Source organism: Ruditapes philippinarum, unplaced genomic scaffold (genome assembly GCF_026571515.1).
Source record: "Ruditapes philippinarum isolate M1 unplaced genomic scaffold, ASM2657151v2 ctg628_1_1_1_1, whole genome shotgun sequence".
Classification (NCBI taxonomy): Eukaryota; Metazoa; Mollusca; class Bivalvia; order Venerida; family Veneridae; genus Ruditapes; species Ruditapes philippinarum.
Genome location: NW_026857484.1, coordinates 163 through 72251, shown reverse-complemented (window position 1 = coordinate 72251; position 72089 = coordinate 163). Strand labels below are relative to the sequence as shown.

Sequence of the window (72089 nt, the reverse complement as noted above, 5' to 3'; positions counted from 1 at the left end):
TCATTCACGTGTAATTACAACCTATCAGGATGGGGACATTATTTCTAGCTAATTGCTTTTCAAGTTTTCAGTTATCAGAAATTTAAACACATAATTAGTCTTACAAGTCTGTGTGATCTGTGGTTAATCTATTTATATATTTTCCAGAATATAATGGTGAAAATGAACTTTGCTAAGTTACAATGCAGACTTCAAGATGAAAGAGGAATGAAAATAATAAATGAAGGAGTCATACCAGAATTTGCACGTACAAACAGTGCTCGGCTTACCGCATTCCGGATAGATCCGATTGGAACATTTAAACATAATGCAGGTAGAGCAGACGTTGATCTCGGAGAGCTGCTTGTTCCATACTTAGACGAAGAGTATACTATAGATATAAAGGAATTCAAAACCATTATAAAGGTAACTACTGATTCAATGTCCATAATAACATTCCAGCAGACTTCTGGTTCAATATAGAGAATGTTTTTGTAGCAGGGAAACAGTCCAATTATTTGAAATACATTGCTCGAAGTCATGAACATTAGTTATAACAATATTCTTATTGACACACAGAGAGTCTATTATGAAATGTAAAGCTATGCTAAATGTGTGTCGCAACAAAACTCAATCAAATAAATACTCTTTTCAGGCTACATGACTTTTTTTTAGCTTTATTAACCTTTTCTGCGTATTCTAGTGCAACAAGATAACATTCTGTACTGGTAATTTCAAGTAAACAAGATATGTTTGTAAAACATGTATGCCCCCTATCAGCAGCCAATTAGTCATGTGATGAGGTTATTATGCATGACTTCTGACCCAGTGATCAAACAATTAATAAGGGTTATCAAGTATCTACTGGTCATGACCTTGACCCCTTGACCAAAAACTCAATAGGGGTCATCTGCTGGTCACGACCAATTATCATACAAAGTTTGAAGTTCCTAGGCCTAAGCGTTTTTAGTTAATTGATCAGAAACCGTTTTTTACCTACAAGGTCAATGTGACCTTGACCTTTGACCCCTTGACCCCAAAAACAATAGGGTCATCTGCTGGTCATGACCAATCACCATGCCAAGTTTGAAGTTCCTAGGCCAAAGGGTTCTTTTATTATTGATCCGAAACCGTTTAAACATACAAGGTCAATGTGACCTTGACCTTTGACCCCAAAATCAATAGGGGTCATCTGCTGATCATGACCAATCACCATGCCCAGTTTGAAGTTCCTAGGCCGAAGCGTTCTTTAGTTATTGATCAGAAACCATTTTTACTTACAAGGTCAATGTGACCTTGACCTTTGACCCCTGATCCCAAAATCAATAGGGGTAATCTGCTGGTCATGACAAATCACCATACCAAGTTTGAAGTTCCTAGGCCTAAGGGTTCTTAAGTTATTGATCAGAAACCGTTTTTACTTACAAGGTCAATGTGACCTTGACCTTTGACCCCTTGACCCAAAACTCAATAGGGGTCATCTGCTGGTCACGACCAATCATCATACAAAGTTTGAAGTTCCTAGGCCTAAGAGTTTTTAGTTAATTGATCGGAAACCGTTTTTACCTACAAGGTCACTGTGGCTTGACCTTTGACCCTTGACCCCAAAATCAATAGGTCATCTGCTGGTCTTGACCAATCACCATACCAAGTTTGAAGTTCCTAGGCCTAAGGGTTCTTAAGTTATTGATCGGAAAGCTTTTTTACCTACAAGGTCAATGTGACCTTGACCTTTGACCCCTTAACCCCAAAATCAATAGGGGTCATCTGCTGGTCATGACCAATCACCATACCAAGTTTGAAGTTCCTAGGCCTAAGGGTTCTTGAGTTATTGATCGGAAACCGTTTTTGCTTACAAGGTCAATGTGACCTTGACCTTTGACCCCTTGACCCCAAAATCAATAGGGGTCATCTACTGATCATGACCAATCACCATATCAAGTTTGAAGTCCCTAGGCCTAAGGGTTCTTTTGTTATTGATCGGAAACCGTTTTTACCCAAGAGGTCAATGTGACCTTGACCTTTGACCCCTTAACCCCAAAATCAATAGGGGTCATCTGCTGGTCATGACCAATCACCATACCAAGTTTGAAGTTCCAAGGCCTAAGGGTTCTTTTGTTATTGATCGGAAACCGTTTTCACCCAAGAGGTCAATGTGACCTTGACCTTTGACCCCTTAACCCCAAAATCAATAGGGGTCATCTGCTGGTCATGACCAATCACCATACAAAGTTTGAAGTTCCTAGGCCTTAAGGTTCTTTAGTTATTGATCGGAAACCATTTTTGCTTACAAGGTCAATGTGACCTTGACCTTTGACCCCTTGACCCCAAAATCAATAGGGGTCATCTACTGATCATGACCAAACACCATACCAAGTTTGAAGTTCCTAGACCTTAAGGTTCTTTAGTTATTGATCGGAAACCGTTTTTGCTTACAAGGTCAATGTGACCTTGACCTTTGACCCCTTGACCCCAAAATCAATAGGGGTCATCTACTGGTCATGACCAATCACCATACCAAGTTTGAAGTTCCTAGGCCTAAGGGTTCTTTAGTTATCACTCGGAAACCATTTGGTCTACGGACCGACGGACCGACGGACCGACAGACCGACGGACCGACAAGTGCAAAGCAATATACCCCCTTTTCTTCGAAATGGGGGCATAATTAAGTAATGTTACAATAATATTTCTTTTGTATAATTGCAGAACACCAAGATTGACTTATCATCGGAACAAATAAATATTATTGCCCTACGACTTGCCCTGGACGGCAGGGTGCAATGCAGGTGAGTCACTTTCTAAAACCAAGCTCAAATCTGAATCTCAAATGACAGGAGTAGCTCATGCCGATTTATAATATCAAGTAGAGTCTGTTAAGGGTAAAAATATGAATTAGTGTTTGTTAATCAAAATAACATAATATGCAAAGAGTATTTACAAATTACAGTATTATCTGTTGTAGTGATCATTACATGTAATAGTTTCTACAAAAAATATCCTGTAAGCGACTTAAAATCACATTAAAACGTAAAAAATGTATTTTTGCGACCTCACTATATCCACAATGACTTGTCCTTTTTATTTACTAAAATTACGTTTACCTTTTTCTCGTATGTGTCTTTTGTAAAATAACCTTTTATATAATACTAGAGAATACAAATTTTGAAAGCCTGTTCTAAATAACTTTCATAGTATAATTTGCTATATCAAATTGAATAAAGTATTCGATTAAACATTTCGGTCTTATCTTGATGTATCTAATTACTATTGATTGAAAATAGCTTTATAGAATGGCGTCTCAAATTTTCGTTTACAATAATCGATATTGATCAGCACTTGTTATTGATGGTTATCTTACGTAAGGAAAATAAGAAATAAATTACCTCTAGGATTTAGAGATATTAATTTTGACATGGCAAATACCTTTTTTCATAATAAGATATGTAAAAAAGGTTAACGCAATCTTGATTTTCTTTTTTAGGACATTATTTGACATTAAAGAAGGGGACAGTGAAAGCAGCAATGAGAACAGCCGGGTACAATCCCCCGTCAATACCGACAGGTCCGAATCAGAGGGGAGGGGATCAAGAACAAACAATAAAATGCTGGCGCCAAAATTTGTGAAAAATCACGTGGTGTCTACTTAAAGTTTACTATTCGCCTATTTCATCATTAGTTACGAAAGAAATGGTGACCTTGTACCGCAGAAAAAGTGGAACGTTTGCTCCAAATGAACAACTGCCGAGCTGAAGGTGTTCTCCATACAACTTTATCTTTTTCACGGAATATTTTGCAACCATTAAAGACATTTGGAGACAGTCTCATATTAAAAAGATTTATTATAAACCCATAATATGCAACCATTGAAGACATTTTGAGACAGCCTCATATTAAACTGTTTTATTATTAATGCATTTAAATGTAATGATGTTTTGAAGTATTTGGACGTAAAATGCAATGTACGTTACACAAGAAATCAGTCGACTGACGTCATTGTAGAATAGTAAATTGTTAGTTGTGCTACCTATGTAGTGAAAGGACAAACAGCTTACATAATTATCTAAGTGTGAAATCATGCCATTTACATAAAGAGTGCTTTCAACCATATTACTTTTTGTATCATTATGACAAATAAACATAAACATGTGTAAGGACTTAATCTTTACTTGATATCCCTAGAGGATTAGGAAAAAAACAACGAAAAGCTTCCGTTAAAGCTATAATAAATAAACTTTAAGGTAATACCACGTCATGACGTAAACAGAGACAAAGAATTTACTGAAATGCCCTTTATATAATCATAATGTACTGAATTACATTATAAAACATAAATATGAGACTATTTTAAGTCCTTTCATGATGTGAACTATAATCCAACCACATTTGCGGTTTATAAATCATTGAAAATAAATGTTTTGGTTCTGTTTTATAGAGGTGTATAGCTTATATAAAGTAAAACGACGCCAAAATAGCTTAACAGATGAAAAATATATTAAAAGATCTGTAGCGTGATATTAAACGGACATTGAGTTAAAGCGTTTTAAGCTATGTATTCTTTACTACTTCGGTTCCGTTGCGACTATCCTCACATCTTTAGTGTCTTTACTCATGATGAAAACATTATAATACTACTAGTTGCGACTTTACTCAAGTATGCACGGCAAGATATCCTACAAACCGAGCAGTGACGCACATAAAGAACTAAAAAATCTACCATATTGACAAGAATTGAGATGGTTTATTATTTGCTTATACGAGAAATATTCCAGATATTCCAGAACAACCAATATAGTTACACTACGATTCTTTTATCCCCATCTCGTGGCTACAAAATCTATTATCCACATTGTATATATTTCTGAAATGTGTTTAAAAACTGTTAAAACTGGGAAAATATATATCCTCATTAAATGTTTTGTTTAAGAATACAAGAGTTTCAAGAGTTTATTACAAAATACAATTAAGCATTTAACACAATCAAATAGTCAATGTCAATACGTTACACTGTATTTTTGGCAATCAGGAAACGTTAACTAAGAATATAATCTAATATTTTCACTCAACATGATAAAATGCCACATATTTTCACTCGCCGTCCCGGCTCGTGAAAATATGTGGCATTTTATCATGTTTCGTGAAAATATATTCCATATTTCACTCAAACGAAAAAATATCCTCTTATTATAACTTTGTGACACAAGAAATCAACATGTCTCGAATTATATTACTGGGAAATAAATACTTATGACAACCAATTGAAATATATATTATAAACAGTGTTACAGCGTTTGGAACAAACATTGATTAATTGTAAAGAGAAGTGTTTCGTACATCACATGCTTTAAAGATATACATTGATAAGTTTCTTATTTCTATGTCATTTCCTAAATGTATTAATGCAATACATTTATATATATTTGGTCTTTTCCAAAAGTATTTTTTATAAATTTTTTTTTCGTAATTCACCATATAGCAAACATTCTAAAATGAGGTAAAATTCATTTTATAAAATAAAACATTTTCTACATTTCCTATCATCAAAAGGTATAGCACTAGATTTATTCCACCTACAGTTTAAACCTCAAGTCTATGTGAAGAAACTCTAATCCGGGACAGTGCAATTCTAAATTATTCAATATCAATACATTTCAAGTTTTTTGAAATCTAAAATCTGCAAATAAAACATAAGAACGAGCTCTCTGTGAGTCATTTAATTCTGAAAACCAACTTTGATCAATCACATCATTTACTCTTTGTTTTACTAAACTAATAAATTCATATATCAAATTATTTCTGACATGGTTCAAATCTAGTGGAATGAGATAATTTCACATATAACCAACGTTGACAAGGCACGTTGTAAAGGTATCTGATAAGAGAAAACTTGCATAACTGTCTATAATTTTAAATAAAATTTGGGCATTAACTGGGATACTAAATCGCAGACATGGTGGACACAAGGCATGTTTTTCCTGTTGCCATTGCACTGATTTCTTTAATGTTTAATTGTAAGTACATGTATATTGCGTTGAATGGGGAGTAACTTAATATTGAAATAATGACAGAAATGAAGTTCCTCTCTCAATCTGTAATTTTTGTTTATTCAAAATTATATTATTGTATAACTTACAATAAGGTTATATATACTGTAAGATGCTATTTTCTTCTTCGGAAAGCTCCTGCTCAATTAAACCTTTGATTATTTGTACATTATTATGCAATGCTAATAAATACAATAGTGTTTAAATCGATATCATTTGTTCATGTATGACCAAGGAGAAATACTTGTACTTGTCTAAAGTTCAGTAGAACAAGCGAAAGGCAATGCGAATAATAACTTATAAGTGGTATTTCAAATCACTTTGACACTGCAAAAGTTTTATAGCGACTTTCCAGCTTTGCTTTTGAAAGAAGACTGCATATGCCCCTCAGAAGACCCAAAATAGATAGGCGATATAATGTGAACATTGAATTACTCATACCTGTATTTTTATCTTAAACCGTTTCATACATGAAAGTATTTCATCTATTGAGTTAACGACAGTTTACATGTAACCATAATATTTTTTCTCTTTAATCTTATTGTTATTCATTATAACAGACAGCGACATTAATGCATCAGAAACAGTGAATAGCCTACTAAGGAACAGGGAAAAGTTTTGAATAACAACATAGTAATTGCTATATGACAATCTTTATTTTCGAAGGCTGTGATGCTGGAAGGCTTCATGTGCAGGGAACGAATTTAGTAAAAGATGGACAACGTGTCTTTTTATCAGGAACTAACTTAGCCTGGGTCCATTATGGATATGATTTTGGTAACAACCAATATAGTGGGGTTAAAACGCAGTTCGAACAATACCTCAGTCAGATCCATGCTTCAGGTGGCAACTCCATTAGTGCGTATTATTCTTATTTCTTTCTATTTCAATGCATTTTTTTGACTATGGTTTAGTTTAGGGCCGGAGGAATACTTTTAAAAGAGTCGTTACATGAAGATAAGATAAAAAAATACTTTCAAATATATCTACATTAAATTCTTTTCTATCATTTATGATTCTGGTGTTATTGGTGCTTTAGTTTTAAATCTATGTTTGCGCAAAGGACGCATGGTCTAGTGCTTACACTAACCGACTACAATTTTAGAGCTTTAGGTGCTCGACCCTTGTTACACTAACTAAATCACTAACAGTCTTTCGGATGAGGCATGAAGCCTACTTCCTATAGCTATGTACTGATTCTTTACTTACATTTTTAAACGCTGAAGACATCAAGGTTATTAATTTCTATAATGAATAATCTCTAATCTTTTGCACTAATACATGATTAAATACGCGACTCATCGCGCACATAAAGTTTTCAGAAGGCGTCTATAATCGTAGTTGCGAATAAAAACTAAACAATTCTTAAACTATTGATTTTTTAAAGTCAACCATACTTTAATTTTGCTTCAAGGGGTATGGCTTCACATTGAAGGAGAATCTTCACCTCACTTTACCAGTCAAGGATATGTGGACAAGACAGACGCAGCCGGAAGTTTAATTAATGACATGAGGAGCTTTCTAACTTCTGCCAAACATTTCAATGTTTTTGTCTTCTTCGTCTTGTGGAATGGCGCAAAGAAACAAAATACACATTACAGGTTTACAAAAGGAGATCTAGTAATGAATATATGTAGCATAAACGTTTTCCCTCCGGAAGAGTAACCTAATTTTCTCGTTTTTTACGAATAGATAGAAATAACCCTAATATATTATTACAAGTAACATAAAAAAGGTTTTTAATCATAAGTACGTGTTTTATACTTGTCTGGTACATACATTATGTTTGCTTTGTTTAAGACTGGATGGCCTAATAAGAGATTCAAACAAACTACAAAGTTACATCGACCATTGTTTAAAGCCAATGGTGAATGCTCTAAAGAATGAACCAGCTCTCGGAGGATGGGAGATAATAAACGAACCAGAGGGAGAACTTACACCGGATCACCATAGCAACAACCCTTGTCAAGATACAACTCATCTTCACAATAGTGGCGCAGGATGGGAGGGCCACTTGTATTCTGCTGCTCAAATTCAGAAGTAAAATTTAGTTGCAAATTATGCGATATCATATATCTTTAAAACTGTACGTATGCCTCCCGATGAGTCAAAATATTTTAAGAAAATCAAAATTGAGAAAATTCAAATTCAAGTAATAATTAATATTCAATGTGCGATTAATGACTGATTTTTAAGAATTACAAATAGCATGTGTTTGTAATGCTCGCAAATATGTGTTGGTAATGATGGCAAATACGTTATGTTTACAAAGACTCATAATACTAGTATATATCTTGTTTGTAATGATTATAAATAGCCTGTATTTGTTAAGATTGCATAAATCATGTCTACAAGACATGTTAATGTTGTATTTATTATATGTTTGTAAAACATGACAGCTCAAATATCTTACGATTATAATATATGTATTGTTGTAAAAATTATATGACAACATACTACTGGTAAATATCATATGTTCATCTATATGGTGGAAAAAATAAAAATATATATTTGTTAGGTTTGTGAACTGGCAAGCAGATGCTATACGATCCACCGATCCGGGCGCCTTGGTAACCCTTGGTGTATGGAATCCCAAATCAAATACCGACAAATTTGGATTCAGAAACCTATATTCTGACCACTGTCTTACATCAGCAGGAGGGAAAGCGCATGTGCGTTCTCTTATATGATAATCAAACTTATACAAGGCGAACAAGAACTTCAGGAATAGAAACTATACCAAAATAATCTTTAGAATACTAAATAGTTTTGCTGAAAACATTCAGTTGACACTTCAATTAAATAAAGAATTACTGTAGGACATCAAACGATATATCAAATAAGGAAAAGCAAATCATTGGAATCAACAATTTAAGAAATAGACTAAATGTAAAACATTATTTTTTTCAGGGGACCCTTTCATTTTACCAGATGCATACATATACTTTCAGTGGTCACTTTGACGGATATTCTCCATTTCAGGTAAATTGATTTTGCAATGTTGAAACACCTGGGTTACTAGCTTTTTCATTTAATTCCTTTCAATTTAAAGAAAAAAGTTTTGTAAGGGTAGCCTTAACTCAGGTATTGCGAGTTAGAGCGCTACTTGGACCAGAACCATGCTTCCTAATAAATTGTATGGCAACAGCATTAACTAAATCCAGGGCGCGGACTCGAATCTGTTCTTTTAAGTTGCAAGAATTTGTTTCGCAATAAAGATTAACTAACTTCACAATAAAAGTTCCCAGATGAAGCAAAATTGATTTTTAGCAGTAATGAAATAAAATACATGTATTGCAACTTGTGGTCACTTACCATTGCAGCACCATGCTAGCGAGTTCGGACTGAATAAACCTCTTGTAATTGGTGAATTCCGCCAAGAAAGTGGCACTAATCCAATAACAGATATGTATAACTACGCCTACTACTACGGATACTCCGGTGCGTGGGGATGGGCTGCATCAGATAGTAACCAATGGAGTCTTATCAAAAAAGGAATGGCATGGCTAAGAGGGCGGAACGATCAACAGAAAGGGGGACTTATTAATGTTCACGTGTAACTATTCGACCAATAAATGTGCAAAAAATTGCAAAGTTATTTGTTCTTTTTGTAACAATAAATAAGCAACATGTCCAGTTCTGATATTTATAACAAGATATGTTTATAAAACATGTATGTCCCTACTGACAGCCAGTTAGTCATGTGGTCCGCAAAGGCTGTGTGCTGCAATTTTATGCCAAAGTTATAAAAAATCTTAGCAAATAATACATGCATACATTTTATGAATCATGTAGGCCTCCTTAATGACAGCCAATTTGTTATATTACTCTAGACCTTGAAATGTGTATACCAAAAGTATTTTTACATTTTTAGTTTAATAAAAATATCAAACAAGGCAGCTTGAGTTGTTGAGTTATTGGTCGGAAACCGTTTTTACGTACAATGTCAATGTGACTTTGACATTTGACCCTTAAATCGATAGGGGTGCAATATCTACTGGCCAAGACCAATGAACCTGTGAAGTTTGAAGGTAAAGGGTTCATGATGAGATATTGATCAGAAAGGGTTTTTACCTAAACAATGTCAATGTGATCTTGACCTCTGACCCCTTGATCCCAAAAGCAATGCATCTGTGAAGTTTGAAGGTCAATGATCCATTGGTTGTCCATTTATTGATAGGAAACCGTTTTGACATACAATATCAATGTTACTTTAACCTTTGACCCCCTGACCTCAAAATCAATAGGGGTCATCTACTGGCTAAGACAAATGCACCTATGCAGTTTGAGATCCAAGTGCCCATGGGTTGTCATGTTATTGATGGGAAACCCTTTTTACCGACAAGGTCAATAAGACCTTGATGTTTGACCTCTTGGCCCCAAAATGAAAAGGGTCATCTACTTGCCAAGACCAATCAACCTGCGAAACTTGAGAGCCAACAGCCCATGAATTGTCAAGTTATTGTTCAGAAACTGTTTTTACCTACAAGGTCAATATGACCTAGACATTGACCTCAAAATCAACAGGAATTATCGTCTGGGCAAGGCCAATGTACCTATGCAGTTTGAGGGACGAGGGTCTATGAGTTGTCTAGTTATAGATCGGAAACCGTTTTTATCTACAATGTCAAGATGACCTTGACCTTTGATCCCTTGACCCTAAAATCAATAGGGGTCATATATTGACCAAGACCAATGCACATATGCAGTTTGTGGGCCAAGGGCTCATAGGTTGTAAAGTTATTTTTTACCTACAAGGTAATGACTACTTGCCAAGACCAATGCACCTACGAAGTTTGAAGGCCCACAGCAAATCGGTTGTCAAGTTATTGATCGTAAACTGTTTTTACGTACAAAGTCAATGTTACCTTGAACTTTGACCTCAAAATCAATAGGGATCATCTTCTTGCCAAGATCAATGCACCTACGAAGTTTATGGGCCAAAGGCCCATGGCTTGTCAAGTTATTGATCGGAAACCATTTTATCTACAAGGTCATTATGACCTTGATCTTTAACCTCAAAATAAAAAGGGATCATCCTAATTCTTGTCAATACCAATCCACATACGAAGTTTGAGGGCCAAGAGCAAATGGGTTGTCAAGTCATTGAACGGTTTTTATCTACAAGGTCAATGTGATCTTGACCTCTTGACCCCAAAATCAGGATGGGTTATTTACTTGGCAAGACCAATCCACCTTCGAAGTTTGAGGGCCAAGGGCCTATGGGTTGTCAAGTTATTGATCGGAATCTGTTCTTGCCTAAAAGGTCAATGTGACCTTGACACCAAAATCAACAGGAGTCATCTACTGGCCAAGACAAATGCACCTATTCAGTTTGAGGGTGGAGGCCCATAGGTCCCGACTTGGTCAATATGACCACGACCTTTTACCCTAAAATAAAATACTTGCCAAGACCAATCCACCTATGAAGTTTGAGGGCCAACAGCCCACGAGTTGTCAAATTATTGATCGGAAACTGTTTTATCTACAAGGTGAAGATTACCTTGACCTTTGACCCCAAAATCAATAGGGGTCATCCACTGGCCAATACCAATATACAGTTTGAGGGCAAATGGGTTGTCAAGTGATTCATCAAAAAACGTGTTTACCTACAAGGTCACCGTGACCTTTGACCAGGGATAATCTACTGATCAAGACAAATGCATCTGTGCAGTTTGACGGCAGAGTGCCCATTGGTTGTCAGGTTGATATTGATGGAAACTGTTTTTACCTACAATGTCAATGTGACCTTGACCTTTGACCCAAATTCAATAGTGGTCATCTACTGGTAATGAACAACCCTCATAACAAGTTTGAAGTCCCTAGGCCTAAGTGTTCTTTAGTTATTGCTCGGAAACCATTTAGTCTACAGACCAATGGACAGACAGACAGATGCTAAACAATATACCTCCACTTCTTTAAAAGGGAACATAATAATTACCACTGAAATGATGACCCTAAAATTCCTTGCCAGAGACCAGTTATTAGACAAGTTACCGATTTTATGGGTCATAGCTAAAACACGTAAAGTAGTTAAATAGCAAAGATGATTGACATATTCTCTCAATCCAAACACAACAAGAGGCCCATGGGCCTTGGAGGTCACCCGAGTATTCTACAGTAGATTATATATGTTTTCTTTTTTGTGTAAATAACTTTAATACATTGATTAAAAACATCAATCATCACATCAATTTTTTAATTTCATAACAATGTCTTTATATAATATTCTGTATAATATTATATTATATTGTGCAACTTACATCCTCTCCCTGGGGCCTGAACCCTAAAAACAAAGGGGTCATGCATTCCATAGTGTTAAGGACTCTGTACTTGTTATACTAAAGATGATTAATTCTCTCCCCCCTCCCCCAGAAACCTTGACTTTTGTGAAATTTTAGCGGTCTTAAGCAAACTTTGAACTTAACCTATAATTCAACAGTTACTGTGTAAAATAATTCTTAACTAATGTTGTGTTAACCTCCAGAAACCATTTTTCTATATTAAGTTACAGTGACCCTTGATCCAAGGGGGTACAAAAGCAAAAACAAGCCGGTCTTCATATAAGCTTGCTAAATACTAAGTTTGATTACAATATCTCATGCCTAACTGTAGTTATAGTTCGAAAAACAGAACCCCTGACCCTGGGAGCATGAAATTCACAATTTTGGAAAATACATCTTCTCTCATCATTACTATACATTAACTTTGTTTCCTAAATACCCAGGAGCAGAGAAGATTTATCAAGAAATAATTTACTTTCACTAAATATTCAACATTGCCCAACCCTAGCACCAGAACCACTGACCCTGGGGCCATGAATTTCACCATTTTGGTAGAGGGCTCAGTGCTTATTACAATCATGCGAACAGTTTGACTGTTTGATGCCCAGGAGTAAAGATTTTTAAAAATTGCATATTTTTTTATGGGTTAAGCCCCACCCCTCAGGCACCAGCAGCAGGAGCCATAAATTTCTCTTCCTTTTCACCCATAGATGCTTTATGCAAAATTCTGTTACAATTGGTTCATTGGTTCCAGAGAAGAAACTTGAAATGTTAAAATGTTAATGTATAATACATGACACACAAAAACAGATGGCAGTAGGTCACCTGACCTAAAAAGTACCCCCGACATCAAAATTAAAATCAGTATGGCTCAAAATCAACCATTAGTTCTGGTGAATTAAACATTTAAACTGCGTAGTTGAGAAGATGATTAAGACCAGTACTGGTAATAAACAAGAGCCAGTTTGAACCAGGTGATGCTCCCCATATAGGGTTTGGACACAAAAAAGTACACATCTTGTAGTTTCAGATTTATGTCCCGGACAAAGTTCAAAGTGCAATAATTCCAAAATAAGGCAAGGTAGAGCTACTGTTCTTTGCACTGCACTTTTACTAAATGAGATCATCTACCGACTTAGTTTCTTGTCGATACCTCTTGTAGTTTCACAGTAATGTCCCGGACATGTTCAAAGTGAAACAAGGGTTTTCAGGTTACCGGTATGCTCCAGTCAAAATTTTCCTAAAAGGGGAGATAATTCAAAAACGGGGCAAAATAGTTATGGTTCTTTAGAACTGCACTCCACCTCAATGCCCTCTACCACTATGTGCAGTTTAAATAAATTATATCAACAGGTTTTCAAGTTATGCTCAAGTTCTGCTAAATGGACGGACAGACAAGGTGACAACTTTATGCTCTCCCTTCTAGAAGCATAAAAAATGTCATAACTCAGTAACTAATGAGGTTATTTTGATGACATTTAAAAACAATATACTCTTACCTCAATGTCAAGTTTAAGTCAAACTGAACAGACAAGTTTAAAGATTTGACAAAGGGTTGTAACTAAATAAACAAAACATCAGTGGATTGTGATAGCATTTATCATGCATAATGCATTCAATCATTAATAGATAAATATATTTATTTCTAGTTCTATTAAAATCTAAAAAAACTGGTTTAAACATAAATTGTCAAACATAAATACATGTTTTCATAGCCATAGCACTCGTGGTATTTGACTGTTGCCAATAAAATGAAATGTTATCAACTTATCATTTCCATTTATTACATGCTTTTCTGTGGACAGTGACATTATATTCTATAATTTCACAGTGAAATTATAAAATATAATTTTCACAGTAGTCGGACTATATCTAAATGAGAGTGAAAAGAATATATTTTAATAAAGCAGAAATATCATCAGAAATATACTCCATAGTGAGTTAAATATGCTTGATTACGACAAGTACATGAATATCTGCACATATCATTTTAAAATGTAACAAAGTTTGTAAAATTTACAGAAATATTTTTCAACACCAAAGTGACATGTGACAACATGATTTGATGAGGTCATGAACGAGAGCACATGTCGTTAAGCAGCAAAACGCAGTAAAAAGTTATTTAAAACACCTAAAATAGCATGAAATAAATAGAAAATTTGTTTGTTTTGCATACAAGATCAAATTATATTTCACTTGTGAACACCAGTTCTTATATTTTTACTTCTGGCTATGCAACTCGTAAAAATATCACATCGTGAAAATATTACATCTGGTGTTCACTCTGTGAAATATATTTCAATTTTACATGCAAAACAAACAATTATCCTATATATCAATATGAACATTTCTGCCATGTTTTTTAACAGTGAAGGGTCATAAGACATTGCTGGACAGCATTGAATGAGCCACATCTTTGGATTCATATACATGATCCCAGATTCATTGTGAAAACTGCATTTTACATACTACCACATTCTTTAAAGTATTAACAACCAAAATACAAAACTTGAATTTTTTATAAAAATAAATGTTATCATAATCATACTATCTTTGAAATAATTATAAACAACATACCCGGTACAAAGGCTTAAAAATGTCAGTATATACATGTATGACAGTTAAGAGGTCAGGCATTTGGAAACACAGCTTTCACTTTTACATCATTCACTAAAGGAAAAGACTGTTGGAATTGTCTTATAATATGAACAACAAGTATGGATTCTGAATTCTCATAAATTCTAGTCTATTTTAAATCTATTCTGCATTGCTTTCTGTTTTTTATCATCAGTACGGTAGCTTCATGTTTTGACGGCTGTCATTAAATTCCCCGGATATTTCTCAAGCAGTACTAACTGATGCATTGCTTTCGGTCTTCTGACACTTTGCTGGGGGTTCATCTGTAGTGAAGCATAAATTTCATTACAATATTTGTTCATCTTATAAAATCATAAAACAATATAAAGAACAGTGATGTATTCAGTACTTCTTTCACCATACTAAAGTACTGTATGTGAGACATGACATAAATCAGAATAGATTTTACTTCTTAACACCTGCTATTATGTCAGGAAGTAATAAAAAAGTGATTTCTTTATCAAACAACATAAAATTTTATCATCAAATAATGAGATATCAATAGTGAAATTAAATCAAATCTAAGTCTTGAGTTGCAATATTTATTTCAAATTAGTACCCTAATGTTAAAGGCCAATGTGTGTTATTTTTACAGTAAAAGCTAGTAAACCATGTGACTAAGAAATTTGTACTCTTGCATAGGTAACAATTATTAAAGTTAAAATCTGATCAAATGGTACATTTTCTAAAAAAACATTGTTTTCTTGATCCATCCTCTTATGTTTCACAAACCTATGTGTTATTTATATTTTGGCATTTACAATAGAGAGGTTTCAATTTTGAAAATATATTGAAAATGTAAACTTGCATGTTTCATACCTGTGGTAACTTCAGTTTCCTCTGTATTATTACTTTTCACTTTTTTTGTTCCACACATGATTTCTTGTGTAAGTTTGAAAGAAACACACATCATCAGCTTCTGTGGCGCTACATCTCGTACAAACCTTACAGTCACATCATCTTCTTGTAAACCTTCTACCATGTTAGTCACCCTATGTTTCAACTCAGCATCTGTATCTCCACCCCATTTATCATTAGCCTCAGGAAGATTTGTGAAACAGTAACAATTTATAATTGGCAAGGGAACTTTGGTGTTAAAATTGTCAACATCACTCAGAATGCCGCTAAATGCATCAAGGAATGTATATGCTAGTGCTGGAAGATTCATTAGCACTGAAATACTAGATATATTTGACACATTCATCCCTTCTTTATCAACTCCTTCTGTAAAAATTTGTTTCAGCTTATCTTTCATGACAGTATTTATAAATTCCCTACCATCTAGATTACTGCAGGTTATGAGACTTGTGTCACATTTATTTAGCTTTATGTTTTTAAGTAAATTTTCATACGAGTATGGGTTTAAATCATTAGCATATACTGTAGCTCTTCTTTTTGCAGCAGGTATAGCAAATGGTCCTATTCCAGCAAACACGTCAAACACTATGTCACCACAGGATAGGGAATTTGTCATCCTGTGATGTTCTGTACCTATAAAAAAATAAGATTGTTATTTTTAAGAATTTGCATATTTTTCATAATCATTATTTTTCATTATTTTCAATATGCAACCATCTATTGTTGACATGAAAGGGTTTCTTATGTAAATAACAGAAATTGAGCAGTCAGCAGTATAGAGCCAAACCAAAGAAGTACTGGCTCACTTTGTTCCAGGGAGGCACAGGAAAATCATTACTGCTACTAACATTCACACAAGATTTTTTAAATACTGATAAAAGCAAGTTTCTGGAATAATAAGTCTGAAATAGTGATACAAACTGCAGGATCAGTTAAGTAATCACCCAAAAAAATCACAATAAATATAATGTTCCAAAGTAATGTATTTCTCAAATTCTAAAATGAATTGCAGTTATTCATAGTAAGTATTATAATCAGCAACACCTTATAATTATTTTTCAAGTTATTATACTATAATGCAAGAAAAATTAATATCTACATTTATTTTCATTCTAACATGCCAATAATAAAAAAGAATTGATAACAAGGCAGTCTGAAGGACAGCTAAATCCCCTTCGGCAGTGAACATGAAAGTGCACTTCTTGACCTTTTACCAACCATGACCTTGGTGTTGTGCAATGCATATCATAAGCACATAGTCTCACGATAGTGATTATTTGTGCCAAGTTATTTAAAATCTTCCACAAAGTCAAAAAGTTATGAAGAATATATAACTTTGACCTTTGGGGTAGCAACCTGGATGTTGAGCTCTGCAGATTGTGTCCAGTAATATTTTAAAACCTTTGAACTCTCAATAAGTTACAGAGCGGACATCAAAAATAAATGTTTTTATATTGGACCTTTGAGTGTGACCCTGACCTTCAGGGTTGGGAATTGATTATTGTGCTCTACCAATGGAGCGGACACAATATGCGGACTTTTCATTATGAAATGAAGACTGTTTAACATTTGACATTTAAGTGTGACCTTGACCTTGGGGGAAGCAGCCCAATTATTAAGCTCTTCACATTGTCTCATTTTGGTGATCACTTGTGCCAAGTTATTTTAAAATGTTTTCAACCGTTTTAAAATTATGCAGCGGACATTAAAATGTTACGGACGGACAGACGGACTCTTTTGTTCTCTCTATTGTTCTTTAAGCCATGTAAGAGAAAAAGTAGCAACATAAGAGCTTACTGAATGAATAGCATCAAAGGAAATTTACTGTTACCTATTGTTCCCATAGCCACCTAAGTATCTATATGTTCATATGGACAGACAAACAGACGAAGGCCATTCCTATAATCACCTTTCCGCTACGCAGAAGGACATTACAAATATATTGAGCTACATTGAGCATAGAAGTAATTTTACTTGGTTTACTGACATTATACATAATGTCAGATGACGTGCAAGCATTTGTTTTTTAGGTTTGTACATATATTGTGTATTTATGCACTTGGTTGCTCTATCTGATTGATAGGTGAAGAGTGTTAAGCGTGTTAATAGACTGTATTTTTTGTTTTGTTTTGTTTTTTTAAAACTTTTCATGATGGTTGTAAAATGTAAGATAACTTAGTGAAATTTTTACCAAGTCTTGTGTTCCAATACACTTTAGAAAAGTCTAATTCAAAAACATAAGAATTTTCCTTTGTTCTTGTAACATAGTTATCTTCTCCTGCCAGTAATTCCATCTGAAATGTGCGATATGTGTTGTCTATTGAGCTAAGCTTATTTACAACTGTTTTTACTGCAGGTATTTTGTCAAGTAGTACTTCACCTGTAAAAATATATGTTTAACATTACAAATGAAATTTTGAAAAATAGTAATACATAATATTTTAATATGATACAGTAGGCGAAAAAATTTTGCCATCAATTAAGCATTACTGTATGACAAAAAGAATGCGATTTTCTTTTGATCATGCCCATTTTTTTTTACCCCAAAAATTCTAATTTGACTTAGGTAGCATTGGCAATATAAGTATTAGTTATGCACTCCAAATTTGAAGCTCCATAAAATCAAATGTAGCCAATTCATTTCTTCCAATGTCATGGGGTTGTAATAGAATGCGAAATGGACTCCATTTCGTGAAATGAACTTACCGCCTACGAAATGGACATTTGTTTGTTTAACCGCGATGAGTAATATTATTTTTATTAATTTATGTTTAACCTTTGACATAAAACTACAGATTGAACAAATTAATATTACTATTTTCCTATTTAATAGTCATATTTATGAAAATAATCTGGCCTCTACGAAATGGAGTTTTCGGCCACGAAATGGAGTTTTCGCTTAAGGAATGGACATTTGCTTTACAAATTATGGTGTAACTGACATGTCACAAAGGGTATCTTTTCTATTCACTTAAATTTAATCTGGGACGACAAAAATATTTTTGTCCCAGGTTAAACATATGATATATATTACAGAATCTTTCTATTTGAAAGACCATGTATAAAGCACTTAACTATGTGGCATTATTATACGATTATTTTCAAATGTAGATCTACAAGCATAAATAATGAAAAAATATTACCAAAATTGTTTAAATAGTAATTTTATGTCATATATCACTTGTTCGTTATTAAAAAAGATATTAAGTGGTACACTTTTAAAAACCAAAATTTAAGAAACAAATGTCCATTTCGTAGTCGAAAAGTTCATTTCGCGAAATGGAGTCCATTTCGCATTCTATTACTACCGAATGTCATGTACAATAAAATGTATTGGTTCATTTACTTTCTGTGGTGCTCTATTTGGCCACAGAATTGTACAATTCTGCATTACTTTAGCATAATTGAATTCCTGCATTATTTGCACATTTTTGCATTACTGGACATGGTGACAGATGATTTTACTACAGATAAAACAAATTCACATTGAATGTCACTGGCAATGGTGCATGTCTTTTGCATGTTTTGTAAACAAGTTTATGGACAATGCAAGACAAAACTCAAATTCAATTTTGCATTGTTCATTTCTCATTCTGTAAGTTTATTAGAAGTCACTGGCAAAAATTTTCTTGTGGTAAAATAATGCAAAAGACCATGTATGTCAAACAACAAAAGTCTGTGCATTTTGCACGAATAAGATCAAACCTACCTATGATATGTTTGTAAGGTAGCATTTCATCTCTTAGGTTAAAATGTGCAATATGACCAACTTCTGCAAAGCCAGAGATACTTTCAATATCATCTGGTATTATAGCCTGCATAACTTCTTGAAAATTCCAATTTTCATATGAAACCTTTAACTCATAAAATTCAATACTGCTAGTTTGAGCATTTTCACTACCTAATATACTTTGCACCATTTCTGTTAATTCATCATGTGTTTCAAATTTTCTTGGATCAAAAAGGAATCTTTTGTGGCTGTCAAAATCTGGATGCGTCTGCTCAAGTGCCAGCACTGGCGACAGGTGCTTTAATTTCAAACCATACTTTCTCAATTTCTTTAGCATCATTTGCAATTTTTTTACAGGAATAATGATGGTAGGAACCTTCAACATATCATCAAATTTTGATCTATCTAACTTGACCATGCCTTTCACACTTGCTGGTGGTTTGAACTGCTGCATTTCAACAGAATTCATCTTTACACTATACGATGGTTTAAAACTTAAACAGTAATCTTTAAAATGAAATAATTCATACGAAATAACATGAGTGTGTCTGGTCAAAAAATCTTTAAAGTTTGTTTTACGTTTGTGCGTCTGTATATTGTCATTTGTTCGCGGATTTCTTTCTATTGGAACGATGACAGCTCTGCATATTTTCTGTCTTAGTTTATATGATACCCTTTTTAACATCTGATAAGACGGTATATTTGAGTGTGAAGGAATAAAGGAGAAAAGGCATGAAATCCCATTAAAAGTTGTAAACACATGCAAGTTATAATTATACATCTAGCATCTGGTTCCCTAAGATTCACGTATGACCATTGGCCCTGTGGAGTATGCAGGAGACCAGTTCGGCGGAAGTTTAGGGGAGAAAAAAATATACAGTAACAAAATATAAATTATTTTGAATTAAAAAATGATGTATTTCTAGAAAATATGTGAATACATGTATACTCTGCTGAAGATTTCCCCCCCCCACATAAAACAATTTTAATGTATTCAGAAACAAATTAATAACTTCCCTTTTTGGGTCTTACACCACTAAATAATTCCCTTGCATTAAAAAAATATATAATAGCTTCTTTCTCGCGACAAGCCGCTTTAATAATCCCACACATTTTGCGACATGAGATAGATGAATTTGAGCAAAATTACCAAACCTTAGAAATCTTATTTATTGTTGTGCAGTAAAAAAATGTTATTAAAGATGAAACAAAACCTCAATATATATGTCAATCACTTCTGGGACTTAAAATGTTGTAAAATAGAGAAAATAAAAATCCCTAAAGAAAGCCCAACACGTCAAAATTGAAAATGTTGTAGGCTCGGTTTGATTGAGCCTGTTCAGGGGGTCGAACGTATAGCGGTGCGATACTCCTTTAAGCGAGGTGAATTCATGCGATACGCCCTAATGGCGGACGGGAGCGAAAACGAAAGTGGGTATGAACATGTTTTTTTTCCAAATATTTGTTGTCTTTTGTAATTTTTTAAAGAATATCATTGTGCATGCTGATTAGAACTTATAAATGTGCATGATTGTCAAAATAGAATACTAAATTTTATGGAATTGAGGAAGTTATTGAGGTATTTGTTGCTGCAAATTCAACCGTCAACCTGATATGCACATGCAAACGAATAATGTATCAGTCGTTTTAAAACGAGATATTCGATTAGTTTAGGTCCCAACATGTTTATTTTTGAAAACAAAACGATATACAAGAGTAGTTTTCCATATACATCCGAAAATATATAAAATATTTCCAGTTTTCTTACTGTACGCCTAATATTTGGTCCGATAAACCAACTGTACGCACAAATGTTGGTATGTTTTTCTGTAGCTTCCTCAGAACAGTACATTCTTATTCAGTTTTGATGAAATATCAAGTTTTGAGTTTGTATGTTAATCATATGTAAACCACAGTGTCAATTAAAACAACAGTGTCAATTAATGTATTATACTATGATATAGTTAATTTAAATATTCTTTTTCTCACAAATGTTAATCATTAAAATGAGATAAGTTATGCACAGAAATTTGAAATTCTATCAAATAATCAATAGTCACGATAATATTCGTTTTGTTTCTTCCATTTAGTTTTTTTTTTTGCAATGGAACTTGAAATTTATAAAAAAAAAATACTGGTTTGATTTCCTCTATGGATTGGATGTTATATATTATATACAGAGCACATCATTGTATTTCAGTAATTCTGATGTTTGTCAACAGGATTCATACTTTTAGTGATTTAACATATCTGCCAGTAGTTTTACTTTTAAAACTAGGCTTTCTCTGCAACATTTAATGTATAGCATTACCCCTCACTTTTTTGTAAATATTCATTTCCACTAGGAGTTACTCTTATTGTTAAAGAAAGTGTACCAAGAGATTTGTACTGTTACAGGCCAACAGCACTTTTTAACAGTACAGAATCTGGGCAAGTGCGTTTTATGTAAATAAAAGTATTATAAATTACAGTATCTGTTCGGGAAATAATATAAATAACACACAAGCGTGTGTGAGTAACAGTAAAAATATCAACCCTCCTAAAAATACTGTTTCCCTCGGCTAACACCTTGGCTAACAGTATTTTCCTTGGGATGATATTCTAACTGTAACCCACAAACCCATGTGTTATTTAATTATATACTACTCCATAAGCAGTGTGACTCAATCTTATATTATATACTCAATAGCTTTTTGTTTATTTGTACATGTGTCAGCATTTGTACTTTACTTTTGTAACATTTACAACTGTGTATTTGCACATTTGAGGATCAGCTGTTCCTAAGAAAGACACTGAGCTGTTTGATGTCCAATGACTGACTGAATTTTGAAATTGTAGTTTTGTGTTTTTTCCTGACAGGCCACAATTATGTGCACTACAAAAATAGCCTGTTCTAAGCAACATTTTAGAAAAGAATTTTACCACCTAAAGATTTTTACAACCTGGTTCTCAGTCTCTATCTCTAGAAAAGCAGTGAAATGTACTTTCACTGTATTTTATAGGTTGTTTGAAATGTTCAATTCTATTTATAATATGAAAAAATATCAGTTTGACAGCAGCATGTACAAAAGATCTTAGAACCTCATGAAGTAAAACAGCCCTTATATCACATATTAACAGCTATTTTTCTGAAATGTTCTGCTTTGAAAGTGAGTTAATTTATACAAGATTTCTTAAGTAATTTGCTTCTTAAATTCATTCTTACATATTTTTGGTCAAATTCTTACTTTTTATCTAAGATCTTAGAGTAAAGGTTACCTTTTTCCAACTCCTAATTATCAAAGGATAATTATTACTAATTATTCAAATTAAGTTCTAACACTTATATAGATGGTTATACAATACTTTTATTTCAAGTAAATCTTTAAGGAAAGAAGATTTTAGAATTCCGGAAACGGGCACATATATGGTAGATATCTTAGTATAATCATAGGAAAACATGTACAGCAGATGTGACAATGAAACATATCGAACCTTTAACAGCGTACAGTTATTTTATCGCACCAAAATCCAGCGTACACTTAAATATTTTGACCAGTAAGCATCTATGTATATCGGAGCACAAAGGTACTTGCTATGCAACTTAATAATGATTACTCTTATAGAATAAAGAAGAAAAAGAAATTAACTATATTAATATAAGCTTGCATTAAGCGATTTTATTCACCGACCCAAAATTAGTTGCCGTCAGTTTACCTTCAATAACTTTTTAAATTATGAATTTAGGCCTCTGTAAATTTGATGAAATGTGTGTCGGTCCTATCTTCACATCCTCAATACAAAATATGCAATTGTAATCGAAGATTTATGAAATACTTAATAAAAAACACTCACTCTGACGTGTGTTTACACGGGTAAATCCGCCATTAGGGCGTATCGCATGAAATCACCTCGCTTAAAGGAGTATCGCACCGCTATACGTTCGACCCCCTGCTGTTCATGGACGATACTGTCAAGTGCAAACTACCGTCCACGCCCCTAGCACCGGCTTAAGCAGAATTCAACATTTAAACATGAAATGGTAAAATTTTGAATTTAGAAACATCCGCATATGTGTTCTTACGGCGTTTATCATGGAACCTTCAATGTGACACAGTAGTGCCATCTACATCTACATTATACTGCTTCAAAATCATAATCGATTACACTAAGCAAGCGCGTTGTCTGGGAATAGCTGTTAAAAACAAATGTGTTAAGTGCAAATTTATAGACACAAGGTAAAAGCAAGTTAAAAAGAACTACAAGACTGAGATAAAAGTTAAAAACAAAGCTGGCTTAGAACTGGTAAAAAGGATGCAGCTGCCCAGTAAAGAGGTCTAAACTGGGACTAGCTTGTAAGGACACGGGTAGGCCATTCCACAGACGAATACTTCTGGGGGAAAATGAATAGGAGTAATATTGTGTCATTGAATATGGTATTAGGTAGTTTACGTTTCTAGTGGATGTCAGGTGGTGATGGTCGACCCTCACAAGATTTTGTTGGATTTTGTAGAGAAGGGTAACAGAGCTGATGTTGCGCCTCTGTTCTAGGATTTGCCAATTAAGGTCACTTATCATTTTAGATACAACTACTGGTGTAACTGTAGTCATTGTATACATATCTGGCAGCTGACCTTTGAACTTGTTCTATTTTGTAAACCAGATATTTTTGTAAAGGATGCCAAACCGTGGAACAGTATTCTAACTGGGGCCTTACGTAAGTTTTGTAGGCAGTTTCTTTGACCTTTTTATTTGAAGTTTTGACATTTCTTTTTATAAATCTGGGTGAATTATTTGCTTTTGCTGTTATGTTATTTATGTGATTGGTCCAGGGTAAATCTTTACTAATTGTTACGCCTAAATACATGTAGTTTGCAGCCTCAGTGGATTTTAGTTGTTGACCATGTAAATTATAGGGGAATGTTAGTGGGTGTTTCTTGCGCTGATACTAAGGACTTCACATTTATCTGGGTTAAATTCCGTGGACCAATCAGATTCCCAGTTTTCAAGACTGTTGAGATCTTTTTGGAGGGTTTGGGCGTCTTGGGTTGATTTCATTAATTGTAAATATTCTATTGTTTCGTCTGCAAATAGCCTGACCTTGCCCTTAACACTATCAGGAAGGTCGTTTATGTAGGATAAGAAGAGGCAAGGTCCCAGGACCGAGCCTTGAGGGACACCAGAGAGAACAGGTAGGTTGTCAGAGTTTTGACCATCAACAACGACCTGTTGGGTGCGACCATATAAAAATGACCTAGGAGGAGTTTGTGATGGTTTCCAGATTTTTATCAAATGCTTTGCTGAAGTCCATGACAATGACATCGGTCTGTTGGCCTTGCTCTAGATTGTCATGAACTTCCTGGGTGAAACTGATAAGCTGGGTTTTACAGCTATGTTTTGACCTAAAACCATGTTGGAAATTGCTGAGAATATCATGCTTGTCGTAGAAAAACATGATATTGGAGACAATTATATGCTCCATTAGCTTAGAGGCAATGCAGGTAATTGATATAGGCATGTAGTTACTAGGCTTACATTTTGGGCCTTTCGTTTAAACGGGGGCAATGACTGCGTGCTTCCAGTCATGAGGGACAGTACCAGATTTTAGGGAAATTTGGAAGATGTGTGTGAGAACTGGGGCAATTTCAGTATGAAGTTCTTTCAGTAATCTTGGGGACAGTTGGTCGGGACCAGAGGCTTTGCTTGGGTTTAAACCTTTGAGGAGTTTCTTTACTCCTTCCTCTGTTATGTTGACATTTGTCATTTTTGGATGATTTTGTGGAGACAGACTTAAATTGTTTATTTAGTATGCCTGCCTTCATTTTAGGATCAGTAAAGGTTTCATTGAACGCCGCCTTTCCTTGTTGATCTTGTTTATCATATTTTTTGACCATCACTCTTTAAAGGTGCTACTCCACAGTTTTCTGTTTTGTTTGATTTGATGAAAGAGTAGAACTTCTTACTCTTTCCTGGTTGTGAATCATCGGAGAAATTTCCATGGATAGCGGCGTATAGTTCCAAGTAATAAAATGCTAATGCCCTAAACGTAAAAACAATTTGAAGAACTAAACAAAATGGAATTTTGAAAGGGCATCAGAGGTAATGAAGCCTGCATATCACAGATAATACGTCAAAAGACAAAGTTAAAAAGCAGGCTGTAATATTATGTGGTTTTGTATGTGAGTATATCACAACAAGTTTAATACTGGAGATAAACTCTTAACAAGAACTGCTGTACTACTTTCTAAGCATGCGCAGGCATACATTTATATAAACAGTCTCATATTACAGGCAACATATCCTAAGGGTGATTCAACATTATCCAAGTAGAAATATCGGAACCACCCAACTAGAAAATGCCAAAAAATTAATAAATAAAAGAATAAAGATCAACAAGATTTTCTTCAAAACTAAAAATACCACAAACACAACAATAATAATGTCGTGCTGAACCATCTCTAAGGATAGTAAGTCCGTGTTTCGAACGCCGATCTCCCGCGTGACAGGAGTATCCTACACGCAACTATAATTATAAACATGTTGCTATTTTCCATGAATTTAGTACGCCACCTCCACCACCACCACGAAAGACATTCAAACATCAAACACCACCTCCATCAACAAAGTATATAATGTATCAAGGTACACTGTACATATACCTTTTTAACATAAGTCGGAGTTGGGCTAGCTGTGGTAAGGGTATGTATCAACATATGTATCATTTTACTGTGCAACAGGGATCTTCTGCGTTTCACCCAAACTAGTTTCCACCTCTTTTGTCGGCTAATTAGAGGTAGGTGCTGAGACACTTAGCAATAGAATTATTGGAAACTTCAATTAATAAGACCAATATTTTATTTAATGGAATTTCAGCCATAGCTCTAAGAATATACTGGCTCAATGGTTTCGACAGCATCACGATTTTATTAATTTGTCATTGTCAAATAGACCGCCAGTGTTGAATTTGACAGATGTCAATTTCAAATTCAAATTCGACCTTTCAGATACAAATGGGAAATCCTTAAATATATTAAGGTACACTAAATTCCGATTGCTATACCAAAAATAAATATCCAGATGCGTGAGAATGTATTAGTTGTCCCTAACATACATAACAATATATCTTTTCCTAGGATGTTATGCCCTTATGTTATCAGCTCTGCAAACTTTTATCTTCAGTTTCTAATTTTTCTCAAGTTTGGCAATCAGCATTTGATACTTTGGTTTGTCAGCCTCACAAAGTCATATAGATCTTCCGATGACCATCCTATCATAGTTGAAGCGTATGAGTAAGTTACTGTTAAGATACATTTTGACTCAGGAATACATTTTTTTAAATCCTTTAGAAATGTCAAACATGTTTTTAATGTTTTAACAACAGATAAAGAGCAAGTTAGATGAAACAACAGAAAAAATTAGCATTGAAGCTGAAGCAATGTGTCGTCGAGGTAGAAAATTTCTCATAAGTTGTATTTTGACTTCTATACAAAATATTGAGTTGCTTTAATTATATTAATTGCCGAAAAAGCAAAAGAAGCAAAATATAGTTCATCTATATGGCAATTTTTTTGGAAACTGTAATAATATACCAAAAATAAACTGTAATAAGATACCAAAAATAAAAAGTTTTTGAAAAAAATAAAGATAATATCATTTCTGATGTATAACTGGCCTCTAATGGTCATGTAAGAGATGTTTCAAAATATACCAAACTTGTGACCGAAAACCCAGATACAGATGTTTAATATATTGTCCGGCCAAATATAGTTTCAGAGTCTAGTGTAAGTGGTCAAATGCAAAGGTGTCTGTATGTATTTGTAATTTTACTACAAGAACGTAGACTATTTAGCCGAAATATAAAATGTGTGTGCCGAATGACGTCACAGTGCCGGACAACATTTTTTATCCGGTTTATAATTGTGTTAGATCTTCCTCTTCACTGCCAGATTTACATTCTCGTGATTTGAATATTGATTCTGAGATTTTGTTGGCGTGTTCGCATTGGAATCATATGTTTTTCAGGGAATATACAGATACGGGTTGTATTGATATGGTACGCCAAAAAATGTTTTGTTTAAAATGATGACACCCATCTCAAGCAGTAATACAGAAAAAGGAAAAATCCTCCAGAAGTAATGTGAGACGGCACCTAAAGGACATGCTTGATTGCGGTGCCATCTCACCAACTGACCCCCTTTTCTTCCAATGTTGTTCTTTTTCGGAAAAAGGATGATTCTCATAGATTTTGTATTGATTTAAGAATTCTCAACTCAAGAAAAAAGAGATGCTTACTCATTTTACGATACTGTTGACCTTTCAGTTCGATCTTGCCTACTCTAGACTTTCTCTAAACTTGATTTACGAAGCGGTTACTGGCAAATTTAAAGAGAAGAAGACTTAAAGCCCTGCACTGCGTTTCCTGTTGGTAACCTTGGATTTTATCGGTTCAACAGGCTTGTATTTTCAAGGGCAACGTTTCAAAGAGTTATGAAACGTGTCATATGGTGATCTTCTTTCACATGAATGTCTCGTTTTTGTTGATGAGATTTTTGAGGTTGTTGAAGATATTGTTTGGCTTGAAAATGTTTTCCAAAGTTAATCCTCTCATGTTCTTAAACTTCAAGGCTGTAAGTGTCAAATTTTCACATCAACGGTTTTTTCATTAGGCCATATTATCTTTAAATGTATCTATACTGATCCGGACAAAACTTCTGCTATTTCTGTAAGAATTAAGGGCATTTTAGGAACTGCAGGATTTTACAGGACATTTATTAAGGATTATTCAAAGTTAAACAAACTCCATAATGACTTATTTGAGGGGCATGGTAAATCTCCGAACTCTTACTCAAAGCGCTTCAGAAAGATTGCTACATGTGTTTGGGGTAATGCCTAGCAGTTTCCTTTTGATGCTCTGAAGGAAAAAACTTACTTCTACTCGTGTTCTGAAAGAAAAGCATATTGAGATTACCCAATCCACTGTTAAATTTTCAGATTTTCAGAATTATTTCAAGTAAATGAATGAAAGAAAAGAAACTTATCACAGTCCTTACATACAACGTAACACGATTGTACATACAAAAACAATTGCACAATATAACGATTAATTTAGAGAAAATAAAACTTGCTTTTTGATTCTTGTGCACTTTGTATAAAGTGGAAGCAACTCTATATAAGTTACTGTACAGAGAAAGGAATTCCAACAGGTATTAAAATAGAGCTACTATTAGATTTATCAAGTGTATTATAAGACGTTAATACACGTCAGAGACGGACCGGGAGCTCATAATCGGCCCTGGCATGAATAATGCCCTCGGACTGAAGCCCTCGAAACCATTATTCATTTATCACTTTCAGGCCCTACTCTGTCGTACGTAGTATACTAGTACTGGTTTCTTTATATTTTCTGTTGTAAAGTGTTTTACAAAGAATCTAGGTAAAAACGGGAGGTAATCGTGTTATAAACAGACTAAAGCTGGGCCACTAAAGACCGGCAAAAAGGGCAAAGTAAACATTGTTATGTACTTGTATAATTATGGTAATGATGTTTCAAAATGACATTGAGCTTTAATGAAAGTCTCATGATTGTAAACAAAATTTAGGTTATCAGTTGTTGCTGTGTTTTTTAAATCTTTTGTAATTCCTAATTCAAATCAAGCTTTATTTTCTATCTTTTTTTATTGTTGATCTGATTTAATGTTATAAAATATGACTCTTGAAAGGAAATTAAATTATTCTATTTTAATCTAAATACTATCTATCTTCCACTAATGTCAAACCCCTTGCGGGGACGTAGACATGTCTGCGAGTCAAAATCGCAAGCAAGAGTTGTTTAAAAAGAGGATAAAAGAATATTAAAAATGTAAAGAAAACTAGGGTGAGACATGTTCAATGCACGCTATGGCTGCACTTAACTGCTCTTGGGTAGGGAGTAGGGCAACTACAGGGGGTAGGTGGCTCCAGTGGTACACTGTCCTAGGAAAAAAGAGAATTTACAATAGTTTGAACTTGCTGTGAATAACCTATAACACAGGAGATGACCATGGCGTGATGTACGGGAGAGGGTAGCCACATATTCCTCTATGGGGATAGCAATTAGACCATGGTTAATCTTAAAGAAAAGTGAGTACCTTTATGTTTCTGCGTAGGAATCCTAAAGTTTGGTTTGCCTTCTTTGATGTCCTGTTTATGTGGGCATCCCATGTGAGATTTTCTGATATATATCCACGCCTAGGTATTTAGCTGAGGTAACTTATTAGACTCCATGAAGGTAGGATTGTGTACGTGTTTGTGATAGGATGTTTCTTTTTGTGACGTTGATAACTTGACACTTGGAGGGGTTAAATTCCATATCCCACCTCAACTCCACTATTCTAACCTATTCAGCTCATTTTGGAGGGTGAGTGATTGGTGTCAGAGCAGTGTATATTGCAGTATCGTCTGCAAACAAGCGGACCTGGGAATTTATGTTTTGTGAGAGGTCATTTATTTAGGCGAGATACCATATATTCTAAATTTCATTCTAAATTCTATTCTAAGTTCTATAAATTCAATCATGGATTTATAGACAATTTCCATTTCCTTCTTTGTTCATATTTTTTGTTAAATCATTTTGCATCTCTGGCAGAAACAATTTTGCTACCATCTTTAATGATTGCCTAACACATAGTTGAGTTTATCTAAAATTTCAGCTCTAGTCGCGTTTTTGCGCAGTAAATATTTTGCCGTAGCGAATTTAGGCTCGGGAAGATGGAAATTAATCAAGAGCTGTGAGGTCATCGATAAATTTTAAGGCAAAATGGCTTCCCTCACAGGGAAGCACCAGTGGTATGTTGGTGAAGATGGCTGTATTTCCATCGGAGAGCCAGCAAGCAATGTGACATACCACTCAGCCTTGAATTCAATAATTGTAACAACGGATGAGCCAGCTGTAAAGATTTACGATGTTACCTCAGGATCAGTTTTACAAAAATCTGACCTTTCTGGTAAGAAAATCGAAAATGATAAAATTTCTAATAAAATATTTCTTCGTTGACAAAGTTTTGCAATGTAAAACAAGATCTTTCTAATTTGTATTATAGATAAAATTTGATGGTTGTTGCCTGATATGTTTCCTAGGTAATAATTTATATATGACGGTGATCATTTTCTAATCTGCTAATTGCTGAGAAACGGCCCCTGAAAAATTCTTTAAGAAGAAGAATTTCTTCTTCTTCTTCTTCCAATATAATACAGACACCTTCCGGCGTATACTCGTACTAGCGCAGCGCTGTGTGAGAAGTGTCTATGTACAAGAGTGATTTAAAAAAGTACTATGTATAGTGCTGGTAAAAAGGTAAAAACACCGGACTGTCTATCGGAGAGTGAGTGGTAGTACTTCATGTATTTCATACATTTTAATCCTGTTTTTTTTTTTTTAAAGAATATTTGAAACTTTGTGAATACCCTATTGTAAATTGAAACATGTATATGTATTCTGGGAAATAAAATGAAATAAAATATGTTTATCACAGAAACAGCGGGCAATAGTGTATGCCTTGTTCTCATGTTTTCGGGGGTTCTCATATTTTCATGGCGTCATTTTCGGTCGTGAATGACAGCTCGTGCGATTGATTGGGTTCTCCAAAAAGCATCAAGTTTTTGCAGACACTTATTTCTATTAATTATTACCGTTAGAATGCGTACTTAACATATTAAACACGTAAATATAAGTCTGTCAATGTCATTTCAATTATATTTTTTTTTCTTCTTATTTTTGTATGTTATTTTCAACTACACAGCAACAAAAAATAACAAAAAACGTATCTTTGCCTAAAAATTCATCACCGGGACTTATGCCAAACTTAAACCAATGTCCCGAAATATATTGAGTACAGTATAGAATTTGAGCACATGCAACATCACTACCGAAACGAGACCATCCAATCAAAATCCCCGAAAATATGAGACAGCTTTCGCGCGACGCAGACTACAGATAGTGAAAGTAGAAAGATAAGGATTTCTTACTGAAATCGTTTATTTTCATATTTTAAACGGTTCCTTTTTGTCTGTCAAAGTTTTTACTCACTGTTGATGTTTTTTGTCTTCCATTTACTATTAATTTAAAAACTGTGGCTTAAATTTAAAACGTTAAACCCCCGAAAATACGGGTCAACGGCATAATAAAGCCATTTAAAAACGATAGGCCTATTACACAAGTGTAATAACACTTTGACATGACGTCATTTGCGCTATATATTAACATAGAGTTTTAGTGCGCTATTGTTAGCATAACACTATCGAACTCCTCACAACGATTACCTCCCTTGCCAGAATTGTAATCACTGCCTTTACAGATGTCACATGATGATGAAAGTCACATGACGTCGTGTCAAAATTCAAATGTAAATAGCGACTGTTACATAGAATATCTAACGTCATTTTTCTCTTTCTATTTTATTTATAACATTTCGTACCTTTGTACGTTATATTTTATAAAAAAAATATCAAAAGTATACAAAATAATGAAAAATAAATTAAAACGCTAAAAAATATAAAATATCAAAATATTGATATTTAAGTGTTTGTGACGGCAGAGATCTCTGAACTGATAAGGGGAGATCACTCAGAGCTCCAGATAGCGTGCATATCAGCATGAAATACGCATAGAAAATCTAAAATACGCATCACTTTCCAAATTCCGACGTGCGTCAAAGTTACGCACAACAAAATGAAAATACGCTTGGTATGTCAAAATTTAAGCGTGAAAGAATAGAAGTGTAAACATTTGATATTTAGAAAGAGAATGTTTTGAGCATAAAAATACAATATATTTTCCATTTTATCATGTTTATTGCATTGAAAACTAAAAATTATGTTGTCAACAATGCATGTTAAAAACGTAAAACTCTCGTAGATCAACCTGTGAAATTATTGATAAAATTTTTGCCAGATAATCATCGTAGGAGTTAACAATATTATTTTTTGTTAAGGCATCTATTGACATGCTTATGCCTCAATATAAACAAAAATATAATAATATTTTTAATTTCTCACTTTTGTTGTTGGAACAAAAAAACATGTTTTTCACCTGCAGTTTTGTACTCAATATTTTCGTACTCGGTCTACAGTTACGGACAATTTTCTCTCAGACCAATACTTTTTAAGGAAAGATTTTAAAAAAAATCTTGTTTATTTCTCTTTAATTATTATTTCATCTATAATTGTTCAAACTGGAGTACATGATAAGGTACATGCCAACAGAAATAAAGAAAGAAAAATATTGACTCCTAGAATATAAAATAATTTCAGGGCTTCCACTAGTGGAAGTTTGGGAGTCATTTACTCCTTCATTTTGGCTTGTGACTTCCAAAATCTAATACTTTTCCTTCTTTACCTATATAATGTGACTTCCAATATCAGAGATTTTGAAGTCTTTGACTTCCAAATTTTGAAAATTGAAGCCCTGATAATTTTGCTGTGTACCCTAACTTGAGTTCCAGTATACTCTGAAAGTCTGACTTTACAGAGCATGTTTTGTATTGTTTCACATTGAATCAGTATTTTATTTGTAAAAGTTTTTCTAAAAAAGAAAATAAACAAACAATTAAACAAAAACAATAAGTTTAATTTGTTTATAAAAATGCAAAATGCTTTTTTGACAGATTTTACCCCTTAAGTTTTTCAGAATTTGCATTTTACCACTCACTCTAGATTTTGAGGGGTAAAAACCCCTTGGCCAAAAAAATTACCTTGAGCTCTGTCACTGCATAGAAGATTGTTACACTATAGGCGCCTCAATGAAAAATGACTCATTTTAACTGTAAACCGTTCTCTTTTTGAACATGTGATAAATAGAATATAATATTAATATTCAAAGAGAATATAAATTATAACAAATTACATATAAAAACTACATGTATGTGCTGTTTTAGTAACCAAATGATTTTGTAAATTTAAACATTTTGGTACATTTTAAGAGTTTCTTCACTTATTTCTGGATGAAAACCAAATGATTTTTTTGTAAATGTTAACATTTTGATACATTTTAAGAGTTTCTTCACTTATTTCTGGATGAAAAACTGTGAAACATATTAATAAGCAGTCAGAGAAACACAAAAGGGTAATAAATATCAAAATGAAAAGTAAAAATTATCACTGACTTCTTCAAACATTTGTGTGATAAAAGTGTGATAAAATAGAAATGAAATTGCAATATTATTTGATTTTATAGATACTTTTAATGCACCAGTCAATTGTAACTCTTTTCCCCGTCCCTCATGACTGGCACTTTGATTGCTAGACTACAATTGACTGTTTTCCCCATCTCTCATGAATGGCACTTTGATTGCTAAATAACAATTGACTGTTTCCCCCCGTTCCTCATGAGTGGCACTTTGATTGCTAGACTACAATTGACTGTTTTCCCCATCCCAAATGAGTGACACTTTGATTGCTAGACAACAATTGACTATTTTCCCCATCCCTCATCAGTGACACTTTGATTGCTAGACTACAATTGACTGTTTTCCCCTTTTATTTAATATGAGTGGCACTTTGATTGCTAGACTTTAATTGACTGTTTTCCCCATCCCTCACAAGTGGCACTTTGATCGCTAGACTACAATTGACTGTTGCATAACTTGTGATAAAGATGGCTTCTAAAGACCTTATACTGAAAATCTGTTAATAGGATGCCATGTTGTTTCTCAATTTAGATTAATGGTAATGTAATTTGATAGTGCCGAGCATATCTGTTATTAAAAATGTTTTTATTTGTTTTCATAGATTCATAACTTCAAATATTCTTTTTATTGAAATATTTGTAAGATAGATAGATTGTTATGTGATGTTTATCATTTAGTTTTATTCTCTACAGCAACAAAAGGTGACAGAGTTAGGAGCATGTATTTGCCAGAGAAAAATAGAATGGTTTTCAGTAATGATGTTGCAGTTGGTGTGCGGAGGGATTTACAAGGTGTTTTATTACTTGATACTGCTCTACAGACACCGGTAGCCTCTCAAGATGATAAAGTTAGATTGGAACTCCCTTTAGCGGAGGTAAGGGTTTTAACTTGTGATATAGATTCTGCTTTACTGAATCATTTTATGTTTGACATTTTGTTTTAAACTTATTTTATTGCATGACATACATGTTAAATTATACAAATGATAAGTACTAAGTACATAACATTAAACAAAAGAAAATGGATATGATAGTTCTGAAATTGAAACATACGCAATCCTGTGTTAGGTTTCATGGTTGATTAAGATTGTTGACTTGAATCACTTATACCTTACCACAGTTAGATCACTTATACCTTACCACAGTTAGATTGAACTTGAGGACTTTCATGTGAGGAAGTGATCTAGCTAGTTTGGTTCTACTTGGGTGTCCTCCCATGCCTGAAATAAGTAAGTAAGGGGCATTAAATTGTTATAAAAGTTGTTACCTCATCTCTTCAGGCCAGTCAGCTGTTGAAGTCTATAGCAAGTGCGGAGTTACAATGTACAGATGCTGTTGATGTAGTAGTGAAAGAATTACAACAAAAAATTGAGGCTGTACAAGAAGCAACGAAAGGCAATCATAAAACAGCAAAGGTATAAAAAAAACACTCTATCAAACTATAAGTTTGGTTCCGCATAAAACTTACGTCAGAGGCTCAGGTTAAATGCCTTTTATATCAACACTATTGTCATTTTCAAATAGTTTCTTTGATCATAATCTAAACATATCCTTTGACAATATTTGTTTGTTATACAAAAGGCATATCATTTTAAGTTGATATTTGGTTCCTAAGAATGTTAAGTAACGGTATTATATGTCTTGAAATATGCACTTTCATGAAAAAATGTGCATTTTTAATGTGTTAGTAAATATTTTGTCTTTTTTGTTTTGTTTTCAGTGGGCAACAGTTTGTTTAGATGTTCCGTATAGTTCACTGAAAACAGCAAGTAGTTCTCTTGTAACAGAAATGAAGCGTATGAATATTCACAGACCAGGACTGTCCATTGCTTCTGCTGTTACTGATCGACTAGGTTACCTGTTGCCTAGCAACAGTTTAGATCTCAGTGGTTGTACTATAGAAAGGTCATTGATGTATAGCGAGGCAGCTAGAAGAGATACATTTACAAAATGGCCACATATGAATTACAAGTAAGTTGAAATTAAGGAAAAGGAATTTAATTATTTTTGTGTTTGTGCATAGCCTGGAATTTATTAGTAAAAAACTTGCACATTTTACTTTTTTGCTCATCATAAAATATCTTTAAAACTTTTTGACATTGCATAAGTACATTCAATAAATGTATGATTGTTTTCACAAAAATTGTATTAAATACCAGGTGGGCTTTACCAGACCCTATGGCTCAAGCAGGCTTTTACCACCAGCCAAACATTTCTGGAGATGACAGAGCCCTATGTTTTACATGCAATGTGTGTCTAGTCTGCTGGGAACCAACAGATGAACCCTGGTGAGTTAAAAATAAAATAAGATTATAATTATTATACATGAAATGGCTTGTTTATCTTTTCAACACTTGTCATTAGAGACAGCTGTTTGCTTGGCATCCCATTTTAGATAAGAGGTAAGCTTTTGTGATAGAATGATGTCTGTCTTTTGTTGTAATGCACTACATGTATTAATTTAAATAATATTTTCTCTTCTCCTACAAAAGCTAAAAACAGGCTTTAGAAATTTACAAAAAAAGAGAAAGATATTCTCCCCAGAAATTAAAATACTCAGAGCTAAAAGATAAGAATATAGCATCACCTTCTGGTCCTTTACAACAGTTATATAAATTATACATTAAGTCAAAGATAGCCTTATCCAAAAATCCCTTAGTTTACATAAATTTATATAGGAAAAAAAATACACATGTTTCTCTGAAATTACATGTCCTGGAGCTAAGTGACAGTAATGTAGAAAGCAAGCAGTGAGATAATAATATGATGAAGTTTGACAGTAATATAGAAAGCAGTGAGATAATAATATGATGAAGTTTGATAGTAATATAGAAAGCAGTGAGATAATAATATGATGAAGTTTGACAGTAATATAGAAAGCAGTGAGGTAATAACATGATGAAGTTTGACTGTAATGAAGAAAGCAGTATGTTTTTCTTCACACTTTAGTCTCTGTGGTTTTGCTTGACATTTATGCAATCTTTCAACATTTCCACTTTTATAATATAAATTGATAGGTCTGAACATGAAAGACATTCACCATCATGTCCGTTTGTGAAAGGAGAGCAGACACAGAATGTTCCTCTATCAGTGACATACGCTACCCAGCCAGCACTGACACATAGTACAACTGGGGAGAAGATAGCCTGTGTGAGCACCACTGCTAGTGAAGATTATATAGCAACTTCAACCAAACATGGCCATGTTGTAGTATGGAATCTAAAACAGAAAATGAAGGTAGTGTTTATATGAATATAGCCAGGCTTAACTATAGTGAGGACTGTCAGATTTATCCTAAAATCCAAATCTTTACAGCTTAATTTGATATCTAAAAATCCAGATTTGTACATATCACTCCTTCCTATCTTTATTAATAGAGTTATAGATTCTGTGAAAGAGAAAAGCTAGTTTCTTTTTATTCCTAAAATGATTAAAAATCTGTAGAAGGGAGAAAGAATTGTATTATTTGGATTTGTCATTATAGTTTTAACTATATGCTGTTGTTATTGCAGAAACATTGCCAGTTTGCAATAGATCCATCAGAAACTCCTGTAGCACTGAAGACTGGTTTACAAGTAGACAGACAAAATAAACATAGTAACCAGACTGATACACATGATGTAAATATGGAGGACAGTCTAGAAATATCATCAACTAAGGGAGCTGAAGGGTATGTCAAAACTTTTTTATGGTGTTTGCAACAAACAAAACAACATGGAAAACTTTGGATCATCTTTTTATTTATCTGTTTTATGTTGATTTAATGTAATGTTACTAAATAAGTTATCATGATGTTTAGATAATAAAGAAATTGAATATGTCTGTCCTAAGTATGATTGTAAATGACTAATAAGACAATTTTTCTTCAGCACATTTTTTGTACATCTTAGAAAACTTATTTTTGTGTATATCTTAGAATTATATATTTTGATAAATTTGTTTAGGTCTAAAGAAGATGTGGTGGATGCACAGAAGATGCATTCAGGAACATCACAGTTTGTCCTTGAAGATGTAGAATGTAAAGAGGAACTGATGGAAATACCTCTCCATGAAGCTTTACCACAAACAGATGGTATGTGAAATATTTTATCTGTTTATGTTAATATTATTCTTTATGTAGTTGTTCATATTCCTCCAGTTTTAGGTGATCGATTTAGAAGCATTATGTTATTTTGTATTGAGAATAGTTGAACAAGCAATCTGTCTTGCAGCTCTTATTATATCTCATGAAGAAAAAATTATTATTAAAATTCATGCTGTAATGAAAATGGTGCCTAAAATAGTTACTTTGCCTTGTAATCTGTTATTATTCTGAAATTGTCTTATCCTTCTTTGAATTTAGTATTTTTTCATTGTAAATCTTAAGGGATTTAAAAATCCAAATGATAAAATTGGCAGTTAGCAAACAATACAAAGCTTTTCCTAGAATTGTATGCTGACTTGGCTCTATACTGTCAGAGACTAGCACTTTATAGTCATAAATGTTTTAGCTTCAAAATTGTTTAAATTGCACAAATTACTAATTGTTTCTGATTGTGTCTCTTCCTTTTTCAGACTCAAAATCTTTTATTAGACCTAATGAAGACATTCAGGTGACATCTCTATGTGTTGTTGAAAAGCCAGAGACTGAGTGTGTTGAAAGTCAGGTAACAAGAGGCAAGAAAGACCAGAAAATAAAAGTAAAGAAAAGACCTATACAGCCTAGTGTAATATGTGGGGTATTACTAAGATGTCCAAAAAACCAATCAAACTGTGATGATGACACTGGGCAGTCTGATGTTCAGACTGATGTACAGTTAATGAATAAAGTAAATGAAAGTGTTAGTGGAGAAACATCTCCACAAATTATAACTGATGCAGACTGTGATACACTTGCTCACCAGACTGTGCCCACAGATGATGACTTTCTAAATTCTGCTACAAATTTCATTCCTTACCTGCTCATTGTATCAGTCAAAGAAGATGTAAAACGAATATCTAAACAGCCAAGCACAGATTCTCTAAAGCCTTCTACAAGCTCAGGGAATATGGTGCCAACATTAGGTAGTATGTCTATGAATCAACCAGACTGGAGTTTGTTAGACATGTACGACTCTGACCAAGATTGTCAAATTGTGAAGGTAACACCTGGTCCGACGTCACTTTCAACAAGTAGTCCAACGGAGAGTAGTAAGCAAGATGACATGGCAGAAAGCAGCGGAAGTGGAAAAGTCTCAATACCAGAGAGTGCAATAAAACGTCTTTCAAGTCAAAAATCCGGAACTGTACTACAATGTGTTGAATTACCTAGTGAATTTCAGTCAGAAAATTTAGAAATAAAATCAATTTGTCCCACACTTGACAAACAACATATAATTGTCGTAGTTTCACCACGAAATACATGTTCATCTCAGTCATCAGTGACTAGTGTGAAGTGTGAGGATAATTCTGAAACTGTTAGTGATAATAGTAATCCAACTAATTTTATTTTATCAACTAGTGAATCACAGAGTGATAATTCTAAGAAATCTTCTGGATTTTCAGAAACAAGTGAAACAAGTGGCTCTGATGATAATATGAATACAAATACTTCAGTCGGAAAATCAAACTCATTGCCTGATTCTGGTTGTATTCTTATTTACAAGTTTAATTATGATCCTGAAACTATGTACGCCACTTTAGAAGAAAAACCGGTGATAGTTCGACATACTGACACGTCTGATGGTGGGATTTCTTGTTTATTTGTGTTGCCAGGGGAGATATGTGATCAGATGGAGGAGGAAGACATTGTTCAGTGTGATGATGAAATATTTGTCTCTGCCCCCACAACAGACTTTCCTCAAGGGGGTAAATTGTCGGGACTTTATGGTCAATTGGCTGTGATATTTTCTAGTGGGAAAATGAATATTCTCAGCAGCTGTGATTTAAATGTTCTTGCCTCTATACAGCCTCCAGCTGGAGATAAGTTCATTGATGTCACTTTCTGTTCTGGTATGTACCTCATCATATTTTGTTGAATATTAGGAAATGTTTTATCTATATACAGTCTATGTGTTTTAGTGACTTTGCCTAACTGCAAATCTTGCATAGCTGATAAAGAAATGTATGATAGTGAATGATCTTGGATATGTTAGTAAAATGGTTAAACTATTAAATTACACTTATTTTTCTTTAGAAGTATGTAAATGAGCATGTAGCACTTTCAATATGAAGCAAACACTTTATAGATATGTTATAATAATGATAATGATGACGATAACATTAATAGGGGGATAAATAATAAGTTTATAAATGTTCATTTACCACCTATAAAATGAAGATTATAACACAAGTATAAATAACCAAAAAATAATAACAAATCTTTTCATGGAAATAAAATAGTAAACTCTTGTAACATTTTGCAGGAATTGACAGACTGTGCCTGTGTTCTAGTCAAGGAAAGCTGTTTTTCTACCAGTTAAGTGAAGATGTTCCAGATCAGTCTGACAGTGTGATAGAAGGGGAGCTAACTCCAGTAGCAGAATTCTCTGATTCTATGTTTCCAGGTGAAACAGTGCGACCAGATGAAGGTGTAGAACAGTCACCAAAAACCTCAAGTAAGTCAACAAAAAACATCGTATTTTATCAGACTGATATTATTTGGGTTAAGGTGTTTAACATTCAATTAGTGCGGCTTATTTCTGTGTGTTTGATTTTCTGTCTTATGTGAAGATTTACAGAAGGTTAATGGTTCTATAGAGACTTTGAATTTCACATGTAGAGGAACATTTGCTTTTCCCCCATCAGAAAAAAACTGATACATGATATATCCTTTAGGCTGTCTATATAATGTTAAACAAGTATATGTACAGTAATGTTTTCTGAGGTGAAATTAATACATGTAATGTAAACATTCATCTGTTTTTCATAAGCCTTTATATATTTGAGATTTATCCCTTCAGGAGACTTTATACCCTGTAATAAGACTTTGCTCATCAGCATACATATATCAACTGGTCAACTAAAGTGTTTAATCTAGAAGTACATAAATTTATGTCTTAAGGTAAACTTATTGTATAGTGATTAACATTTTAAACCTTTAAACTTTTCAGACTCAGATCTTCTTGCTAAGAAATCACTGACTTTTGAATCATTAAGTCAAGTACATAACTTGATCCAGTTTGAGAATTTAATGCCCAGATTTACAGCAACAGTTCCTCCATGTTGGACAGAAATTCAACAAGAACAACAACAACGGCGACATCCTCAACACCTGCAACATCAAGGGGAGGCAACTCAACATACTAGAACATGGAAACTTCAACCAGACAGGTATAATTATTTTGTTTTTTCTATGTAAATGTTCAGCTGGCTCTCTAATTTCATTTTTCCTACCATACCACAACATTTATATCATGTTTAGGGTAAAAAATAAAAGAAAGTATATTTTCATCTGTTGCTACATTATATTTGAAGTATATGTCTAATTACTCTTTTTCTGAAGTAGTATGTAAAAAAGATTTGTTTTTCATGTTTAAGCAAATACACAACAGTTAGATTAAAATTTATCCAAAATGGCCTACATATAGTATAAAATGATGTTGATTTACATGTATGTAAATTAGTTTTGTTTTGTTATAGTAATAATGCTGATACTATATTTACAGCAACACATGGGATGAACATCTGTTAGAGATAGTGTTACCTCGAGTATGTTGTGTGGGACACGTGGATGTTAAATTTAGCATCAGTTCACTATGCCCATTAACTCCAGATATACAAATGACACTACTTAAACAAAATATCAACGCCATATGTCGTCAGTCGAAAACCGGACCAGAAGCATCCTCTACACCTGTTGATAGTAAAATAAATTTTAACATCGGCCAAACATATAATTCTGACGAGTCTGATTCTTCAACATCTTCTGGTACAACTGCAGCGATAAATAATGTATGTGACCCACAATTTCTTGAAAGTCATAATGCGGAGATATTGTGTGGACCAGTCAGTATATCAGACTGTCTTGATCTATCTGGAAATAGTGGACTGGTGTCACTAACAAGTCCACAACTACTGCTATCCAAACCACGATCTTTCCTCCTGCATATCAAGGGCTTTCCTAGTAAAATTATAGAACGACATGCTGAAAAAATGAAGGTAACTTGTTTACTGGTTTAAAGCCTTTTGAATATACATAGAGATTTTCTAAATGTGTTCATTATGTCACTCAATCTTATGTTTTATATATTAATAATTGAACTCAATATTCTGATAAAATGCACTTTTTCGTTTTGAAACTAAAATATTAAAATTTGCAATCTGTAGATTATTTAAAAGCTTAAGATAATCTAATTTACGTGTATATTAGAAAAGTACATTATGTTCAATAGGGGAATTTTCATGGTTTTTTTTGTAAATTTTTTTTAAATGCATGGTGAATAAGTAAATTGTCAAACTTCAAAGTTTGACAAATAATATTTCTTAAACTAAATACATTGATTAAAGTATTTAGTTTAAATAAAGCATAGGAAGTAATAAAAGTTAATATGAATAATATAAATGTAGTTTTATAAGTTAGAATGTTGTACATATAGCAGGATATGAAGAAGAAGCGTACGGCAGCACAGGCATCAGACAAGAACAGAACAAAAACAATAAAGGCATTGTTTGAGAACTACTCTACTACTGCTGCTGGCAAAACAAGAGTTGATAGCTTTAAAGGATGTGATTGGCTCACAGAACTTTCTATCACAATCAGAAAAACAAAAAAGACAAATATTCCCAGAGAAAGGTAAACTATTATGAGGAAATATACCTCTTCAATTTTTCTGAACTTATTTTTATAAACATACCCCAGGTCATTACATTAATAGATATTATTTATAATGTTGTATTCGATAATCCTTCTTAAACACATCATCTACAGGGTAGGTAGGTGCGTTTTAAATCTTGTACTGTAAAGTACGGAATTTAACCATACTAGATATTCTTCAAAGGAGGCAAATCATTATCTGGGAAGTTTTAGAAAAAGAAACATGGTTTAGAGAGAAAAAACGATTTAATGTTATGCACAAGTATTTAAATTAATAATACTTAAAATTGTTTAAAATGTAGAATTAAAAAGAGACTTTGGTACTTGCTCATGAATATACACCCCACCGTTTTTGTGCATTAAGTCAAAATTACTGTTAATTTTCTATGTTTTCAGAGTTCAAAGAAATGCTGTAATAGATTTAGTTAGCTACCATGAGAAATTACTGTCGACAGTTGCGTTTAGTAAAGGATTCCTGTTAACAGGGATAAGTCCTGATCATGTTCAGAACATGTGCCTAGATGTGCTCACTTGGATTACCAATATACAAATGAATGACCCTGACAGAAGGTACTGTTTTTATGCTCTCTGAAGAAACTGTGGATAGTATTGTCACTCTTATTTGTCTTCATTTATCGCCTGATATCTTTGATATTTGTTATGTAGGTACTTTGCATGGATTCTACCTTGGATGTAGTTTGAAGTTAATGAGGTCAAGGTTTATGAAGCTAAAACAATTGATATATCTTCCCTGATAAGTTTGGCAATGTTGAAGCTGTGTAAAAGTAATGTTTACAAACATTTATTGATGTCACAGATATTCTTGTTATTAAAAAAAAAATAACTTTGATAAAATTTGTTTTTACACATTTTGATTTACTCATTAGGCTTTAATATGTTTTTGAAATTCTGCAAAATGTTGAAAAAACTTACATCATGAAACTTTCTTGTAACTGTCAGATATGGAATAAGCCTAAAAGAAATTACCCATCTTTTTATATTACCTAATGCAATAAATCTAAATTGTGTTTTATTTGCAGAAGTTCTGGACGTTGCATTTTATCAACAATTCAGCCAAAGTTAAAGGAGATCATACAAGCTTGTTTTATACAAGGAACAAGAACTACATCACATAAATGTTCTAGACTTCTCTCACAGTGTATGCAGTAAGTAGTTTTTACTATTAACAGAATTTTTACATTAATTTACATACCAGTTTAATGGAAGACTATTTTGATCTCTTTTAAATTAAAAATGAAGAGAAAAACTGTTAATGTTATGACAACTCTTTTTGCAAATAAGTTTATTGAAAAGAAAAGGATTTTTAGCAAGATACCAGTGTTATGTTACCTAGAATATTTTTATTTTAGATATAGTAAGCGGGCTTCTGATCCTGATTTAGCACCAGCTTTCAATCTTGGTCTCCTGGAAGCTTTACTAGATTGCCTCCCTTTGTTACCTTGTGCCTATTCAGCAGGAGGAGTGAAGTGGTATTTTACATTACTCAACCGTGTCAAGTGTATGGATGTAATAAGTACTTCTGCTGTTGCCGGGCAACTTCTAGGGGCTATCTCCAAACATTTCCATGAACGAGCCTCACCACTACATGCTATTTTGAAAGCCAGGTGAGTGATGTTGCTAACAAGCAATAATAATATATTGGTTTTGTGAAAACTACACACACTTCGTGTTTTGTGATATTGTCTATTTAATGTTGGAGTCATTGGGTGTCTGATAGGGCTGTCATTGATGGACAAATTTGTATTGATATAACGAGAGACAAATATCGACGATATATCAATATATCGATATATCGACTTTAACATTAGATACAATGAAAAACATTTAAATGTGTGTTTTTAATTGGGATCATGGTGTTATGCATGCTTGTATTAGACTACAAATACTACAAACTGACAGAAAGTGTCTTTTTTTCTGTTATTTTTGTTACTGACATTTGAAAACAGAGTTTAAAGTTCAAGTTAGCCTAGAAAACTTGAAAAAAGTGACTTCTCTTATTATGCATAATTGAGAGGTATGATATTAACAGAAATAAATTTAAGCTTGTATTGATATGTGAAAGTGGGTATCGATATTGTATCCGATGATATATCGCGATATTCAATGACAGCCCTAGTGTCTACCTGTTAAAATGATTATTATATTTTGATATGGATGGATGTATATTATTGTTGAGAAAAAAGTAAAAAATCACTTTCAAAGGCCTTAAAAGGTAGGGTAGTGATCCACATTTTTTATTTTCATCAATTTGTTTCAATTATGATTCTCTTCAATCTTGCAAAGTTCAAGAAAGTTCTCAGCACTAGTTTAAGGTTTTCTTTCTTTGTCTTTTATAAAAAATTTCAGTACTCCTGAAAATGTCTATGTTAAAAGCTTTTTTCATTGTTGTATACATTAGACAATTCTATAATTTTGTTTTATTTTGATACAGATATGGATTAAATGGTCACCCTTTTGAACCAGACCTGTTTGATATGGAAATACCACAAGCTGTGAAACAAATTATTCCTGGGAACCAGAGTATATCTTCTTTTACAAGTTCAGTGTCTGGAACCAGTACATCAACTAGTTCTTCAACAACTTCATCAACTGCTTCCCAGCAACATGATGATCTAGATTTTTATGACTTTTTTAATGGTCCATCAGAAAAATCTACTAAATCATTGATGGAGCATGCCAGAAATCATGTACTAGGTATGTTAGAGGTTGAACCTCTGCATTTTACCTGTCATTCAACCAGTGACGGCACTAAAATGGAACGTCTTGACAGTACAGCCACCAATGGATCATCTGTGATAAATCCAGGTTTAGGAAGTTCAAGTCTTGGGGGAAATATGTCAGGGACTATAAACTTCGGAGAATCCATGCCTCAGACAACTTATAGTTTGTCACACTCGAGTTTACCATATAACCTTCCTCAAACAATATCTGTAGCAGCAAAACAACTTCATGAACAGAACTCTAAAAACTATCAGTCAGTGAAACATAAAATAATGCATATAAAACAAATGTTACATGAAGTGAACAAGAATATCCCTCCCTCAGTACAGAAAACACCAAGTGGTAGCTCAGAACTGATGCCATCTACACCTAAAACAACACCACAGGTGATGACTCCTCCCCTTACACCACCTAATGAAGCTTGGCAACAGGTAAAATATTATTTTATTCTATGTATAAGTTTGAGAAGGCCTCATGCATATGGAATAGTTATTTGTGTAGTACTTTTTTAATCGAAAAGAAAGAAATAATGTTTAATTAAGGTTCAATTAGATTAGAAATTTGTCTGTTTATAATTTATGTTGTGTATAAGTGTTCATATCCAGTTGATAACAAACAAGCACCAGTATGCTATCTAATACTTTAAGATAGCCACATTTTCATTCTTCAATTTTTGATAATTTGTCATAGAACAAATCAGGACATGTTCTAGGAAAGGATCTGTCAATTATCTTAGAAACATGTATGGTTAGTTACCTTTAAAATTTGACTTAGTAAGCAATGATTCTTTAATTTCAAATATGAAGAAACACTTTTTAGCTCACCTGTCACAAAGTGACAGGGTGAGCTTTTGTGATCGCTTTTCGTCCGGCGTCCGTAAACTTTTACTTTAAATGACATCTCCTCATAAACCGCTGAGCCAATTTCATCCAAACTTCACAGGAATGTTTCTGTGGTGGTCACCTTTAAAAATTGTTCAAACAATTTAATTCCATGCAGAACTCTGGTTGCCATGGCAACCGATAGAAAAAACTTAAAATTTCTTCTTTTAAAAAACCCAAAGAGGTAGAGCTTAGATATTTGGCATGAAACATCTTCTAGTGTGTGTCTATCAAGTTTGTTCAAATAAATGCCCTGGGGTCAAAATTTGCCCCGCCACGGGGGTCACTGTTTTTCCCTATATGCATATAGTAAAAACTAAAAAAATCTTCTTTTAAAGAACCCAAAGAGCTAGAGCTAAGATATTCAGCATGAAACATGTTCTCATGGGTCTCTACCAAATTTGTTCAAATAAAAGCCCTGGGGTCAAAATTGGCCTGGCCCCAGGGGGTCATTGATTTTCCCTATATGCATATAGTAAAAACTTACAAAATCTTCTTTTAAAGAACCCAAAGAGCTAGAGCTAAGATATTTAGCATGAAACATCTTCTAATGAGTGTCTTATTAAGTTAATTCAAATAAAAGCCCTGGCGCAAAATTGGCCCCGCCCCAGGGGGTCATTGATTTTCCCTATATGCATATAGTAAAAACTTATAAAATCTTCTTTTAAAGAACCCAAAGAGCTAGAGCTAAGATATTTAGCATGAAACATGTTCTAATGGGTGTCTACCAAATTTGTTCAAATAAGAGCCTGTGGTCAAAATTGGCCCTGCCCCGGGGTTCATTGATTTTATTTATGTGTATAGCAAAAAGTTAAAAAATCTTCTTTGAAAAAAAACCAAATAGCTAGAGTTAAGATATTAAGCATGAAACATCTTCCAGTTAGTGTCTTCAAAGTTTGTTCAAATAAAAGCCCTAGGGTCAAAATTGGCCCTGCCCCGGGGGACATTGATTTTCCTTATATGTGTATAGCAAAAACTTAAAAATCTTCTTTGAAAAAAAAACAAATAGCTAGAGTTTAGATATTAAGCATGAAACATCTTAAAGTGAGTGTTTTCAAAGTTTGTTAAAAAAAAAGCCCTGGGGTGTCATTGCTTTGAACTATATGTGTATAGTTAAAACTTAAAAAATATGTTTTTTAAAAAACTCAACGAGCTAGACCTTAGATGTTTAGCATGAAACATCTTGTAATGGGTGTCAACCAAGGTTGTTCAAATAAAAGCCCTGGGTTTTAAACTGGCCCCACTCTGGGGGCCTATATACAGGTGAGCGACTTCAGGGCCATCATGGCCCTCTTGTTTGTATTGAGACACTTAGCTTATATTTTCAAATTGTTTAGGAGTGCTGCAGTGTTTTTCTTATCCCCCCCCCCTAACAGTTGGTGAAATAGCTAGGAGTGATTTATTGTTGGCCACTCTTGCTGGAAAACATTGGTGCTAAAAATAAACTGGAAGTTTTTCTTATGATTCAGATATTTTTACAAGGAGATAAAGGTGACACACCAAAGATGTGCAGTCAGGCAAGGCCATCACTGTCAGTGCAACCAACTCATGCCCTACTTCAACCTCCACCACCACAGGTTCTAGTCATTGAACGTATCTATTCAGGTAATAATTTTTTTTTAGATGAAATTATTTTTGCTTAATTATGCAAGTTACCAAGATTTTATTTTGATCATGTTGATATAAACCTGTGTGGTTAAGCAGATTGTTATATGTTGTAATTTATTTACCATTTGCTCAAACTTAATATTGTAGTTTAACTTATTTTTATCGTCCTTCTTGTTTTACTCATTTCTTGATGATTATTTTATCTGAATTTAAATGTGATAACTAGTTTTATCTGTTACAGGTGCAAGAAGATTTGTGATATTAGATTTTGGTAAACCAATTTTATTGACTGATGTTATAATACCATTGTGTGGTGATCTTGCCTCACTGTCTATAGATGTCTGGGTACAAGGGGAGGAAATTGATGGTCAGAGACTGGTTGTGGCATCAGATATAGGAGTTCGCTCCCTTGTCATGAACAACATTATGCCACCACCTGTTTGTAGATATCTCAAGGTATGATTATAATTAACACTTAGTGTTGAAATATTAAAACCTTATAGAATAGAATTTGTAGAAGAACTGTATGATGTAGGATGATGGTATGAGGACAATAATGATGTCTTAAATTATTGTTTAGTTTATTTATTAAATATTTGTCAACTGATACAGAAAGTGATATAGAATTACTGTGTTACATACATTGATTGAAATAAGAAATAATAACATTATATGACCCATTTCAGATAACAACTATTGGAAGGTATGGCAGTGGAACTACAAGATCTAAGATTCCTATTGGTGCATTTTATGGTCACAGCTATATCTTACCATGGGAATGGAGTCACAAGTTTGATCATCACGGCACTGTAGGGACAGGTCCAAGTCAGCTTGACCTACCAACACAGTCTCAGTTATTGTCACATCTTGGAAGCTTTATGTCTCTTCTTGAGGATATTCAGGTAGAATTGATTTTAGTTTGAATTTTTTAAAAGGAATTTTGAACAATGAAAGTTACATATCAATGTACATGTCAGTAAGCATCAGTTTCAGAAAAAAATGCAGTTATGATATTTTATTTGCTTGTTCCCGAGTTCTTTTGTCATGTCAAGGCAATGTTTTAAAATCTTATATGTTTATCACTGCAATGTGTTGGCTATATTCAGCTCTTAAAATTATTTTCTTTGTTGATAAAGTTGTTAAGTCTGACATGGAATTGAAAGTTTTACCCTTCTCATAGGATATTTTTAGTAATTAAATGGGAAACATTCTGTTAGGTTGTATCTAATATTTCTACTTGATTTGAATTTTTTATATTTTTTTCTTTATTTACATTGACACAATTTGAATTTCAGTGTCGGTACAGCTTGGCACGGGCCAGACTAAGCACAATGGTCCAACAAGTGGAGTCATTACAATATGCCAACTTTCATACCCAGTATTACCTGAAAAAATCCAAGAACAATGATGAAGAAAACAGTATCATTCAGGTATGAGTTACTTCATTTAGTCAGTATGTTGAGATATTATTTTGAGGGTATGTGTTTTTGTTAGGCTATTAATCAGATAATGGGGTGATGGTGGTCGATTGGTTTATGTCGTTGACTTCAAACTTACTTTTCACCGCAATGGACTTTGGATTCTTTTATGTCAGGAAGCTATTCAGCTAGCTAACAGAACGTCAGTGGTTCTACTCAGGTGCCTGTTCCTGCTTGAAATAATGTACAGAGGAGCACTTGAGGTCTTCTTTCACCAGTAAAGCTGGAAGTTTCCATATGACCTATACAGTGTTGATGCAACATAAAACCCAAGGAAAAAAAAAAGAAAAGATTTGAGGATAGTTAAAATCAGTGGTACTAAGATTAATTGCTTGATTTCAAACTACCTATTTATACTCTGTTAAAAATATTTAACACAAAGAATATTTAACTGTACTATTTGCAGGCATACAATGAGTGTTTACAGTTACAGTTACAGCAGAATCTAGCTATGAGAGCTATAGATAGATTACAGAGTGCTATAGGACTACGAGTTCCTACAACACAATACCCATCAAACCAGATAACCATTCTCAGACAGGCTTCCACTGATAAACTAAGGTATATCTGTAACCTCTAGCTATTGTTTAGTGGAAGATTTGTTTTAATATTTGGATTTTACTTTGTCTTTACACAAAATGCTTTTTCATGTATCATTAGTATTGAAGTCTTCTTTGATAATGTAAAAAGTTGTATCATGTCCTGGACAGATCTGTTGAGGTTTGATAAATTTTCTGTAATAGATTTGTTTGATTGCTTTATACTTGTATATTGTAGATGTGTGTTGGAGAATCTACTGGAGACATTGATCAGTGTAACTAACACATCAGCTAGTATCCTCCAGCCACCAGTCTCACTATATACCAGTCTAAACCATCAGATATGCCAGGATGTGTTCAAATATTTATGTTTCCATGGTACCCCTAGACTACAGATCCTCACTGGCATGGTGCTGGTGAGGGTATGTGGGAGTCAGGCTTGGTTTGGAGAGTTTCTGGGTAACATGCTGCAGGAATATTTCCATTCTGAAACCATGCAAGTGTTTTCACAAGACAGGTAAGGCATCTTGAATTTAATTTGTTTTTAGCCAGTTTCTCAGTGTATCAGAATAATTTTAGAATTGATTTTCTTACATATTATGATTGCAACATTAAGACAGGTTCATTGATGTTTATTAAAGTGTTAAATTTGTATACTTGAGGTTTTTTGCCTAATTATAAGTTGCATAATCTATGGCTATAAGCTACTTAAATTAATGTATTGTGTACAATGTTACTGATTGAATTAAGTAAAAACTTATTCTATAACCATTATGGATTGGAATACATTTTCTAACTGCTGACTTTGACATTTTCAGGGTATTTATTTTATTGACTGCTATGGGTCAGAGGTCACTACAGGGTCCATGTTCTGTAAGCATTATGGAAAGTTTGCTGTCAATGTTGGCTAGGGTTCTTTCCCCTATACATAACACAACAGGAATGATGTCCCCTACTGGACAACTAGACCTCACACTGATTGGCTGGATTTTATTGTTCATGTGTCGTAACCTTGACAACACTATAGCAACAAATGGCAATGGGGAAGAAGAAGGAGCAACAGCAAAGAAAGTTACTGGTCAGTCTAGAATTTTAACCTTTACATTGTTACATAGAATAGGCTAAACTCCTTCTTTTCGGTGGCCATGTGGTTACGGTCATTGACATAGGCATGGAAGGGCACCAGAGGTCTTCCTCCACCAGTAAAGCTGAAAAGTCGCTATATGACCTCTTCTATGTTGGTGTGATGTAAATCCCAAACAACCCCCTCCCCCCCCCCCCATCCCGAAAAACAAACCCTTTTTTGCTTAATCAAAACAGGCTATGATACAGAAATAAGATTGTGAATAAACTAAGGAAATTCTATTTTAGATTTGGATAGCTGACAAAAGTTCTTACTCTGGCGTACATGGAACAACTTGTTTTACAAAAATATTTATGATTGGTTACATAATACTGAATTATAAATTACTTATACTTGTATCATTGTAGGTTCAAACTTGTCAAACAGATGGAATTTTATAGCAGCAAATGGTAATGTGAAGTCACAGATGAACAAGAGTCAATCTGTAAAAATGTACCGTAAATCCCTGCATAAACGTCTTCTCCATCATAAACAGAAATTGCTGGATATAGACCACATGAAGAAAAACTTTATGGCACAAGAAATGTCTAATAGTAGCACTCTATTGAAACATCAAGGCAAACAATTCTGGAAAGAGCTCACACAGTTTGCATCAAAGGTAAACTATAAGCATTTCTTTGATCATGTTAATTATAATGGATAGGTTACTGAAAGCTTAATCATAATTTTAGGAAATAAGTGGTTTAAGCCTGAAAATGCTTTCAGAGGATGAATAAAATGTTGAATATAATGAAAGTTATATATATTTATTAATACATAAATGATATTGATATATTTTTTGTAAGAATGGTGTTATGACTTATCTCACTGATATGTATCCCATAGAAAAGCACAAACTATCAAGTTCTATCATTTAAACCTGTATGTTGCATGACCTATTGTGCTTCTACCTTGTTTGTGTATCTTTTATAACTGTTTAAAAGGTTATTATTTGTTGTGTTGCTCTCACGAAAGACATAGCACCTGTTGGTTTTGATGATTTGATTCAAGATGTTATATGTAAGGCAATTGATATTGACATTCAGTTTAGATGAAAACACATTGGATGTTGCGTTTTTGTTTGTGAGCAAAATATTTCTTTTTGTGTCGCCTTGAAAAGGCGCCATATAGGGGTTACTTTTGTCGGCGGTGTCGGTGTCCCCTAAAGCTTGTCCGGAGCATAACTCACTATAAGTCTGATTGACTTCAAACTTGGTATGCATGCTTCTTTCAATAACCCGAAGTGCAGTGCACAAGAACCAGTACTCTGCACTTCTTAATTTTTGAGTTATTGCCCTTTGTTAATTTTCATACTTTAATTTTGTCCGGGCCCTTTCTCTTCAACTATAAAAGCTATGGACTTGAAACTTCATAGGATGATAGATCTCATTAAGAAGAAGTGCAGTGCACAAGAACCCGTACTCTGCATTTCTTATTTTTTGAGTTATTGCCCTTTGTTAATCTTCATACTTTATTTTTGTCTGGGCCATTTCTCCAAAAGTATGAAAGCTATGGACTTGAAACTTCATAGGATGATAGATTTCATTAAGAAGAAGTGCAGTGCACAAGAACTTGTACTCTGCTTTTCTTATTTTTTGAGTTATTGCCCTTTGTTAATTTTCATACTTCATTTTTGTCCAGGTCATTTCTCCTAAAGTATAAAAGCTTATAATGGACATGAAACTTCATAGGATGATAGATCTCATTAAGAAAAAGTGCAGTGTACAAGAACTGGTACTCTGCATTTCTTATTTTTTAGTTATTACCTTTATTAATTTTCATACTTTATTTTTGTCCAGGATATTTCTCATAAATTATAAAAGCTATGGACTTGAAACTTCATAGGATTATACATCTTATTGATAAGAAGTGCAGTGCAAAGAAACTGCTGCTCTGCACTTCTTATTTTTTGAGTTATTGCCCTATGTTAATTTTCTTGTCCTGGCCATTTCTCCTAAACTATATTGTTCACAAGGCGACACATCCGACTCGTGGAGTTCTAGTTTGTAAAATAAAGTAGATTAGATGTAGAAGCTAAAGTAGATTAGATGTAGAAACTGTGGTAATTGCATGCACCTTGATGTAGAATTTTTTTGTGCATGCATTACCTGTAGTCAGTCTGAGAGGCATCTTTTTCTTGTCTCAGCATTTGAAGGACATTATCCAGATTCGCAAGACCGATGCTGAAGTTTTACGTAAGCTGCCCAGGGACGAGCGTCTGGCAGAGGAGAAGGAATCCTTGGATTACGAGCAAGACTCTGTACTTATTCTGCCAAAAGAGAAATGTCTGCCAGTGGTACATGGACTGATGGCACTCCTGTTGGGGATGGACTTTACTTGTAACGTAGATCTCTTCCTCATCACTTGTAAGGTAATATCTTCAATCACACATCTTGTGTTGTCATGTATAACATCAAATAAGAGAAGATCTCAAAAAACTTTGTAATTAATATTACATTACATTACATTCAACTTTTATTTTAAAGATTGCAAAAATATTTTTATCTAAGCATAATGTCTAATTATTCCAAATGTTCTTAAGCAACCCCTTGAAATGCTAACAATAGATTGTTTCATATGTTAGTAACTCTTTTTAAAAAAGATTTGTTCATAAGCATATAAAATTGTTTTCCGCAAAAAATAAAAATTGATGTCCCATGCAATGTTTATTGATAAATAGCAGTAAGGAGCAAACACATTTAGTGATGATAATTTTAGTCTTTTTAGCTTGTCTGTTTCAAAGAAAAAGCTGTTATGACTACTACATTGTCTTTAATGTTGTTGTGGTTGTGCAAAAGTTTTAATGTAGCCCATACCTCAGACGATTTTAAAGGTATTAAATATTAAACTTGCTTATCATGACAAGAGGCAGTTGTAAGATAAGGGGCATTATTCTGCATGCTGTATTTTAGGAGTTATGCCCCTTTTTCAGTCAAAAGTGGTCATTTTAACACTTGTGGTGCGCTTGTTTCTATTGAATACCTAGTAAAATCAGCTTAAATGTTTGGAAATTGTAAATGAAATATTATCCAATGATACCTGATTATAATGTATTACGTAATGATATCTGTATATATAGGTGATGGCACGTGTTTGTATATCTACACGACCAGCTATTACACTGACTGAAGCAATGACACAAGAACAACTAGAGAGATTAATCATGTTAGCTGCTAGTCTAGAATTTAATCATGGTAATATCAGCTGGGGAGGACCCTGGGCTGGTCACGCACTCACATGTCTACTCCAAGATATCCTTGAAGGTAATACATTCATATTTCTAAGGAATAAAACATGCTATTTACTATGACAAGGAAATAACTTATAAGTTTAACTGAAATTGTCCCCAAAGTCAAAGATTTTTTTTGCCTACAGTGTAGTCTTTCGAATTATAAGGCCAGAAAGAGAAAAAGTATATATAAAAAACAGAAAATTCAATTTTTTTCTATAACTGAAAGATTAATTTTCAACTTGTGATATGTGGTATTATATTTCACTTGTAGGTATTACCACTCATGAAATATTTATTGTCATACCACTTGATGCAAAAAAAAAAATCCTGAATTTATAGAATTTTTTTTTTTATTATCCTCTGTAGTTTAACATGTATACAAATAAATAAATAGCATCTTTACTGTATTTTAGGTGAGCGTGTTTTCCCTAGTAACCAGTATGAAGGTATAACAGATGATGAGATATCTAGTCAGGTGACAGATGATTCTTTACAGGGCAGTGTAAATCTGAACACATTAGATCTTACTGCAGACACACATGATAGTTCAGGTATTTCTTATTAATCTACTGATTAAAGGATTTAAAGCTATATTTAATGAAATATTCTTAGAAACAGTAAAATTATTGTGTTCCTGTGATATTATTATTGATTCTCGGAAGATTTTTGTAATTTAACTCGCATGAATATTGTACATAAATAGAATAAGAGTAAGAAATTCTAAAATATACAATTTTAGATGTGTAATTTGATAACATGCTTTGAAAGAATGATGTTATATATGTATTATTAAGTGTTAATTACATTCAGGTAATGAGAGTTTGTCACTATCTACTATTGGAGGAGCAAGTAATTCTGATCTACAAGATACATCAGTTACAGAACAAGGTAAATAAATACCTATATCATTACATTGTCTGTAGTCCCATTGTTAGTCAATGATTTTAATCCCTTACACCATATCATAAGGTTCAAATGTCACCAAGGACTTGAAACTCTGTAAAAAGAATGATAGTAACCATTTGTTACATTGTTGTTGAATTAAAAAATTAATTAATTAAAAAGCAAACTGTTGTAATGACAGTAAAAAATATAGAAAGAAGTTAAGAGTTAATTTTTCATGTGTATTAATATTTGTATTGTAGATATATCAGTGAATCAGAGTAAAGATGAAGGTACAAGTTTTGAGAAGGAATCATCAATGATGGTAGATATGTTACTAGATGATGATGATGAAGATGATATACCTGATAAACTTCATGCTTATGTCACTGGTGAAAACCTCCAACCTCCCAGCACCACTGTTATGAATCAAATGTATGTAACATTATGTTGATTTCAGTAGGGTCTTTCATTTTTTGGTTTTTACTTCATGTACAAAAATGTGTGTTTTAGTTATACATGAATGCCTATTGCTTATAGCAACTAATGGAGGTTTTGAATTAAGAAAGCAGTTAATGTTCAAGTTAAAAGGCAAGGTGAAAACAGGAGATTTAATGCGGATTTATCCAACTTCTTTTTGTCTCCATTGAAAGTATTTTGAGTATAAGCTATTAAATTCTAATTGTTAATTAGTCAAAATGAAAATGAAAGAAATTTGATAAAACATTAAGGTTTGAATGTTTTATTGAAACTATTTTAGGCCAATATCTGAGATGGAGGATAAATATAAGCCAGGGAAAGAAGGGCTGGCAGTAAAGGCCATTAAAGCAGTGTTTGGTTCATCTGGTTACCCTAAACCACCTATTGTTGACACAAAGCAACCCAACAACAATAGCACCAATACCAGTACAGCTGCACCCGGTCAAGGTCTATCAACAGCTTTAGATTCTAGGTTAGAGCTTGGACTTGAGACTCAAAGTGAGCTGAGACTGCGCATGATGTTATCTCTTCAGTCAGATACTCTACAGAATGCTTTTACATCCCCACTGCCTCTACCACCCCTCGAGGCTCGTAGTGGTACCCAGTCCAGGTCATCTCCAGCAGATGTTGATATGATGGAGACTGGTTCAGGCATGCCACAGGTAACATTAAAGTTGTTTTTCTTTACCAAAAAAATATATAAAAGTAGGTTTAAAAAAGGCATGATTTTTTTATCCTTATTGTTAAAACAAAAAATTTGAGTGTACCACTCAGTACCATTTACCGCAGGTGCAAAATTGATTTACCAGATAATTAAGGTTGTGATTTATGTAGATATTGCAGTCGTTGTCAGTTTACAATGTATAATTATTTATTATTTCAGACAACATCATTTGAGATGTTAAGCAGTGCTTATGATGATCTCTTCAGCCAACTATTACTACAGCGAGTAAACATGGACGCCTTACTTCAGCTTTGGCTCACGTTAAACGAGGAGTCACCTTACGATGCTAGTGATACTAATACAACACAGTTTGATTCAAGTCGTTCCCCTGTGATTCCTCTCAGTGTAACATCTGTCACCAACCTACTAGCTTGTGTTGCTGTGCAACCATCATTACCAGTTCGTACCTGGGTGCTAGTGTTCCAGAGTTTAACAATGCTTGCCAATTTGAGAATAGGAATAGATGAACAGAGGTCAATGGTTGTAGCAATGATGGGAGATAGTAACCTTGTAGCAATTATCACCAAATTCTTGTCTGGAACATCAATGAGTGCTCCAGCCTCATCTTTTGATTCTAACTCACAGGTAAGTCTGTTATGTATGCATGTTAAGCTGGACCATGAACAGTCACCAAATAGGTGCAAGTTGAATGTTTGCTTTTATTTCCGTTTTGTACTTGGCTTTTAAGCAACTTAATCTTCGTTTAAATCTTTGTCTCAAGCTCCATTATATTGTGGTTAAAGTAGCTGACTTGTGTAACTTTTTGGTAATCTGTTTGACTTCAGTTAGAAAGGTTGTGGCAAAGCTGTTCAACAAACATCAGTGGTTCTTTCTACATTTACACTATAACATGTGAAACTTGAAAAAGAAATATGGATATTTATCCAACCAGAGGTTGTTAGGTAACAAGACAACACTTCTTAGACATCTCACCCCCTAAAATGTTCAGACATTCCACTCTTAAGGCAGTTATTATTGATACAGAATTTAGATATAATTTGATTAATGGTACTTATGTACTTTAATTAATAGGTTGGACCATCAGCAGTGAAGGCTTTCAATTTATTTCTACAGCGTCTTAGAGTGTGTATATGTGGTGAAGATGACAAACATAATCTCACAGAAATTATGTTAAAACTAGTTTATACACTCTCTGCTGAAAGGTAAATTTTCCTACAATGTGCATGTTTGCCCTGACTTTGTTCTTTTAAATATGTTATATTAAATAAATTGTTAGAATTTTTAGCTCGACTTTTCTATGAAAAGGGGAGCTATCCTACTCGCCCCGGCGTCGGCGTCGGCGTTGGCGTCACACCTTGGTTAAGTTTTTCGTACCACCCCACTTTATTTCAGAAGTATTACAAGTATGGCTTTGAAACTTACCATACTTGTTCACCATCATAACCACCATCTACAGACAAGAGTACATAACTCTGTCAAGGTTTTTGACAGAATTATGGCCCTTTTTTGACTTAGAAAGTGTATTGAGCTTGGTTAAGTTTTTTGTACCACCTCACTTTATTTCAAAACCATTGGAGGTATTGCTTTGAAACTGACCATACTTGTTTACCATCACGACCTTCATCAACAGACAAGAGGACATTACTCTGTCAAGGTTTTTGACAGAATTATGCCCCTTTTTGACTTAGAAAATACATTGAATATGGGTAAAATCCACTTATTGCCTTAACCCTTTGAGATATTGCTTTGAAACTTTTAATGCTATTTCACATCATTACCCCCATCTGTACGCAAGAGAAGGTAACTCTGTCAAGGATTTGTTTTAAAAATTAAGGCCTTTTATCGACTTAGAATCTTGGTTAAGTTTTTAGTACCAGTCCACTTTTTTACTGAACTGTTTGAGATATTAATTTGAAAGTTGGAATACTTGTTTACAATCATGATTCCCAAACATGTCCAGGAGAAGGTAATTCTGTCAAAGATTTTATTTGAATTATGGCCCTTAACTGTCAATGTTTTGTATTATAGGCAAGCACTAAAAAACTTAAAAAATCTAAAAAAATTCATTCCTATCCACTTGTTCACTTTACCATAAATTATGTCATATAAACATTGCTGTAATATTCAAGGGTATCAAACAACTAGTTATTTTTCTCTTTTTGTACTTGAAATTAAAATCAGTAGTATATGCATATTTCACATTTTATCTCGCCTATTTGATTGGTGGACAAGTTACACAATTCAGTAAAATAATTCTTCACTAAATATCTTAATGCTCATGGCCATTGTTCACTTTAAAAATACAGAGATTCTTGTATTGCCTTTTACTGCAAAAACTTTTTTTATTGGCAAGCAATAAAAAAGTCGAGCGCGCTGTCTTATGGACAGCTCTTGTTGTAATAGTTACCAGTAAGTCTTATCTGAGTACCAATAAAGTGTGTTTCAAATTCATTAAGAATTTATTTTATTCATGTTCCAAGTGTTGTTATGATGCATTGAAAATTTTGTAAAAGATTTGAGTTTGTTAAGTTTGTATATGAAAATATTTCGAAATTATTGGTTATAATATTGTTATTAATAATTTGATATTTTAGGGGTGCTTTCCATGCTAGTCTTGGTCCTCTGGATTCTCAGTGCAAGTTTCTGGAGTTTGTTTTAGAGTTGACATATGAACAGGTTGATATAAACAATGCAATTAGTGTGATAGAGTCAGTGAGCATACTTGTCCATAGACATATACTCTGTCAGGAGAGAGTGTACTGTCGTAGTACCTCTGACAATGGTGTAAATGCCAAGTCTTGTTTTGGTGGCTTGTTTGCGAGTTTACTCAGGGGAAATGATGGTTCATCCAGGAATGGAGACTGTAGTAGAGATTCCTTAATGTGCAGTTTGTTAAAACTTGTGAATAAGTTACTACAACTGAACTTCCCGACACGATATGGACGTAGAGTGTCTGTTAGTGGGGATAACCTAGGTGAAGGTCATTCTGAACCTGTCACTGACTCAACTAAATTGTCCCAGGCTCTGGCAAGTGCCACCGCACCTCGTGCTTCAAATTTTGCCGGACAGTCTGATGAAGAGAAGGTCGGTCAGGCAAATGAACGTACAGAAACTGCACAGACAGATGAACAAAAGACTGAAAGTGCTCAGCATGACAGAGCTAGTTCTGAACCACAAGGAATTAATTTAGCAGATATCATCCTAGACAGAAGGGCGATAATGTGTAACTTTATACAAGCTCTCAGTTATTGTAACAGCAGTACAATGGCCATGTTGTTAGGCAGCAGTGGGATGCCTAGCAACATGCTTGACTCATTTACTGGAGGTGATCCTCTATCTGTTGGTGATGGTATATACCAGATACTTGTAACATTGTCGAGACAGTGTAGTGACAGTAGACATTTGATGGAAGCTTTATTTCTATATCTCTCTGGAGGTTTTATGTCACATGGAGCCCCATCATTGTGCCGACTCTCAGAACCTCTACTCTGGTTTATACTCAAAGTGCTTCACTCTCAAAAGATGTTGAAACTATTCCTTGATAAAGGTGAGAACAATAACATCTATAAAGATTTTTAAACTGTTACTTAATTCTTACAATAATATGATGCACACATTACAATTACAAATAAACTAGAAAGGAAAAAAATGTTTGCATATCTAGTTTTGATAAGATGAATACACATTGTATAAATTGAAGTGAAAGGTAGCTTTTACATTTTACTCTTAGTATGGACATTTTTTTGACTCAACAAATGAAAAATAATAAATAATATCAGAATTATGCTCATTTGAAAAGGAACATGGGGCATTTGTGGCTGAGTGGTTAAGGTCATTGACTTCAAACACTTTCTCCTCATCACTGTGAGAGACTTTGGATGCTATCAAGCTAGCTTACTGAACGTTGGTGGTTCTACTCAGGCGCCTATTTGTGTCTGAAATAATTCATGGAGGGGCACCTGCGCTCTTCCTCCACCAATGAAGCTTGAAAGTCACCATATGACCTATACAGTGTTGTTAATTTAGATTAATATCAAGTATGTTTTAAAACAATAATACTGATAACTTATTGTTTAGGTGGTGTGGAAGTTGTATGCCGTAACTTTGTGAACTGTAACAGCCGAATCATCAGTACCAGCCCGAGTCTAATCTCCACCATTATGCAGAACATGAATGGACAGGCCAGTACTGACAAGAGGAAAAAATGGGAGTCAGAAAATACCGAGGGGATACAAAACTTTGCTCCACTTGGTATGTTATAATTTCCTTGATTTTATAGAACTGGAAAAAATATACCAGTACAGACTACATCGACATTAAAGAATTTTGTTATTTATATGACAACAATGTCAGATCAACCTTTTTAGATTTTTGCATCATACAAATCCAGATCTACAATTTTCATTGATATATAAAAAGGGTGAGCTTAGTACAGTAATATTTTAACATATATATTTTACAGGTACAATAGTATCATGTAGCCCTACAGCATCTCCTGCCGAGGTTCTAATTGTGTCTACACCACAACATAGGAGAGCAAGATCGGCACCTTGGTCATATCATTTCTACCCTGATGAGGCATGGGTAGATCTGAAGATTACTCTACCATTTGCTATACTGTTGAAGGAAGTACAGATTCAACCACACAGTCCTGCTCTTTCTAGTATGTCCAATTTTTATTCTGATCATATATCTATTATACTTATATCACCAAACATTTAGTGATACACCAATGTGAAAGGTGACTGAACTACATAATATAATGAAATATGTTTCACCAGGTATCATATTAAGAAACACTCTGACAAGCTTAGGGAAGGTTGCCTGTTCTTCCCAGGTCCCTGCTTGGGCCTGAATAATGCTCAGAACAGCACCATTGTCAACACACCAGTGAAACTGTTTTTGTTACAGTACATGTATATTGTACTATATGAATTGTAAAAAATGCTGATTTTATTCTTGGAATAGGAGTGTTACATCTTTCCAGTAGTCTTAGATAAAAAAATAAATTTGTTGTGTTATCAGTATAAGCAAATCATTTATAAATGCTTTATATGCTCTTCCAAGTATTTTTGACATAAGCATGATTAGTATTATTTAAAAAATTGATATTGTTATATTAACAAGAGTATTTTCTTTATTATTCAGCATGTCCAGCATATATCTCACTGGAAGCCAGTCAAGACGGTGTCACTACTTTCCCTCTTTGTGCCCCTATGAACACAAGCAGTCTTGTCTTCATCAAGTTACAGTTACAGAGGTCAGAGGTTGTTACCTCGGTGACAATAAGGTTACACAGGGCACGAGACTCCATGACAATAGGGCTGTCACAGATACTACTCATGGGTTACAGTGCATTTGGAGAAGTTGGCTATAAACCAAACAATTTGTTCTTACCTACTGAAGACTTTGTCTCCAGATCAAGGTACCATTCCATTGTATTAAACTCTTAGTCATTATGTTTTTGTAATCAAACAAGATTCTTGCACTATTTTTCAATGAAAATGGTTGAATGTGAAGATTTATATTAACTACTGACTTTATTTGAATACAGAAACTGCATTTAACAAAAGAATTTACACCGGTAATGACTTGTTATCAAAAACTTTATAGATTTGATATGTTAACTTTTCAAAATTAAGCCAGTGGCAAAAAAATGACTATGATATATATATTTGTACAGTATTGTAAATTTAATGAAATTTCTATGGTAATACTTCAGTGTTGGGTGGATACGATTGTTACATCACTGCCTGGTATCACAGAAAGAGATGGAAAGTATGGTGGCAGAAGCTGCAGCCCCGACTCGGGGTCTCCTGAACACATGTACAGCACTGCTAGTCTCCCCTATATCTACTGTATACTCTCCAACAATAGAGGCTGTACTACAGAAACTTGGTCTCCACTCGGGAGAGCTTGGTCTTGCACTCATAGATAATATACTGCGTAGTAATTCTTCTGTTTCTGACAATGGTGAGTACTTTACTTAATAAGATTTTTATTTCCTGATTTCTTAAATAAAATGTTTATAAATCTTTACAAGATTATGGACTACAAAATATTTGTAAATATATAAGAAATAACAAATTTTATAAAGAAATATAAACAACATTTGTATTATTAAATGTTGATTTTCAAAGAGTACTGTCTATATTTTGATTTATAATAAAAATTTCTGTATTGTATCGGTAATTAATAGATTTTAGATAAATCGAAAATACTCTACATTGTAGCATTTATGAAGTGGCTTGTGTTTGTATTGTTTTAGAATTATCATCTCAGTACCTGGGTAAAATGGGAGGTATAGCTAATGAATCTACTGTAGAAATTCTGTACCAACTAGGCACTGTACAAGATAGATGGACAGCTGATAGGTAAACTTATATTTATGCTTTAATACCAATACATGTATATATAATTTTTGGAGAACAAATTTTGTATGTTAATCAAAGATTAATGTTTTTACATGTTAAATATCTGTTTTTTGTTATCTTTTATTCTGTATTGTGAGAACAGTAGATTTGTGATCCAGTGCTTGTTGGTGAGGAGAAATTTCTCTGTAACAATTTATCTTGGACATTAAGTCTAACGGTCATTTGTATTACACCACTGATTCGGAAATCATGTTATAGTAGAAGTCTGTCACTCCCGGAGAAATTGGTAATAACTTATTTATTCAGGAAAGCCATGTAGGCGTGTCAAGATATGACCAAAAATGTAATAGAATCGCAGTGAAAACAGATTTAAATAAAAACACGAAATACGCTTTTTTTCTAGGTTAAAAGCAATGCTGCAGTGGTTAGGTGACAGTGCACGTGTAGCATTACAAAGAAAAGCAGTGTTCTCTGATGATGGATTTAGACATGTTCCTCGTGAGGTCACCAATATGACCCTGCCAGGCCCCGCACCTTCTCATATCCACTGTATAGCAGCTGTACTGTGGCACAGTAATGAAATCAGAGTGGATTATAACCTTAGTCACCTAGTAACCAAAGATCTAGTCAGGTATGTTTTTAGAAACAAATTTTACAATTGTCTGTCGGGAAAAAAACAACAAAAATGGTAAAATGAAATAACTATGTATTATGTTGTTATATGCTTACTTAAATAACTGGGGACTTGCACATGTTGAAAATGGTTGTTTTAACTTGTTATTTAAAGTTTTAATTTATATCATTAGATATAATGATTCAGCATTGAGGAGATAATGTTATATTGCTGAACTATATCCTTTCTTTCCTTGTTTCAGTTCGTTATATGAGTGGTCATCTGTGTTGAGCACAGAATCATACCTGAAGAAGGCTGTAGATTATGTTCTTTGTGCAATATGTCACATCTGTCCAGACTCGTTCACACGAATAATGGAATGGATGGGAATTGTGATAACTCCAGAATATGGTTTGACTGCGTCAATACCTGATGATAGAAAGGACACTTCACGTTACCATGATTTAATGACTGATGATTCAAAGGAAGCAAATAGTGCACTAGGGCAGACAGTTGAATCAGAACCCTCAACTCCCATCATTCTACAGGAGTTTAAACATATGTGTTTAGATGAAAGTCATTTGTTTACTCTAGCATTAGCTTGTCAGTCGTCCCTGGCAACCAAGCAGTTGTTAGAGTCAGGGTTCCCAGCAGTATTGGCTCAGGGATTGTTTGAGTTCTGTAATCGTGTGATATCAACGTTCGCTGATTCATGGTCACAACCCGAGGGAATCTCAGATTCTTGTAAGAGTATGACTGGAACAACTGGGGATAGCACAAGTACAACTAATAACCACACAGGTAAACTACAGGAAATAATTTACACCCTTTCGGTAAAAGTTGATGTCATATATAAGATTTTATTAAAAAATGTCAACATGTAGTATAAAGGAGCAATCTTAAGAACAATTCATTAGGAATTATAAAGACTTACTTAATCTTAATTTTGAAATATTTAAATTCTCTGGTTTATTAGTTTACTCAGCAGATTTTAACCTTATTTCACTTATAAGATCATTAGTCTAATAATGCATTTGCAAACATAAGTCTTTTATGCGCTTATATTGGTATCCGAAGTTTGATCTAATTATCTTTTCCCTAACTTATAAATTCATTGTATTGTCTTATATTATTGTAATGCTAATAGTTAAAGGAGCTAAAATTTAAGTTTTGAAATATTGATGTGACATTATCGTTTTAGGTCAGTAAAGAGGCTCTCATTCTGTAGTTTTAATAAATGGGGTTATGTTATATGTTAAAGGTTTGATGGTGACAGCTGACATGGTATCTGCAGTATTAAATTTTTTCTCTGAGATCTCATCTCTACCGGCTATGAAGGACTGGCTGGGTGGTGCTGATGGTAACATATTCTGGCCGGTACTTCTAACAATGTTGTGCAATACACCTTTACACAGTCCCATATCTGTCACTACGTTCCCACAAAAATTTGAGGTAAATGTATCTGTCTTAATTTTTTATATGCCTGTTATGTTATTTCTATTTAAAAGGTTTTGAACACAAGCCAACTGTGTCTATTTAGGTTTAGATTTAATATAATACCAAGAGGTGCTTTAAGTTAGAAAATTTGAGAGATAGTGCATGCCTTAAATCATAACAAAATTAACATCTCAAAGCTGTACCACAGTAACAAAGAAGCAATTATATTTATCTTCAGTCACTAAATGTAGGTGCAATAGTTTCATGTGTAAACTATGAGAGATTAGCTATATGATTTAAATCCAGAATAAGTTTTGTACTTAACCTCTTATATAACAAGTTTTTATGTAATAAAAGGCAATGTTAACAAGCATTTATAGTGATTATATTCGTTCAGCATGTTTATGTTCTGTATATTTATTTATCAGTTGATCTCAGCAGAAGAGAGAGCGTGTATAGAAACAGCGTCGGTTAAATTTTTCCGGAGTGTAATATCATGTCATGTACCTAACCAGATGTTGTTTGCTAAAGTTCTATATGATGTCATCAAAGAACAGGGATCTACTAATAAAGCTGGTATACTGGAATTAACTATTCTTCTTTAAACATTATTTACAAGATAAATTTTTGATATATAAAAGCAGTGAATTATGTACAAAAAAATATGAGCCATTTTGATAATATTACATTTATGTTAAAGATATTTCCACTGCTATGAAAATATAGTTTCTAGTTTATTATAACTACAGGCAATTAGCTGCTAGTCCATGACTCCGTGAGAAAATATAAGATGGAATGACCAATATAATTTCGTTAACAGATATTTATTCTTTAATATATGAACATAAAAATATTCGAATCAACTGTAGCGAGATTCAATGTGTTATCCGTGTTTATCATCGACAGTTGTGAATATAATTGGTCCACTGTCTGGATTCACTAGACGACTATTGCCTACAGTTCTCTTCTTGAAGATGATAATGTTCTGTGTGGCATTCCGGGCTGCACCGAACAAACCACGATACACGTACCACACCTCAGTGCTGTCTCAGCACCCACAGTTGAAGCAGACGGCAGTTCAGGACCAATGGCAAGTCAATATGCATATTACTGTTGGTGAACTCGGTGAGAAAAAAATTAAACAATAGTATCAGGCTACTACTCGCTCCTTACCTAAAGTCGTGACTAGTAAAGGCTTCTTATTACAAATGTATGGTAATTTCTCAGTTTCATATTAAATTGTGTAATAATCCACATTTCTATATGCTACTGCTAGTTCATTGGACTAACTCACAAATAAATATCAAATGAGAAATTAAAATTGCATCAATTTTGTTATGTGTTTTAATGTCTTCTGTGTACTATATTTTATGACATATCTCTATATAAAGATACACATAAATCTCAATCACAGCTTCTGCAGTTATTTTACTGCTTTGAAGAATAGTTATAGTGGCACAGTTCATTTGTTTATTTTAGTGCCATTCAATGCTACACAAGTTTAGCAGCAACAATTATATTATAGCTATGAACAGACTGGGAGAAATCAGTATAGTCATAAAGTAAAGCACACATGAAATCTCCAGATAGGGCTACGAACTTGTGATGTCATAGAAAAAGATCTCATGTTAGGCAAAGTCAGGTAGTCATTGACTTCTTATTTTAATTCTTTTTAGTGCAAGTTAAATGATAAGACGCATGTCATTTATTTTGTATAGATTGAGATTTGTTACACATTTGAACCTATATGATGTATTTATTTTAAAACTCAGCCATCCCATATTCATCCACGTTCACACCTGTAGTGAGTGTATCAATCTACATGTATATTATTTTGTTTATTATTAGATACAAGTTATGGCTAGATAAAACAAGTTCAAGTCAGCTTCCAAAAGAGCCACCTCTGGTCGAAAATGTTACAACAGCAAATACTACACCTAGTAGTTCAAAGGCTTCATTGCCCCCCTCGTCCCCCCAACAAGAAGGGGTCGCAACAATGATTCTCTGTCTAAGCATCTTTCCATTCCAGTTGCTTTCGACTTAACCATAAACTATTGATTACAAGTAAGTTTTTAGCTCGACTATACAATTACAAACGAAGTATATGGAGAGTGCTGTCCTACTCGCCCCGGCGTCGGCAACGTCGGCGTCCGCGTCCGCGTCCAGATTTTAGATTAAAGTTTTGGGTGTCATAGTAAAATATTTTTTTCACTATAACTTTAGTCATTTCTTAAGGTATCAACTTCAAACTCTCAAATATATGTTCCTTATCATCAACCACATCCTTATGTGACAAGGTTTCATAACTTCTAGGCACCAATATTTTTTCTAGATTTTATCTATTCCCTTGAACTTTAGAATTTTCGTTAAAAAATACTGAATAATTTGTTTACTATCGTACTTCTTTTATTTCTTAAGGGATCGACCTCATACTTCAAATGCTATATGCTACATACTTATCTATCAATCCCCATCTTTTGTGACAAGGATTTCATAAACTCTAGCACCAATATTTATCAGATTTATGTTCTATCACATCCTTGAACTTAGAATTTATACCTCAAAAAATACTATTTCTTACTGTTTCTTCTTTATTTCTTAAGGGATCGACCTCATACTTCAAATATATTTATGTTCATCATCATCCCCCATCTTATGTGACAAGGTTCATAACTCTAGCACCCAATATTTTCAGATTTCAATTCTCCCTTTGTAACTTAGAATTTATCCATAAAAAATATTATTTATTTAACTGTAACATATACATTATTTTTCTAAAGGGATCAAAATATAACTTCATACTTCAAATATAATTTTATATCGTGGCTATCATCATCCACATTATTATGTATGACAAGGTTCATAACTCTAACACCAATTATTTGCAAAGAATTATCTCCCCATAAACTTAGATTTATTTACTAGAAAAATGTTATTTTTATTTAACTTTTTTATTTTTAAAGGTATCTACCTCAAACTTCAAATACTTATTCCTTATCATTAATTACATTTTATGTGACAATGTGTATCATTAACTCAGTTGAAGCAATATTTACAGATTTATCTCACCGCTTTGAACTTAGGATTTTCTTTAAGAAAATATAAACTTCTTTACTTTTTAAGGTATCTACTTCAAAACTTCAAATATATATTTCTTATCATTACACAAATGTTTGTGCAAGATCCATAACTCTAGCATGACTAATTTCTATAATTATTCCCCATTGATCTTGGAATTTATGTTAACAAATTGTTATTTTTTTTACTATAAACTTAATACATAATTATACATAATGATTTTCTTTCATAGTTTTGTCCTCCTTACTGCGTCCAGTATTTTTATTAGTCGAGCTTCGCTGTCTCCTGTGACAGCTCTTGTTGTTGTTAATTTTTGTGATTAGGAATATAAGTTTTTACAATTATGATTATCTTTGCTTTATTTCACTTTTATTTACAACAGTAACTAGGAAAGTTTAATCACAGGAAGGGAAACTTAGGGAAGACAACGTTGCACTCTACCAAGTCAAAATAATTGATATGAATCGTAATTCACTTCTATAGATAACGTTCAAATTTCTAAGATTTCATTTAAACGATTGTAATTTTACTTTAAATTTACTCAATACAGTAAATTTTCAAAATCTCATTGGAATAACTGTCCTATCTCTCAATTTGAGTCAATAAATCACTTCCAATGCGAGATGTCACTCTCTGTCTCCACTGCTTAATGTGTGCAGGGTATTACAAGGGTCTAAGGCCTAAGCTCAAGTCAATGTTGTTCACATCAGATATAAGTTATAGCGCGTACACGAGTTGCAGAATGCTGACCAGTTTCCTACAAACAGGTAAAACTTTGAGTACATATATATATCCAAGCCCCAAACGTGTCTGTTAGAGCTGAACAGCGTCACGCAAATATCGTTCTTTGGTGAGCAGGACTGTTACTAGTTAAAACTTAAAGATTTTGCACTGAAAAAAATGAATATGTATGTGTATTCAGCTGTATATTGATAAACAGAGTGAGTTAAAACCTTTTAATCGCTGTGTAGACCACAACCATGTTGAAATCAAAAGCTCAAGTAAAACAAATCCGAATGTATAATGCTGGAAAATTTACTTTACATGATTTGTATAAATTGCTGTTTATTCGACCAAAACATTATTTCAGTTGGCCATTGTTTTCAGATTCTTACTGATATCCTGATGAGGATACCAGTACGATGTTGTTATGGCGTCACCACCATTCCCAAACACCCTACAAGTGTTTGCAAGTAGTAATGGTTAGCCATTACTGGCGGACATCTGCCTCTCCTTCATATCGCGAGATATCACGTCAATATGAACTCAGTCAGAGTCTGGGGAATCACACCAATGTAACTGTGGTCAATTGGAGTACCTACCGTCCAACGACTAATGAGCGATCACTGTGATTCTTATCTCAGGAAGATGTCCAAGTATATGGCGTACTCAATACTAATAATATAGAAAATTAATTTCTAACGTTGCAATTTATAAATTTATTTACCTCATACATGTAGCAAACATAATACCACTCTTTAGAATAAATAAAATAATATTTAAATCTTTTAGGTGATTTTAGTTCATTAAATCAATGTTTATAGGCCATTAGCTGAGCAAGTTATTTTTTTACAGTTATTGTGAAGCGAATAACTGATCCCCTTGTGCTCTCTCAGAGTAGTCATAATTGATCTTATTATAAGGAAATCCCTCATACTAAATTACAACCACAACTTCTCATCTAAAGCGTCTAAGTGTGCTTTGGTCTTCGTTCGAGACTTCTAGATTACCAGGATTGTATGCCGAATGATTATAGTTACTGTGGCGAGAGACGAGGATGAGAAGCCCAGTAGGTGTGACTACGACTGATGCTGGGTTTAATAACAATGATGAATGGCGGTGGAGGTAAATTCTATATTTAATTATTGTCATGTCATGATTAGTATTATAATACTGCATTGTATTGGCCAATTGTTACATTTCTTTCTCTGCTCCTGCAAATATTTGAATTAATTTCAATTTTTATCAAAGAAATCAACCGTGTGGCATTGTAATTATTCTTTATAAAGACTTTTACAAATTAATTGGTACAATCATTCAATATTGTTGTTATAGTGTATAACAGTAAGAAGACAGAAAGGATTTTTTTGCTTGTTGAATGATTTAGAAATATGTCACAAATGGAAACAAATGTATTTACTTAAATGTAAGTAACACTAAACAATTTCTTAGATGTTGTATTTTATATATATATTGATACATAGCTGGTGTTTGTTAAATGTAACTTATTAGGTTGTTGGTTGCTTGCTTTACACAAATGGTAATTTTTCATTTAGGTCAAATACTAACATCTGCTATAGCTGCTCTCTTATTAGCCAACATATACCATATCAATGTGCTTTGGGAATAGTCTCCGGTGTTTGATAACAACACCCCTGGACAACAGTATATGACTGATTTGTGCTTAGCTCAGCGCCGACAAGAAGTGTGTCTGGAGAACGGAGTCACTTCATCTTATATTGGCTTGCCTCTCTGTTTTCTTTTTTCCTACTTAGTCATCATTCACCAAATGAGTTACTGTCCCTGGATATTCAACAGAGGTAATTAATATGATAGAACCTTCATGAATGTTGGAACCATTAACTTTTTTATACTGGTAGGTTAAGTACAATTAAAAAATATACAGTTTATAAGATAGAATGAGGGACATACATAGTACTGTAACTATATTAGTCGAACTGTAAGTAAAAAAAATATTAAAGAAAAATGAAAACTTTAGAACATAACAGATTAAGAAGTTTATTGCAGAATATCAAAGCAAGCATCTTTGTATTGTTATACTACATTTTTTATAAAGATATAGTTGTCATGTTCGTAATAAACTAGCCCATTCCTGCTGAGTGCATGCAGAACACCATGACATCAGACACCAAGCCCTAAGGTTACAAATAGTGATACCAGGCCCCTTCAGAAGAGGAAATACTCCAACTCAAATACTGGCGTTTTAAGTGGATAACTTGGTTTTGCGCACTGGGTCTCTTTTACACATCAAGCTTAGGTCGATAGCATGATCAGCACTTTGATTCGATCAAAAAAAGTGAGAGAACATGGTTCACATGTCTCTTACAGGATTATATTCATACATAATGTATAAAAACTTTTAGTATATGTGAGATATGTCTGTTAATTGTACATAAACTGAATAAGTCATAAAACTTTATATTAGGCTATATAACGTCTGACAAATAGTGGTATCTCAGCACCAAGTGAAAAAAACGGTATTATAAAAATAAATCTCTAAGACGAATGCAAAATATGTTGCTCCTACACAGTGGCATGACACCTAAAAAAGATAAAAATGTGTATTTTTGGGGTTGTGGATTATTATAATGTTTATTGATTTCCTTCTGCCTATACACTTGCTAATTGTCTGTTACTTTAGGTATTGGGAAAGTTACTCAACCCAGGTGGAATTTTTGTCAATTTGGATGATGTTGGGGGTGCTACAGACGGACATTGTTACCTTGACATTTAAACCAGACAGTTAAATCATCATGTTTTTTGTCCCGCACTATCATTTACCCAGGAATATTCTGTTCTAGATAGGGCAAGGAAACCCACTAGTTATTGTTTATAAATCCAAGAATCTGTATTTTTTTCGAAATGTTGTATATGTTTCATTTTATAGAGAAGATGTATCTTCAAAGTAATTGATTTTAAAAATGCTGAAAATTAGATAATAACTAATGGAACAAAATGGTTACCCAAAACAAATATCTAATAGTAGTTAGCAATAAGTTTTTTAAAAATTTTTGTTGCTGTAGATTCTAAGATTATTTTAAAAATATAGTTAATACCATTTTTTGGAAATTTCCATATTCCTTTTCAGTTTTTGATATGAAAGTAAAAACCCAGCTTTTTAAATGATTCATGCATTTAAATTTAATGTTTTACTTTAATGTTTATTAGGGTAATATGAAACATATAAAAAATTTTATATTTCAGGCATGTCCTCTGTATAGAGCATTATACAGTTACTCGAGGGATTTTGGGCGTCCCATACTGGTTATGTTACTGTTACCTCTGAAAGGAGAATGGTGGGGGACAGCAACAGTTGGTAAGGTGAATACTAGAGAAGAGAGAGCCCCTGTGTTGATACATACCAAAAGACTTAATAAGATTTTATACTAAATATGTGAATATGTGAAAAATAAATTTAAGCTTTGAATTAAAATAAGCCCCGGGGATTGCATATCAAAAAATATACCAAAATGCCTCTAATTTAAAGCCCCTGGTCATACTGTACAGGTGTGCATACTGGCATTGTTCTATACCAGTGGCAAAGGTTAATCACTTACAGTACCTGAAGTGTAACAATATGTTATACATTGATAATTGATTATTACTTCACTCCATACTATAAATAATTTCACATTGTAAGAATTAGATTTTATTGATATTTTTTGTATTTCTGTTAGAAATGTTTAGCTTCCTATGCTAGAAATGTTTCGCTTCCTACGCTGTTGCATTATAAGTGAAGTTTAAAGGTCAATCA

At 33.6% G+C, this 72089-nt stretch overlaps 4 protein-coding genes across 5 annotated transcripts in view; 3 read left to right on the top strand and 1 right to left on the bottom strand.

Moving 5' to 3' along the window:
* The window catches only part of LOC132749900 (leucine-rich repeat-containing protein 74A-like), a 21294-nt gene extending 17164 nt beyond the window's left edge, over positions 1-4130 (top strand). For both annotated transcript variants that reach the window (XM_060739818.1, XM_060739819.1), the window contains exons 9-11: positions 148-405; positions 2686-2765; positions 3461-4130. In XM_060739818.1, the coding sequence (XP_060595801.1) occupies positions 148-405; positions 2686-2765; positions 3461-3626 (504 nt within the window). In that variant the 3' untranslated portion in view covers positions 3627-4130. The remainder of the gene's footprint in view (positions 1-147; positions 406-2685; positions 2766-3460) is intronic.
* Positions 4131-5833: 1703 nt separating this feature from the next.
* Positions 5834-9653, top strand: LOC132749899 (mannan endo-1,4-beta-mannosidase-like). The gene is made up of 7 exons (XM_060739817.1): positions 5834-5987; positions 6687-6878; positions 7435-7621; positions 7821-8060; positions 8539-8692; positions 8931-9002; positions 9344-9653. The coding sequence occupies exons 1-7, from the start codon at positions 5927-5929 to the stop codon at positions 9578-9580; spliced, it is 1143 nt and encodes a 380-aa protein (XP_060595800.1). The 5' UTR covers positions 5834-5926; the 3' UTR covers positions 9581-9653.
* A 4232-nt stretch (positions 9654-13885) lies between these two features.
* On the bottom strand, positions 13886-20344 carry LOC132749897 (tRNA (guanine(37)-N1)-methyltransferase-like). The gene is made up of 4 exons (XM_060739816.1): positions 19509-20344; positions 17991-18179; positions 15761-16432; positions 13886-15204 (listed from the first exon to the last, which is right to left on the bottom strand). The coding sequence occupies exons 1-4, from the start codon at positions 20308-20310 to the stop codon at positions 15146-15148; spliced, it is 1722 nt and encodes a 573-aa protein (XP_060595799.1). The 5' UTR covers positions 20311-20344; the 3' UTR covers positions 13886-15145.
* Positions 20345-30269: 9925 nt separating this feature from the next.
* Positions 30270-69403, top strand: LOC132749905 (baculoviral IAP repeat-containing protein 6-like). The gene is made up of 45 exons (XM_060739829.1): positions 30270-30490; positions 34363-34544; positions 34950-35084; positions 35390-35640; positions 35829-35957; positions 36687-36906; positions 37182-37339; positions 37614-37741; positions 38224-39639; positions 40053-40244; positions 40740-40959; positions 41295-41787; positions 42228-42421; positions 42839-43012; positions 43483-43608; positions 43813-44067; positions 44895-45615; positions 47535-47670; positions 47915-48129; positions 48360-48575; positions 48969-49103; positions 49558-49712; positions 49929-50207; positions 50509-50768; positions 51182-51432; positions 52960-53184; positions 53893-54076; positions 54459-54596; positions 54856-54933; positions 55191-55362; positions 55688-56069; positions 56291-56716; positions 57164-57294; positions 58687-59639; positions 60170-60343; positions 60555-60755; positions 61241-61517; positions 61815-62065; positions 62361-62466; positions 62870-63097; positions 63342-63880; positions 64341-64531; positions 64945-65092; positions 65423-65641; positions 69351-69403. Exons 1-45 carry the CDS (start codon positions 30304-30306, stop codon positions 69401-69403), a joined length of 11904 nt encoding a protein of 3967 aa, XP_060595812.1. The 5' UTR covers positions 30270-30303.
* Positions 69404-72089: the final 2686 nt, after the last annotated feature.

What these genes read in the sequence shown, in the direction of transcription:
- LOC132749899 (XM_060739817.1), top strand. Translation starts at nt 5,927, where the DNA reads ATGGTGGACACAAGGCATGTTTTTCCTGTTGCCATTGCACTGATTTCT. An exon ending in AAACAAAATACACATTACAG is followed by an intron (nt 7,622 to 7,820) that starts GTTTACAAAAGG and finishes GCTTTGTTTAAG; the next exon opens with ACTGGATGGCCTAATAAGAG. An exon ending in ACGGATATTCTCCATTTCAG is followed by an intron (nt 9,003 to 9,343) that starts GTAAATTGATTT and finishes TTACCATTGCAG; the next exon opens with CACCATGCTAGCGAGTTCGG.
- LOC132749897 (XM_060739816.1), bottom strand. Translation starts at nt 20,310, where the DNA reads ATGTATAATTATAACTTGCATGTGTTTACAACTTTTAATGGGATTTCA. An exon ending in GTATTGGAACACAAGACTTG is followed by an intron (nt 16,433 to 17,990) that starts GTAAAAATTTCA and finishes ATTTTTTTATAG; the next exon opens with GTACAGAACATCACAGGATG. An exon ending in GGAAACTGAAGTTACCACAG is followed by an intron (nt 15,205 to 15,760) that starts GTATGAAACATG and finishes GCTTCACTACAG; the next exon opens with ATGAACCCCCAGCAAAGTGT.
- LOC132749905 (XM_060739829.1), top strand. Translation starts at nt 30,304, where the DNA reads ATGGCTTCCCTCACAGGGAAGCACCAGTGGTATGTTGGTGAAGATGGC. An exon ending in CTCTTCTTGAGGATATTCAG is followed by an intron (nt 48,576 to 48,968) that starts GTAGAATTGATT and finishes TTTGAATTTCAG; the next exon opens with TGTCGGTACAGCTTGGCACG. An exon ending in CTTTTGATTCTAACTCACAG is followed by an intron (nt 56,717 to 57,163) that starts GTAAGTCTGTTA and finishes TTTAATTAATAG; the next exon opens with GTTGGACCATCAGCAGTGAA.